We start from the raw sequence: 72,089 nt of genomic DNA, 5'->3' as shown, positions 1-72,089 counted from the left end.
CTGCATCATACTTCTTAATGTCCTTCTGCTCCCTGTGAACCTGCCAATCTAGGATAGAGCCTCCTCACATCCTCTGCCTTACAGCCTCTACTCAGGAATGCCTTCAGCACCAACCAAATTCAACAGTGGGGTTGCACCACTGCTTATCCTGTAGGGAGCCCTGGGGCCACAGCCCGGGAGGGTGGCAGGAGGCTGTGCCTGGCCCGCTAATGCCCCTGGCTCCACACGCAGCCTGACTCCCTCATTGAGACACATTCAGGAGTTCACCCTATAAAAACTTTTTCTCGAGAACCCACTTTCACAGCTCAGTTCCAACTTGAATGTATTCTCCCTAAAGCATCACTAACACTAGCACCAAAATTTTCTCTACCAACCATATTTTGCCAAGATGATCCTTGGCAATCTTTTATTATTTGCTTTACTTTGGGAAACAAAATTCCTTAAGTAGTTGTTTCCCCTCTTTACCTCTCTTTTTGCCTCCCTATGGTCAATGAGAATCCCCTTTTCCACTTTCAGGAAGCACCTACAGACACCTTATAGTAAATCATGCTGTTGTCTCCTTTCTAATCCTATGGAGCTTGGCAAGAGAACAATATCTGGTGAAATGTTTGAATGAATGAGGATGCCCTCAAGTGAGCCACCTGGCCCCTCTCTAAGGTAAGCAAGCACAACTGGTCAAATAACTAGGAACAGTGAGCTAACTTTGAGCACCTATTCTATTCTAGGAACTGGGTGCGACTTCTCTCACATTGTTTTACAATTTCCCACAACGACCTAGTAAGGGGGCTTTCAAAATGTATCAAGACCCCTCCCACTTCCCACCACCTCCTTCTCTCCTTTGTGGTCCAAAGCATCATCCTCACTTCCCTGAAGCATGGCAATAGCTTCCAAAGTGTCTCCCTACCTTCACCTTTTCCTCCTACACCCTCCTTTTCTCAACACAAAGGTCAAATATTCCTGTTAAAATGCAAATGAGATCATGTCACTCTTTAGTGTAATAAGCTCCCATAACCCCCTAACTCTCTCAGAGAAAAAGCCGAAGTCCTAACAAAACCCTGTCTGACCTGTCTCCCCTGCCCTGACTCCCCCCATGCACCTCACTCCAGTCTGTTCTCATCTACTGCTCGTCTCTGCCTCACTTACTCCATCCCAGACACATGGGCTTTCTTGCTGTTCCCAAACTTGGCATATTTCTGCCTGAGGACTTTGTCATTGCTATTCCTTCTGCCAGTAGCCCTAACCCTCCAGGTACACACATGGTGCACAACCTCATCAACTCCTGGTCTTAATGGCTCCTTGTCTAGACATTTTACCTGAAGTGGCACCCCAACCCTGGCATTTCATATTCCCCTACCCAGATTTCATTTCCTTCTGGTCTTTAGCACCATCTGATGCTAGAGTGTGTATTAACCAGTTCATTGTCCATCTTTTCTACCATCCCCTCCCATCTGGCCCCTTCCTTCTAAAATATCACCCCCCAAGGGCAGGGACTTTTGCCAGTTTCATTCTCTGGGGTATCCTCACACATAGTGACCAACTGGGACTATGGTACCATTTTTTTTAGCAGTCTAAGGTTCAGAGGAGTTAAAAATTCTGCCCAAAATCACACAGCTAGTAAGTGATGGGGCTGTTACAAACTCTCTGGTCTATCTGTCCTCCATACCACTCTCCCTCTAATACCCATGACAATGGTTCTGCCAACCATGGTTTTGCATGCTTCAGCCTCTATGCAAAGCAGGAGACGAAGTTGCAACCAGATTCCCCCAGGACTTGTTCTCCCAGCATCACAGGTTTCCAGGATGAGAGGCTCCTTAGTGGCAGCAACTGACAGGGGCCAATAATTCAGTGCCAGTTACTGGGAAAGTAAGACTTTTTTTTCTTGCTCGTTCTGCAAGAAAGAAAAAATGCCATTTGGCCTTGGAAAGATGTTCTTGCTGCCAAACACATGATTTTTGCACATGGTGAGGATGTGTGATTTTTACATATGTATTTTTTTTCCTTTTTTCTCTTTTAGTAAAAACAGATTCATCTTGGGCAAGAGGGTGAAAGGAAGGGAGTTTAAGAAGATTGCCATAGAAAACCACTACTTTGCTATTACAGAGACCATGAGCCAAAAGTTTGCAAGCTCCATGGATGAAAGGGAATAAAAAAAATAGTAAATGAGGCAAAAGATCACCAGTTTATGAAACAAGAGCTAGATCTGGTATTTGGGAGCTGGCTCCTATATGGTTTTTCTAAAGTATCCCAGGTCTTCAAGAGTACTTAGATAATCATAAACTTGTAGATTGCAAAGGGCAGGAGTAATGCTATTCTCCATCTGTGCCCAGGGCAGACATTAATAATCAATCCCAGTATTCTTTATCACTAAGCAGGGAGGCTGACTCGAGAAGCCTCCAACAATTAATTGAGTTGGAGTTGGCAAGTAAGATGAAACAAGTTTGCTCTTCTGCCCTAATCAACCATTTTGTTGTACAAAAGAAGTGATTGAGACACAGAGAGAAGAAGCAACCTGACAGAGGTAGCACTGAATGTTCACATTGATAAGCCCTTTTCCAGCTTTGCCGCTACCCAGACTACCGTCCATTTTGCTAAGCCCCTCTGTCTTGGGTGTCCCTGTGAGAAGTTCTGAGGTGCCTGATTACCTGAAAGAGGGTTCAGAGAATTATATCTGGGAGCTTTGATTTCCTGCCACTGCAGACTTTCCATCAGTATTTATGTAACGGGCCATCATTCTCTATGGAATCACAATAGGACAAATGACCGCCTTAACAGAACAAACTTCACCATTCTGGCAACATGGCCTTTCACATGTTATGAAGATCACTCTTAAAGAGAAAAGCTAATAACTGGAAAGAGTTGGCATTCCCACAGGAAACTAACTGTTACTACTGTAGAGATAGTTCTTATATATTTTTCCTCAGTTGAAGGATGAAGTTTTCCATTAGATTAGTATTTCCAAAATACTTTATGAGAAGCACATTCTCAAAATGGTCTAGAAGGTTTTCTGCACATTAACATAAACTGAAATACAAACAAAATTAAATAGAAAAGATCTATGGCCAAATGGACGAACTCAGCATAATACACCTCTTTTTTGGAAGCACATATTGCATCTTAGAATATACAGGTCCTGAGAAGTCCTACAGTAAACTCCTGTATATTGATTGCATTTCTCAATATGCAGTGGGCCACAGAATCTGTTTATTCATATCATTCATTAAAATTCTGCTGGACTTTCTTTCAAAAACACCAGTTTAGTTGCAGCACATTAAAGGGGAAGGAATGTATGAGTCAGATTTAGAAAAACTCAGTTTGAATCCTGGCTATGTATCTTGGACATTTTATTCAGTTTCTAGGTAATGGGAAGTCATCTAGATTTAGTTTAGGCCTTTCAATTTATTTTCAATTTATTCATTTTATTTTTACTTATTTATTTCAATTTATTTTCAATTTATTTATTTTATTTATTAGGTTTTTCAATACACTTATTGGTTAGAGATCATATAAATTCATTACAGAGAATTTGGATAATATGAAAATGTATAGAAAAAAGATTAAAATTGCTCACAACTTCACCATCTAGAGATAATCACTGTTAAGATTTTGATATACAGGGTGGGCAAAAGTAGGTTTACAGTTGTGAACAAGAAAATCACAGTTTATTCTTTTTAAAGATATTATTTATTTAAAAAGATATTATTTATTTATTTTTTAGAGAGAGGAAGGGAGAGAGAAGAGATGGAGAGAAACATCAATGTGTAATAAGAGGCACATTGCCTCTTGTGCCCCCTACTGGAGATGTGGCCTGCAACCCAGGCATGTGCCTTAAGCTGGGAATCGAACCTACAACCCTTTGATTGGGCTGGCATCCAACCCACTGAGCCACACCAGCCAGGGCCACAGTTTATTCCTATATTGTTATTTATTGTACTATTTTCCATATGATCAACTGTAAACCTACTTTTGCCTCACCCTGTATGCATAGTTTTATGTTCTACTATTTTTTAATAATAAGGAAAAATGTGATAACCAAAATATTCAACAATGCTCCCTTAAAACATGAATTTAAATGATGTTATAGGTTTATATCATCTGCTCCCAAAAACGTTTGGGGCCACATGTTTCAAAAATCACAATTATTTGGATTTGAGAGAAGATAAGACTGGGCAAAAATTGTATATTATTAGGCTCCTGCAATAGGATCTTCACAGCAGCCTAAAACCAAATATAATATTGTACTTAGGCAAGAAAACATTTGAATAATCACACTAAATGAAATAAATAATGGCTATTAAGTAGCTTCCTTCCAGTTCAAATTAGCTTTCTGCCACCATTGAACTTGCAAAAAAATCTGTCAGCTCTAAGGGTTTTGTGGATTATAGAATCATACACATAGGATTGGAGGCCTGTCTATGATTGGCAACCAAGCCAACCCTTTATTGTTAACTGTTTTGGTCATTTTCTAATTTAAATTATTGTAAGTAATGCTACAAAAAGCATTCTTGCCCATAAATTTTTGTACAACCATGGTTCCTTCCTAGGGATTATTCCTAAAAATTGACCTCCTGGGTGACAAAGAATTAACATTCCTAAAGTTCTGGATATATCCACTAAACTGCACTCCAGAAAGCTGACAACTTATGCTGCCTGCATCACTGTGTGAGAGGGGCTACTCCCCCACCAGAAGCAATAATATTATGAGTGTTTCAGGAATGGATTCCAATTTGAAGAACAAAAACTTCCATCTCTCTTTGAGTTACATTCCCTTTTTATTAGTGATATTCAACCTTTTTTCAGATGCAAATTAAATGATTATATTTCTTTTTTAATTGTCTTTATATTTCCCATGCAAATCTTTTCATTGAGGTATTCATTTTTTTCTCTTGACCTGTAAGAGCTCTTTATAGATTAAATATATTAATACATTTTGAAAATTCTATGTTGTCATTTGACTTTTAATGTTATTTATGTTTTAATAGTTCCCCCAAACTTAAAAGGTTAAATATGTAATACATGTAGAATAGAAAACACTTTAGAAACATATAAGAAATCAGACTAAAGAGCTTACCTGCAATTCAGCAAACCAGAAATAACTACATTAATATTTTAGTGTAAACTTTCTTAATACTTCCTGCTTCTTGAAAACAAGGGTATGCCCATTTGTATGTGGTTTCACAGCCAGCTTTGCTTTCACTTATTCTCATGAATGTTTTTCCCATTTTAACAAATATTCTTCTATAACTAGATTTTTATGATCACATAGTGCCCCACTGTATCCAACCACCATTTATTTAAATATTCCCTAGTGTCGGATACCCAGACTGTTTTCAGTCTTCATCTTTACTTGTAATGCTGTGTTGAATAGCCTTGTACCATCTATTCTGACATCTCTAGTCATTTCTTTATTTTAAAAAATTCTAAAATTTCTGGGACAAAGGGCAGGTGCATATTTAATTTTTCATTGTATAGTGGTTGATATTTGTTAAGCAAACTTTAGAAATATTGAGTGGTTTTAAGAAAATAAGAATCATCTATAATTTTTCCACCCCAAAAAAGCTGCTATCGAAAACATTGGACTTTCATCTTACCCTTTCATCTGTACATGATGTTTGTACAAACATAATATAGATTACATTGTATATGCCATCTTCTAAATACAATTGCTTAACTTTGCTATATTATGACCACCTTTTTGAGTACATATGTAGTTTTAAACTAAGATATTTTTATTGATCACATAATATTCTGTTGTTTGGCTGTACCATAATTTACTTAACATGTCTTTAAGAATTTTGAGGTTAAGGGAATTTTGGGGTTTTGTTATTTACAACACTGTGGCAAACATCATTGTCATATCCTTAATTTGTTCCTCAGGATACATGAATATGTATGTTTACTTCCAGTGAAATCAGCAAGTCAATGACATACACACTTTTGAGGATTTTGATGCACACTGGTAAATTACATCATGGAGTTTGCTTTGATTTACACTCTTTCCTGCAGTGTGTAAGACTTTCCTAGCATGCTGACTAGTACAGGGGAATACCCTTTTAACTAAAAATATTTGGTTAAATGTGGTGTTTCATTGTTATTTAATATGCTTTTAAAAACCCAGCAACATCGAACATTCTTTTATATGTTTACTGGCCAGCTGTTTTTCTCTTCTGTTAATTACTTATTTCTATTTTCTTATTTTAGTGTTTGTGTTTCTTCCATTGTTTTGTAAGCTTTCTTTATAAGTTAAGCTTATTAACACTCTAACATGCCATAGTTTTGGAAGTATTTTTTCCAGTTTTGCACTTGCTTCAGATTTTTAAAATATGTCTTCAGCCTATGATAGAAATAATTTTATATAGCCTGATCTATCAGACTTGTCTCTCTAATATCTTTTTTAACATTTTCCTTAGAAAGACCCTGTTCTGCCTCATGTGTTGTAAAGACTGACCTACATTTTCTTCTAGTGGCTTTGTGACTTTATTTTTATATACATGTCTTTAACTCACTAGGAATTTACTTGAATTTATTTCAGTTTATGACTAAACTAAGGATTGGAGTTAATTTTTTCCAACGTCACTTATTGAATAATCCATCTTTTCCACGAGGATTTGAAATGTCACCATTATTACATACTAAATATTTATACATACTCCAGCCTCTCTCTCAGCTTTCCACTGTGTCTCATCGATCTCTCTGTCTTCTCAGGGGCTGAAGGGAGAGAGATTTCTGGCTAGAACAGGCAGGACTTGATAACTGATTAGATGTAGGGTGAGTTGAAGATGACTTCAAGGTTTGAGACTGAATAACTGGATGGATGGTGTTGCCATTAATCAAGAAAATGGAGGTTGGGGAGGGATCTCTCTAGCTCAAGTCTCTCCTTTCTTCAATCCATCACTCACATTTCAGGCAGAATAAAATTTTTAATACATATTTATTTAATATATTAAAAATAGTGCATGCACATGATAAACAATATTCAACCAGTCCAAAAGGTTTACAATGAAAAGTAACTTTCTCTACAACTTCTATTCCAAATTCTCCTAGAAGCAACACTTAATAATTTTTGTGTATCTTTATAGAAATTATTTTAGGTATATAAAATCATAGATGGATGGCTGCCTTCATGCATACACATTCACACACATCATTCAAACAAATGGAACCAATACTACAAACACCATACAGCTCCCTGATTATTTTAACCTCAAGATTTATCTTTAAAATGGTTCTATGTGAGCACATATAGATCCACCTCATTGTTTTAATGGCTATTTGAAGTTCCACTGAATGACATGCCATCATTTTTTTACCTAACCTCCACAGAGGGACACCTTGGGAATTTGTTCCAATTAAGTTTTCTTTTAAAGCATAGAGTTGACTATGTTTCTCTTCTAGTTAAAATTCTCTATGGCTTCTCTCTACCAACAAAACAGAAATAAAAACCCTGTCTGCCTACTGGTGTCCTCACAAAGTGGCCCCCTTCTCTCTGAACCTCATTCTCACTTTGGCCCTCTGACTCATCACCTCAAATTTCTTGGGAGTCTCTCCATACCCCTATGGTTTCTCATGCCCTTCAGCCTTTTAGATATGATCCTTACTGCCTCAAAACTCTTCTTCACCTTGTCCAAATGAAGAACTCTTATTTTTCCTTTAAATCTCTTCCCAGTAGACACCTCCTCTGTGAAGCCTTTTGCCTTTCCCTAATACCCCCTCACCTCCTTAAATATATACACTTCACATGCACATATACAAAGATAAAGAGAGAATCTTAAAAGTACCAAGAGGAAAGGAGAGAGCTACCTACAAAGGAGTTCCCATAAGACTATCAGCTGATTTCTCAAAAGAAACCTTATGGGCAAGAAGAGGCTGGGAAGAAGTATTCAAAGTCATGAAAGGCAAGGACCTACATCCAAGATTACTCTATCCAGCAAAGCTATCATTTAGAATGGAAGGGCAGATAAAGTGCTTCCCAGATAAGGTTAAGTTAAAGGAGTTCATAATCACCAAGTCCTTATTATACCTAAAAAACAAAAACAAACTAAGCAAACAACTAGAACAGGAACAGAATCACAGAAATGGAGATCACATGGAGGGTTATCAGTGGGGAGAGATGGGGAGAATGGGGGAAAGGTACAGGGAATAAGAAGCATAACTGGTAGGCATAAAATAGACAGGGGGAGGTTAAAAATAGTATAGGAAACAGAAAAGCCAAAGAATTTATATGTACAACCCATGGACATGAACTAAGAGTAGGGAATGCTGGAGAGTAGAGGGGTACAGGGCAAAGGGAGAATAAAGAGGAGAAAAAAATTGGGACAACTGTAATAGCATAATCAATAAAACATACTTTAAAAAAAGAAATTGAATACCAATTAACATTATTAGGTTTATAACTAAAATAACAAGCATTATAAGATAAACTTTAAAACCTAAGAAAAATGTTTTAATATACAATTGTAATAAATTGAATATTAATTTAAAGCCCCCCAAAAAGGACATTTCCCAAAAGGTGCACATAGCACATTCCATTGGCCAGAACTTACTCACACATCCAAGCCTACTGCAAATGAGGCGGAAAATGTAGTCTTTATTTGAGACTGCCTTAGTCCAAGTTAAAATAAGAGGCTTTTGACCTGGCCAGGTAGCTTAGTTTGTTAGACCATTGTCTGATATGCCAAGGTTTTGAAGTTCAATCCCCAGTCAGGGAACATACACAAATCAGCCAATGAATACATAAATAATGGAACAACAAATCAATGTTTCTCTCTCTCTCTTAAAAATCAATAAATAAAAATGTAAACAAACAAATAAATAAATATGGGGGGAGGTGGTATAAGAACTAAATGGTAATGGGAAAATATAATAAAGACTAAATTCAAAAAAACAAAAACAAAAAATATAAATTAATTAATTAATTTTAGAGAGGCTCTCTAACAAGAAATGAAAGGAAGACTAGATCTTGGGAGAAAAAGAGCACTGGCTTCCACACTTCCTCTCCATCATGATCATGACAACCATGCTCCCATCCACTTCTCCTCTGGTTACCACCTGATTCATGCCATGTTCCCTGGTTACATGAGATGCTTTCCCCATTGCTACCTTTCTTCTCTCCCATTTCACCTAATTCACTTCTAATTGTCCATCAGAACTCAGCTGAAACTTTTCTTCCATAAGAACCACCCTAGCTAAGTGAAAAAATCAATTAGTGGATTTCAAAGACTCACCTCTCTCTCCTTTAAAAATAGTTGTCAAAATTCTAAGTGTAAGCTTATTTGCAAGATTATTAATGTCTGTCTTCACTAGACAGTAAGCCCCACCAGACAGATAGCATGTCTGCATTTTTTCACAATTCTGTCTCCAGCACTAAGTACAGGTTTTTTTCCACAGTAGGGTTTCAATAAACTAGTATAGAGTAGATTAATTAATTGTATTGTACTGGAAAGTATGAGGTAAAGCTCAGGGGCTAGGAAAAAATATTTGGCTGAAGGTCTCAATTTAGTAGATGTTTGCATGAAAATGAATAAAATAATATCTCCATTTGACAGATATTTGCACAGAAGTAAATAAAACCACGGGAGTAGTTCAGATTTCTCAGAGAAAACAAGAACAAGCACGGTTTATATTTGTTGGATAGGCATATAAGGCAGATGAATAATACAGAAAATGAATATAAAACAAAGAGAAAGAGGAGAGAGCACACATTTGTCAAGCCCTGAGCTGGCCTTGCTATTTGAATTAGTGACATCATTCCTCCTCTAAATAGGCCTGAGACTCAGCTCTTGGTGCCCCAGTGAAGAGGGACAGACAGGAGCTTAGTTAAGAGATAGTGTGACCCAGGCAGGATACAGATCAGGGCTGTCTGATTCTAAGTCCATGCCTCTTGATGGAGATATTCCACTGAGGATGTGCTGGTGAGGAGGGAAAAAAGGATGAGAAGGCAGTACCCCAAAAACTAAGGATACAGGGTCTGAAAGGTCAAGAAAAATCAGAGGGGCCTGCAACAGAGAAGCAACAATTGGCTTTGCCCATTGGTCACTGTGGGTGGAGGCTCAGGAGAGCTATGGCAATCCCCAGGACAATGAGAGATGGGTGGTGCTCAAGTCTACATTTCTGGGGTCTGGGTCTCCTTAAGAATTTAGCAGTAAAAAAGAGCAGACAAAGATGAGGCCTTGGCTCCAATGAGCAGGTAAGCAATGCTAGCTAATGCACCTGTAGAACACCCAAATCTTAACAACTTAGCCCAACAGAATTGAACCTCGCCCCCTCCGTAGTCTGACAACAGCCTTGGCAACATAGTCCTTCTGCAAGTGGTAACTCAAGGACCCAAGCTGCTTCCACTTTGCACTCCATCTCAGAGATACTAGATTCCAGTTGCATAAACAGGAGAAAGTAGGTGGAGAAGGTTCACTTGCTCTTAACTGCTTCTAACCAGAGGTGGCATCTCACTTCTGTTCACTTTTCATTGGTAAGAATCAGGCTTATGACTGCTCCTAGGTGCATGAGATCTGGGAATATGCTTTAGTTGGGTGCCAGGGAAACAGAAATGGCTCCATAAACACACAGCATTTATCTGCCACATGAAGGCTTTCTAGACTGTAGGAGAATTTGGCTCATTTATAAGCAGAAGTAAATGAACCAGCAGAGAGGGAGATATGAAGGCAGAAGAGAGTGGGTGACACATGATGAAGGGGCACTCACCTGAGGAGAGGAAGTTTCCCTCTGAGATCAGAAAATGGGAGAATGGCCAGGCCCATCTCAGAAGCATATTTTCATGGAGGTTAGGTGCTCAGGGTCTAGAGCCAGACTTTTCAGAAGAAAATGCCCCCTTCCCCATTAACCATCTAAGTGATTTTGCAAAAGTTATTTAACTTTTCTGTACTTCAGTTTTATCTTCTATAAAAAGGGAATGACATTGCAACCTGTGCCACAGTTGATTAAATCAGTTAATTTATAGAATATTAGATAGAGTACCCAGCATATGATAATAGCTTAATAAATATTATGGATCTATGCTATCATTTATTTATTTTACACACACACACACACACACACACACACCCCTTTATGTAAATGGGTTCACAGCCCACAGAATGCTCTGGAACTACTGTTTCCACTTAGAGGCCATGCACAGTTGCCCATTTGATTGCTTGTGTAGCATTCTGTTGCCCACACACACCACCATTTATTTAAACAGTCCCCTGCTATTGAGCATGATACTTTCCAGCCATCCAATGGTATTAATAATATAAATGTTCTAGTGAACATTCCAACACTGATGTGTTTGAGCCCATGTAAAGTCCATCTGTTCCACAGGTAAAATCAGTAAGTTCAAAAGAACATGTGCCTTAGTTTAGAGGCCAATTCTCCTAAGCTCTCTTCCATGAGATGGTACCTTCCAACCCCTTCCAAGAGCCTTGAATGAGGGTGCCAGCTTCTCATGTGATAGATGCCTGTTTAAGAAGTAAGTAGAGATGTTTTATACATTTGGTACCATAAAGCCTAGGAAAGTCTTAAAAGATGTAGAAACACACACACACTTTAAATTAAAGAAAGAATACTGCAAACTCAAGAAAAATAAAATTTTAATTCAATTTCGCCCAAACCAGGAAGTGGTTCTATAAGGAGACAAAAAGTGGAGTCTGTGACAAGCGTGGGCTGCCTTTGACCTCTGTGCTCTGGCACTCATGACCTGAGCAAGCCATTTGGATTGCATGAGCCCAAATTGCTTCCTCTGCAAAATGGAAATGTGGACAAGTCCCATAGCATAGGCTTCTGGTGAGGTTAAGGTATAACACACATACATGTAAAACACCTAGGACCATGCCTGACAGATAGGAGGTCCCAGTAATGTCACTTCTAATGTCCAAGGTCAAGAAAGCACCAGCAAGTCAAGTCTTATGTGGTTAATTAAAATTTACATATATTGTAGAATGCAGATGCAACTCAATATCCTGATATACGAGGGGCAGTTCCACCAGCACAAAGACATTTCTGACCGCTGACATATCCATATGAAAGAGTTAAGGAAAAAACAGGCAATAAAAGACAGAGAAAAGGAGATGATAGGGGAGTGAGAGAACTCTGGTCCTGTAGTTCCTGCTGACTATAGAGAACCAAGCCCTGTTCTCATTTAAAATATGGGTACATGACTGGTGAATTAAATAAGGGTAGTTATGGACTAAATTGTGTCCTCCAAATTCATCTATTGAAGCACTAACCTCCAATGTGTGTAGGAGACAGGGCCTTTGGGGAGGTAATTAGGTCACAAGTTTGAGGACATAATCCAATAGGACTGGTATCCTCATAAGAAAAGGAAAAGAAGAACACACTAGAAGGAATAAAAGGTAGGCTAGATGAAGCAGCGGATTGAATCAGAAAGCTGGAAAACAAGGTAGAAAATACCCAATCAGAACAATGAAATGAAAAAAAAGACTAAAAAAAATGAGGATCATGAAATGTAACAATATTTGCATCATAGGAATATCAGAAGGAGAGGAAAAGAAGCAAGGAATAGAAAACCTGTTTGAAAAAAAATAATGTCAGGAAACTCCCTTAACTTGGTAAGGGGAAAAGTCACACAAGTTCAGGAAGCACAGATGGTCCCAATGAAAATGAACCCAAAGAGACCCACTCCAAGACACATCACAATTAAAATTGAAAAATTTAAAGACAAAGAGAGAACTTTAAAGGCAGCAAGGGAGAAATAGTTAATAACATACAAGAAAGCTCTGATAAAGCTATCAGCTGATTTCTCAACAGAAACACTACAGGCCAGAAGGGATTGGCAAAATAATCCAAGTAATGAGAAGCAATGACCTACAACCAAGACTACTCTATGAAGCAAGGCTCTCATGTAAAATGGAAGGTAAAATAAAGAGCTTCCAAGACAAAAGAATGCTAAAAGAGTACATATCCACCAAACCAGCATTATAACAGATGCCAAAGGAACTGCTGTAAGAAGGAGAAGAGAGAGAGAGAAAGGAACACAGGTATGGAATAAGTGGCAATTAATAAGTACCTATCAATAACAATATTAAACATAAATGAATTAAATGTTTCAATCAAAAGACATAGGGTAGCTGAATGGATAAGAAAACATGACCCACATATATGCTGTCTACAAGAGACTCACCTCAGAACAAAAGATCTATACAGGCTGAAAGTGAAGGGCTGGGAAAAAAATTTCAAACAAATGGACATGAAAAAAAAACAGGAGTAGCAATACTTATATCAGACAAAATGGACTTCAAAACAAAGGCCATAAAAAGACAAAGAAGGTCACTACATAATGTTTCAGGGAGTAGGAGAATATAACCATTAAGAGATATAACAGTTGTGAATATATATGCACCCAACATAGGAACACCTAGATATATAAGGAAAATCTTAGAGGATTTCAGAAAAGATATCAACAGCAACACAGTCATCATAAATTTTAACACCTCACTTACAACAATGGGTAGATCTTCCAAAGTGTCAACAAGAATATTGTGGCATTGAACAAACCCTATATCAAATGGATTTAATTGATATATACAGAACTTTTCACCCCAAAGAGACAAATATACATTCTTTTCAAATGCTCATGGTACATTTTCAAAGATAGACCACAAGGGAGGACACAAAACAAGCCTCAACAAATTCAGGAAAATTGAAATCATATCAAGCATGTTTGGATCACAATGGCTTGAAACTAGAAATCAACCTCAAGGAAAAAAATCAAAAACATTCAAATATATGGAGATTGAAAAACATGTTATTAAATAATGAATGGGTTAACAATGAGTTCGAGGAAGAAATCAAAATGTGCCTGGAAACAAATAAAAATGAACACACAACAACACAAAACCTATGGGACAGAGAAGGGAGTCCTGAGAGGGAAGTTCATAGCAATACAGGCCTACCTAAAGAAGATAGAAAAATCTCAAACAAACAACCTAACCCTGCACCTACAAGAACTAGAGGAACAATAACAAACAAAGCCCAGAACGAGTAGAATGAAGGAAATAATCAAGATCAGAGCAGAATTAAATGACCTAGAGACTAAAAACATAATTCAAAGGATCAATAAATTCAGAGGCTGGTCCTTTGAAAAGATAAACAAAATTGACATGCCTTTCACCAGATTCATCAAGAAAAAAGAGGGAGGGCCTGAATAAATAAAATGAAAGAGGAGAAGTTACAACCGATACCACAGAAATACAAAAGCATTGTAAGAAATTACTATGAACAAATATATGCCAAGAAATTGGACACAATGGGTGAAATGGACAAATTTTTAGAAACATACAATCTGCCAAAACTGAATCAAGAAGAAGCAGAAAGCCTACATAGACTGATAACAACTAGTGAAATTGAAGTGGTAATCAAAAAATTCCTGGCACACAAAAGCCTTGGACTGGATGGCCTCACAGATGAGTTTCACCAAACATTTAAAGAAAAATGAGCTCCTGTCATTTCCAAAATATTCCAAAAAAAATCAAGAAGTGGGAAGACTCTCAAACTTTTACAAGGCCAGTATCATCCTAGTCCAAAACCAGGTAAAGGCACAACAAAGAAAGAAAACTACAGACCAATATCTCTGATGAACATAGACGCTAAAATCCTCAACAAAATATTGGTAATCCAGATCCAGTAATACATTAGAAAGATCATACACCATGATGTAGTGGGATTCATACCAGGAATGCAGGTATGGTATAATATTTGCAAATCAATAAATGTAATACACCACATAAAAAATGAAGGACAAAAATCACAAGATCATACCAATAGATGCTGAAAAAGTATTTGATAAAATCCAGCACCCTTTTATGATAAAAACACTCAGCAAAGTGGGAGTAGAGGGAACATACCTCAACATAATAAAGGCCATATATGAGAGACCTAAGGCCAACATTATACTCAAGGGGCATAAACTAAAAGCTTTCCCCTTACAATCAGGAACAAGACAAGTGTGTCTGCTTTCACCACTCTTATTCAACATAGTATTGGAATTTCTAGCCACAGTGATCAGACAAGGAAAAGAAATAAAAGGCATCCAAACTGGAAAAGAAGAAGTAAAACTATCATTATTCCCAGACAACACGATAGTGTACATAGAAAACCTTATAGTCTCCACCAAAAAACTACTCAAACCTAATAAGAGAATTTGGCAAAATAGTGGGATACAAAGTCAATATTCAGAAACCAAAGGCATATTTGTACACCAAAAATGAAATATCAGAAAGAGAAACTAGGGAAAAAAATCTCATTTACTATAACAACAAGAAAAATAAAGTACCTAGGAATAAATTTAATCAGGGAGGAAAAAGACTTGTACTTGGAAAGCTATGGAACACTGAAGATAGAAACTAAGGAAGATACAAATAAATGGAAGTATATACTGTGTTCATGAATTCAGAGAATTAACATCATTAAAATGTCCATACTACCCAAAGCAATCTATAGATGCAATGTAATTCCTATTAAAATACTAATGACATATTGCACAGATGTAAAACAAATACTTCAAAATTTTACATGGAACAAAATAGACCCTGAATAGCCTCAGCAATCTTGAGAAAGAATAAAGTAGGAGGGATCACAATACTTACTATACTACAAGGCCACTGTAATCAAAACAGTCTGGTACTAGCATAAGAACAGACACATAGATCAATGGAACAGAATAGAGAGCTCAGAAATAAATCCATGTCTTTACAATTAATTAATATTTAACAAAGGGCACATAAGCATACAATGGAGTAAAAATAGTTTCTTTGATAAATGGTGTTGGGAGAAATGGACTAGTACATGTAAGAAAATGAAACTGGCCAACCAACTTATACCTACACCAGAATAAATTCAAAATGGATAAGAGACTTAAATATAAGTCATGACACCACAAAAGTCTTAGAGGAAAACATAGGCAGCAAAATTTCAGATATCTCATGTAACAATACTTTTGCCAATATATCTCCTAGGGCAAGAGAAATCATGGAAAAAATTAACAAATGGGACTACATCAAATTAAAAGGTTTCTGCACAGCTAAAGACAACATCAGCAAAATGAAAAGGGAACTTATTTGCCAGTGATACACTGAGCAAGGGTTTGATCTCCAAAATATATAAAGAACTCAACACCAGGAAGGCTATAGTTTCCTTAGTTGGAACTCAACAATCCAACTAAGAAAATGGGCAAAGGGCCTGAATAGACACTTCTATACGGAGGACAAAAAGATGGCCCACAGGCAGATGAAAAGATGCTCAGCATCACTAGCCATCAGAGAGATGCAAATTAAAACCACAATGAGATATCACCTCACTCCTGTCAGAATGGTTATCATTAATAAATCAACAAACAAGTGCTGGTGAGGATGTGGACAAAAGGGAACCGTAGTGCTCTATTGGTGGGAATACAGACTGGTGAAGCCACTGTGGAAAACAATATGAAATTTCCTCAAAAAACTAAAAATAGAACTGCCATTTGACACTGTGATTCCATTGCTGGAAATATACCCTAAGAATCCCAAATCACCAATTCAAAATTACTTATGCACCCCTATGTTCATAGCAGCATTATTCACAATAGCCAAGTGCTGGAAACAGCTAAGTGCCCATCAGTAGATGAGTGGGTCAAAAAACTGTGGTACATTTACACAATGGAATACTACCCAGCAGAAAGAAAGGACTCCTAATTTTTTGTGACAGCATGGATGGAACTGGAGAATATTATGCTAAGTGAAATAAGCCAGTTGGTAAAAGACAAATACCATATGATCTTCCTATAAGAAGAAATTAATGAACAAAATAAATTATTGAACAAAATAGAACCATAGGCATGGAAACATGGAACAGACTGACAGTGACCAGAGGAGAGGAGTGAAGGGGATAATGGTGGAAATGAATGGAAAGGGACTAAAGAGGACGTATGAAGGACCCATGGGCATGGACAACAATGTGGGAATCAACTGTGGGAGTGGGATAGGATGGACAGAGGAGGGCAAAGGGGAAAGAACTTGGGCATCTGTAATAGAATAACAATTAAAAATCTTTTAAAAAATTTTAAAAATAAAATCAAGGTAGCTATATGGTTAAAGGTTAAATTTATCTGAAAAATAGGATTCAAAGGCATATATGTACATGGGGTTATTTCTATTTTATAAACTGTACATAGTATAAAAGACTATTAAAATACTCTAAAATATTTTTAAAAGAAGAGGAAGAGACACTAGAATATATGTGATCTCTCTCCTCCCCACCCCCAGGCCTCCTGACACACACAGAAGAAAAGCCATGTTAGGACAAAGTGAAAAAGCTGATGTCTGTGAGCCAGGAAGAGTCCACACCCAGAAACCATCTCTGCTAGGACCTTGATCTCAGATTCCACACTCCAGGACTGTGAGAAAGACATGTCTGTTAAGTCCCTCCTCACAAAATAATGAAAGAAAGCAAGAGCATAGACTAAAGCAACAAGGGTATCAGAGAGGCTCCCTTGTTGAAGATGTGCATGTGTGGAGCTCAAGGGTGCGATTAGCGTTTCCAGTAACAGCAAATCACATGTGGAGAGAGTTACTGTGTTTTCAGTTCTCTATCAATTCTTCTATAACTATGTGTTATCTGTATGTAACTAACTTATGTTTGCTCTCTACTGCTCAATGTCTTCCCCCTCTAACACAATCCTTGAGGGCCTGGATTTTTGTCTGTTTTATTCACACAGGGCATGTCCTGTGTGCTTAGGAATGCCTGGCACTTAGAGGGATCTCAATAAACATTTGTTAAATGCAATGGAATAAAACAGAAAGTTTCATCTGGGAGCTAATATGTCTTTAACACACTTCTAAAGTCTGCTAATTTCCCTTTCAAATGAAGAAAAAAAAGAGGTATTCTCAGGTTCAGAATTTCCCACAGCAAGAACTGACTTCCCTTGCTTGGGTTTTGCTATATCTATTGTGGTCACAGGGCCATTCCTAAACATTCCAGTACTCCTCTCCTTCCAGGCTGGTGGTATGATTGCACCCTAGCCCTCTTTGAACATAGGCAGGCCGGCCGACTTGCTGTAGCCAATGAGATATGACCAGAGGTGACAGGTGTCACTCCCAGACAAGTCTGTAAGAGTCAGTGTGTAGTTTAAGAATCACCTTCCTTGCTTCAAGGATGGTGGGAATAGGTGCCAGCCTGTGGCCCAGAGTGACTGTGAGAAGCAGAGTCCCCTTGCCGACTGCCTTTGTATGAGTATCATGTGAGGGAAACCCAATTAGCTTGTTGTCACAATGCAACCTCGCCTGCTCTGTCTGACACCAATTCAGTAAAGAATGGGAAATGACAGTGGAAAAGCAGATGGATTATGGGGCAGGTGGAGGACACCATGACTCAGAAACAGGAATCCTGGGCTCCAGCTTCTACCATGGACATGACACATAGACCTGTCCTGTGTCTTCAGATGCCCCAGGAGGGCTCTAGCCAACACAGAAACTCAGAGAAGAGAAAAGGTGAAATCCAGGGTGCCTCCCATCAGAGGACAGAGCTGAGGATGGAAGGATGGATAGGATTTCTAAGGGCAGGGATCCTGCACAGCCATTTAACCCTTCTGAGTGTCTAAAACAGATCCGTACCCATAATAGATGCCTAGTAAAGTTTGGTGTATAAATAACATGATTTTCAGCAAGAAACCTAATCATAAGCATTTTGGATTGTGAAAAAACCTGGGCTCAAAACCAGCTACACAATGAACTACATGAGTGACCTTGAACAAGTCCCTCAAGCAATCTAAGATTCACCTTCCTCATCTCAAAAATGCAGATGAGACTAACAGCTAATCATAATATTGGCGAGAGTTAAATGAAGTAACGCATGCAAAGTGCTTCACTAATGCCAGCACATAGCAAACACCAGATAAGGGTGAGCAAGGCGGGCTCTGGAGCCAGGTGTGAGTCTCAGTCCCAATCTGGTAGGTACCGACAACATGACACACGCCAGTTATTTCTTCTTTAAAGTCCCTCAGTGCCTAAATGGAAACAATGCCCTCTAATTTGCAGTCTGGCTGTGGGCATTTAAAGCACCTAACACAGTGCCAGGACCCTCCTTCCTTCACACATTCCAGGGGAATTCCAGGGGAGTTCAGGTTCAGAAACAGAATCCCGCAACACATGCCAGGGTTCTTTTTCTAGTTCCCACTTCTCCAAAGTAGTCATGCACGGATTCTAAGGGGGGATATTGGGTTAATGTGTTACCTCTCCTGGGGTCGGATTCAGGGTAGAACGCCATGACCCTTGAGCAGATCTCTAATGGCTTTTCTGGGGCTCTATCAGGAGGCCAGCATGACAGGGTGGACTACTTAATGGTGATCCATGTCTCAGGGCTATCAAAATGAGACCAACCATGACCCTTACTTCTTTGTGCTGACCTTCAGTGCAGCCGTCCTAGATATGCTGGCGCTCTCACCCAGACAGGGACCTCAGGGCTAGAGAATGCAGAATGGGCGTGGGAGACTCTCAGGACTTAAGAACTTACTCTTTGCTTTTCTCTTGCCAAGAGATCATTCACAAGCTGATAGCAGTTTGATGTTCAGATGTTCTGGAAGGTGCTCTATTTTCTATTAGCGATAATTGAGCACCTACTGTATAGCTAAGCTTGGCACTTCCCCAAAATGCCATTTTATTCAGCCCTTCCAGAGACCCTATGAGTTATACATCATTAACTTCATTTTCCAAACAAAACATTGAGTTTTGTAACTAATAGTTAAGTTGCCTACCAACTATGGGGAAGATGATGTATATTCTCATCCACACTCAAAATCCAGTTTCCCTTCTGTCTTGCTACTTTGCCTTTCTTGATGGTGCAGAAAGTAAACAAAACCTGCAAGGATAATAAACTCAATGTCTGACAAAAGCATGGTGGAGGTGGGGTGAGCCACTGTCTGTGCTCAGTGAGGGGAGGCATCATGAGCAGAACCCTTCCGTGATGCTGCCCAGACTCACTATTGAAGGGATTCGAAACCTGCTCAGCAAGACTGAACCATCTCAACATAAGAGCTCCTCTCCAAGAAAGAAAATTTCTGTTGCACCTTAGAAAATTATTATCGAGCCCTAAAGCCCAACCCTACAATTTCAAGGGAAATCAGCAGTTTCCCTGTGGCACTGGGTGGGCCACTAAATAAGGCCTTGGCCCAGGCCTGGGTCACAACAAATCCTGTGGAGGTTGAGTGGGGTAGCCCTTCTCTGTCACTCTGCCCTCCCTCTGAGCAGCTCGAAGGAGGGGGGTCCCTAAACACCCAAATAGTTGGGATACAGTCACTGTTCAGTCTTAGTCTGGTAGTGCTGGTCCCCCCTCTTCAGCCCAGTACTGTCCCTGGTTCTGGCCCCTGGAAGCTCTCCTGGAAGGTTGCAACTGCCTCCCTTGCTCCCCTCCCAGCCTCCTCTTCTCCCACTCTCCCTTGAAAAATTACAGGGGAAGAGCCAAACAATGTGAGGAATGTTTGAAGAATGAACCTGGCGCCTTTGGAACTGTGAAAGAAAAGATTTAGGGGCATAATGCCATTCTCAACTTAACTCTGACAGAGGGACAGGCCAACTCTGGGGACCTGGGAGGCAGTGCCAGCACTCATGGCCAAGCTTCAGGGACATGATGGAGTACATGTTCCATCACACTTGACTTTTCTTCCAGCTGTGAAGATCCCCTGTGCAGGAACAGCAGGGGTTTCATACTAAATGCAGCAGCTTGGAGGGAGGTGATAGTGAGGACTGATTGAAGCCACATCAGGATATGGAGCAAAGGAGCACCATGACCCATTCAAAAGGGGTCAGGGGAAGGTGAGGGGACCTGTGCCATGAACTTGTTATTTCTGGCCCGGGATTACTCTTTGCACTGAAGAGGTCTCAGAAATGGTGTGTGAAGGGGAATAGAATTGTCTTGTGCTGAGCTGCATGTACCCCATTGTGCCAGGGGTACAATGCAAACTGCTGAGCCTCTGAGACACCCCTGTTGCAGGTGTGTTCCAGGAACAAACCAGGAGCCTGCAGGGCATCAAGTTACACATTCCAAGTGTGTGCACAATTGTGTTGTCATCCATGTAGAGAGAACCATTCACATGTTGCCTGATAGAATCTGAATGCAATATATTAATGGCTGTTGATTTCAGGTATGCAGAGTACAGAGCGCCTTTAGACAAAGCCAGTACAATAGAAGATGGAAACCAGAACTGGGACTTGAGCATCTGACTGACCTATTTTTGAGTCCCAGCTTTGCCATTTCCTCTGAGGTGTTCCCTCTGTCACCCTCAAGAGTCTCATCTATAAATAGGGCCCAGTGAGAAAACATACCTTACAGGCTGATGTGGGGATTGAAGGGGGTAACACAGGTAGATTGCTTTTCCCAGATCCTGCCTGATGTGTTTAGCAAATTGCCGCTATTCTAATTAATAAAGTTTTAATAAAATGCAGCACCCTGGGAGCCAGGGTGAATGAAAGGGTGGTAAGAATTTGTGATCAACCTGTTGTAGTGTCTATGGAACTGACTCCTTTCTAAAGAGCTTAAAATCACCTGTTGTATGAAGCCATTGAAACATCTTCCTACAGATGTGCTTGCACTGTTTTGCTGAACCACACCTATCTTCAGAGGGGAAGGCAGCACAGCCATCTTCTGAGTACCTGCAATGGATCAGGCATGCTCACTCTCAGCCTCTCAGTAATCCTCTCTTGGGGCTTAGCTGAAATGGATGTGCTATCATCTCCTTTTCACTGGCAAGGCACAGCAGTTTCCCTGAGGTTCCAGAGCTGGAAAGTGGCACGCCAGGGATTTGAACCTAACTCACTTTCTTCATCTAAATCACTTTCCATTTCCCACAGCTGCCTCTAGAGAGAGGCAGGGTACCCCTCAGTCCAGGCTGTGCCCCAGAACCACTCAGCATCCTAATCCAGGACTCAATTCTCCGAGGTTTTCCCTTGGTTTCCCCGCTAGTCTAAGTCCCAAAGAAGACGGTGGACAGAAGAGAGTATCCCCTTCTTCCACTTGGCAGGTTTGCTGGCTGAATAACAGAGCTGCTGGGAGTGGATGAGTGGGGAAGGCACCTTTGAAGTCTTCATGCTGAGCTGCAGAAAGTGCTTGTTGTCTTATGCAGAGAGCAATTGAAGATATCAAAGGGAAGATGGGATGTTAAATTTTGAGTGATCAATGTTTAATAGTCGGGAGTTGTAAGCTGTCAAGAGTGATGCTCTGGGAAGAATTCTGCAGGAATTGCAGGGTTTTTGATGCAATGGCTGGGAGGACCAGCCCTCAAGTCACTGTGCGTGAGTGGGAAAAGTACATGGAACTCTGGTCTGGGACCCAAACCCCACCAAGCAGCGAGAGACCTGCTTTGGGGGCTTAACCAGAGCAGGGGCATGGTTAGGAAAGAAAGAGTGAGAATATGGCCTCCATCTGCCCTGGAAGCAATCCTTCATGCACTGGTTCATTTATTCAGCAGGTGCTTTACATATAAAGAAGTATAAGTGGAGGGTAGGGTCCACGTTGCTAAAGGAACCTAAGGATCTAGCACTTGCTAGGAAACACCTATTTAATTTTTCACCAAAACTTCTTTGGAAAAAGTCAGCCTTGCCAGGTGGAACCAAGGGAAGAGGTAGATGGCTCCTCTGTGTTAAGCCCAGAGGCAATATAGCTTCAAGGGAGATGGTGATACTGGTGTGAAGGTGGACCCTCTTGCTGCAGGTAAGGACTAGAGCTATAGAGCTAGTTTCCCTCTCCCTCCTGGATATATTTTAACATCCAGTGGTCTCTGACATTTACTCAAATCACTGAGAAAAGAGGAGAGAGGCCAAATCTCCTTGTCTTGTGATCACCAGCCCCAGTAGATAAAGAATAAGTCTTCCCAGGACCATGAGAACTACACTGTACCTACCCTTGTTGGCTGTGACCACAGCAAACAACACAGGGACTCTGGTTCTGCTTCTCCTGGAGCTCACATGTTCTCAGGGAGGTCCAGAGCCTGTGCATGGGAGGAGCACTCCCTAAAAGCTTTTTTGGCTGCAGAGTAAGAGACAAGCTGGGGTATCCCCGCCAGCAGACTTTTTCTGTTCCCAAATTTCTGTTCCCAAAATTAGGTCCCATGAGAGGATCAGGAGAGGCTTATCATGGGTTCTAGGAGGTCCAGCTGAGCTCAGGGACAGTGGGGGATCACCAAACACGAGGGCAAACCTGGAGCACCAGCCACCTGCCTCTAGGAGTGGTTGCTGGACCATCCATGGGTGCCTGCCATCTCCTCAGCAAAACAAAATTTCATGACTTTTGGGGGACAAAAGATTTTATTTACTTCTTTTCAAGAGCTTTGAAATTCTTCCTGGATATCAAGTAACTGCTGCAAAAACATTCTGATGAGTAACATGGAGTGAAATAGAACTAAGTGGGTCTGCTCACCCTGGGCTATGCACTGGAGAAGGAAGGGCAAATCACATCTGCAGGGAGGTGGGGCTCCAGGCCACAGGAGGCCCCTCCAGAGGTGGACACAGCTTTCCAGGAGGAGGATCAGGGTCTTCTGGACTTTGCCAGGAGATGGGTACATGCTGCCTGCATTCCGGCCTTATCCAGAGGAGAAATAAAGAGGGGTCCCAGTAGATGCACCTGACAAGCAATGATGGCTATGAGGGGCCCTGGGGCAGGGACAGGGGTTATGTGATGGGCAGTTAGGATGCCTCAGTGTAATGTAGAATCCTGTAAGAACTTGTGAGGGAGACTCCGCTAGCTGCCTGAATGGCATCTAATCCACCTTTCTTTCTTGCAAATAGAGCCCCTGAATTTATTCAAATCAGCTAAAATCCCACATTTTTCAGGCTTCCTTTCAACCAGGGGAGACCTTATGACAGACCTCTCTGAGAGCAGCAGACATCTGAAAGGATGTTTGGAAAGCTTTCCTCTTCTCCTACACCCCTTGTCACTTCCTTGACCTCCAGCCACATAGATGTAACCCCACACAGCAAAGATCATGGACAGAAGGAAGAAGCCAAGACCTGGATGGCTTAATGCAAACATCACACCATTGTTGTCCTGTCTCTCTCTAGACAAATCATTTATTGAAAAAAAATAAATCACTAGCACTGACCATTGTGGCTCAGTTGGTTGGAGCATCATTCCACAAAGCAGAAGTTTGCCAGTTTGATTCCCTGTCAGGGCTCATGCCTGGGTTGCAGGTTAGTCCCTGGTCAGGGAACATATAAGAGGTAATGGATAAATGTTTGTCACATCGGTTTCTCTCCTCCCTTTCTATCTCTCTTCCCTTTTCTCTGTAAATAAATAAATAAATACAATCTTTTAAAAAATAAAAAATTTCAAAAAATATATCACTATACAGTTAAACAGGTGTTTTTGGATTCTGTATGACAGACAGTCCAAAGGCAAACCTTATACCAAGATTGGCAGTTGCAGCAATATATAGACATTGTTAGTCTCCTCTCCCCGCTTGAAGTTCAACTTTCTCTCCTTATCCCCTCTTCAGCAGCCATGGACCACCTCCAGTCCCAGCTCCCATAGGCAGTAGCATCTCTGCTAGCTTAGGGTCATCAGGCTACCCCATTCCTATCCCATCTGAGACCTTTGGCCACAATACTCTGCCCCACACACTACACATTTTCCCTGCTGAGGTCCTGTCTCTTTAGGCTGAACCAGGGTCTTAGATTCATGAATTCCCTAATATAAGGTAACAGCCACCCACTTTGTCTCAAACTGAGGAATTTCAACATGGGACTTTCCAATTTATAACATTCAGGGCAAACCAGGATGACTTGGTCACCAAGATGTCAGAGCTACACAGGAACTTGGGGAGCTGGTCCACTGGTTTTACATGTGGACTTTTCATAGCAGAACTATTTAGAAGGCAAAATCTTAGGTGCAACCCCAATGTGTAAAACTTTCCCCAGTGATACTGCTCTGGGAAAGCCCTGGGGATTCCACTGAGCATTGTTGGAAATCACTATGGCCTGGAGGGGAAGTGACTTGTCCAGTCACCCAGCAAGCTGAGGGCAGAGGAAGGAGTGGCAGCTGGGGTGACTAATACTTTAGGTTCTCATCTCTCGAAAACCAAAACTCAGAGACTGAACTGTCCCTGTCCCTCTCGCTTCTTGCACTGTCCCCTCTTCTCCTGTCCCCCACAAATTCCTTTTCATTCACCCACCCAAATCATCTCTTCAAAGATGGCTCTAATAATGTGTCTCTCCCATTTAAAGCACTTTTGCTGTCCTGGTGGGTAGCTCAGTTGGTTAGAGCATAGGTCCTACAGACCAAGTTTGCAGGTTTGATCCCCAGTCAGGGCACATACATCAATCAACCAATGAATGCATAAATAAGTGGAAAAAGAAATTTCTCTCCCTCTCTCAAATAAATAAACAAATAGATAGATAGATAGATAGATAGATAGATAGATAGATAGATAAAATGTAAACACTTTTCCTGACCCACCTTCAGTTGACACTCAAGGCCCTTGCCTTCTGCCTCCCACCTCATCATCAGGTTCATCTTCTACCATTTCTACCCTCTGGACACTTTGCTTTCCCTTGTTTCACCCTGAAGCTTTCCTCTTCCCAGCCTACAGGGTGTATGCTCCTTCATGATCCTGAGCCTATGCACAGACTATTTCTCTGGCCCTCTCTTGTGCACCCTTGACCTAGTCAGTCTGAAAATCCCTGCCCCTCCTGGCCTCTTATTAATGGCCTGGCTCATATGCCACCTCATCTATTGAGACTTCCCTGACTGCCTCCTTTTTAGTCCACAGTGCTTGGAGGTCACATTTGGTATTGTGGCACTGAGCCCACTGCCTGTCCCTGTATGTTTACTTACCTGGTATGAGCACCAGACTCCAGTTCTTGAGGGGCTGTCATCATTATGTCCCCAGTCCCTGACTATGTCTGCACATAGTTGGCTCACAGTCAGTTTGTTGAATGAATGAATGGATGATTGAATGAACAAATGACTAAGTTTCATCCAAGCAAAGCATGCATTATTTTGATTAAACAATAGTGGTGCACACTTACCCTGTTTTCCCCTCACTAACTGCAGCCTGATTTCCTTCTGGAATTTGCCTCTTCCCTATTGTGTGAGGTCTTGGTAGAGGGAAATTCTAGGCTTCTGCTTCCCATTATAAAAGCCAGCTCCATCTGTCTCCTGGTCTACCCCAGGGAGCAAGCACATGTCCTGACCTCTCTTCTGGGGCTTTGCGTCTGGAGTGAGGGACATAGGGTGTTAGGCAGGCTTATTGGTTGCTGGCAACAGAACCCAACTCAGTCAGATTGAAGCAAGGAGGGGCGGGTATTCAAAAGGAAATAAGATAGCCACAGGCTCACTAGGAAGCAGACACAGAAATAGGTAGGGTTCAGGACACAGCTGACCACAGCCAGACTGACTTCATGAAGCCAGCCCAGTGAAGACACCACTGCAACACCAAGCACAGGGTGCCATAGCTCGCCCCAGGCACTGAGCACAGACACTGCCTTTCCAAGCAGCTGTGCCTCTAGAAGTGGAATTTGTTGCTGCAATTATTACACCAATCTCCTGCACAGATGTACCCTTCCTGTTTCATGGCCTTGCTATGGACTTGCTTGTTCCTGGCTCACTGTATGAAAGAGGGGCTTTGGCAGTTGATGAACCTAGGTGTGTGCCTGTCCCCTAGCTGTAAGGAATGCTGGGTCTGCTCAGATCCACAGCTCTTGTTCCACTGTGGGAGACTAATTCTGCAGGGTCCCCCTAAGACATTTAATATACAAACTATCACAATCCTAGGAAGGTGGGAGTCATCAGATGATGGACAAATGAAAAGAATGGCAAAAGCCACTGGACCCGGAGACAGAAGAGAGGTTAGAGATCCAGTCTCAGTCATAGTGGCATGCGGACCAGATGTTTCCCAATACCAGATGGTGACTGTGGTTCAAAATTCTCTCCCTTGGGAGAGGCCTGAGCCCCCACCCCTCCCTGAGTCTGCTTCTCTGGGCTCCTGTCACTTCTGTGAGCTCCCGACATCCTGCCAATAAATTCCTTTTTGCTTAAGTTAACCAGTGTTAGTGTCTGCCGGCTGCAGCCAAGCAACGCTAAGTGAAACCACATGTAAACACAACTCTACGCTGCTTGTAAAACACCAAGGCAGTCTTGATAAGGCCCCAGGCCTCCAACCCCCCTCTCCAACATTCTTCCTGGAGGGAAGCACTGTATGAGCTGGACGTGTGTATCCCAGAGCTTACTGGTCATGCTTCCATACATAGGTCACCCTAGCAAATATTCCCTGGAAATAATATTGCATTTCATTGTGCTTAACATGTCTCTAATTGTAAGATATGCCATTTTTATGTGCTACTAAGAAGGAAGAAAAGTTGCAAATGAAACCATGACCCAATGTTAAGATCTATTAATTGTATAGTATATCTCTATTCCAGGTTTAAGATGTGAACAGAAGGGGTTTTAGAACAGATGAAATATGGTCATAGCAACAACTAGTTTTATTTAGCTCTTGCCATGGGCCAGGCACTCTCACAAGTACCTTGTTCATTTTAACTCAGTTAATCACTTACTCCACTCAACAATTTCTTGAGGTTGAAATATAATTACCCATATTTTACAGATGAGCAAACTGAGGTACAGGAAAGTTAGTTATTTACCCAATGTTACACACCTACTAAGTGGCAGAACTAGGACTCAGGGAAATTCCAGATTTAGAGGGTCCTCTCTTGGCCACCAATACTATTAGTGTTCTGTGTGAGTGCACATGTATGTGCATGTGTATACATGTGTGTACCTGCATGTGTGTGCACATGTGCATTAGGTGTCTATGTGGACATATTTCCATGTGTCTGCCTATGAGTATGAGTGCATGTGAAAAGTCATGTGTATTTTTTCCTGAAGAAGTATCATACTGTGTATACATCCTGCACCTTGTGTTTTTTCAATCCAGTACTCTCTTGGTGACTTTTCTGTGTCTGTACATAAGTATCTTCCTCATTCTTACTAACTACTGCAGCAGACATGCCATAAGGATGTTAGCCCTTCTCCTACTGATGGTCATTAAGGTTGTTTCCACTTCTGATTCTGCAATAAATGTCCTTCAACAGGCCTCCATGAATCCAGGATGAGTGTTCCTCTTGGGCAGAGAGAGAGAAGTGAAATTACTGCATCATAAGGTATGTGCATTCTGAACTTTAAGAGATAAACCACCCCCCCACCCCACCAACCACCCCCACTCATTTGCAATCCAGACAGCAATTGCCATGGATGCCTGCAGATTTATATCCCAGACTCCTGCTGACCAAATCTACAGGTTGTCTCAGACCTCACCCTCCTCAGCATTGAGGCATTTACACTGCTGACCTCCTCCTCACCCTGGAAATTCTCTCCCTCCCTTGGCATCCAGGAAAATTCACATCCTTGATTTTGCCTCTACACTTTAAGTCTTGGTCACTGACTCCTCACTTTGTCCAATGGTCCTAGCCTCACAGCCATGTTGTCTACAGGTAAACTTCCCAAGAGGCAGAGCACAGGAACTACAAAGCATTCTGAGGAGACAAGAAAGGGCATCCGTTGTTATGTTAGTCTGGTAGACACTGGGAAAAGTAAAGTCACTGCAGGACTTCCCAGGGCTTTAATTGAGTGAGCCAACATGTGATCACCATCTCCTCTGAGATGTGCACAGAGGAACAGCCCCAACTGGTTCCATGTACCAGACATTAGGTATGCACCCTGAGCCAGCTGGGAGTACCCACAAATCAGAGCCTCCTCTCCTTCCAGCTCCTCACTTCAGCCAGCCTCCACAGGGTCCTGTCTCCTGCCAGGTCTGTCTGCACCAGTTTCCACCCTCAAAAACCTGCCTTGGGTAATACAAAGGTGAGAGAGTTGGCTGGTCACAGAAGACCTCACCACCTGAACCTCAAGGCCTTAGATCAGTTACTTAGCTTCACTATGCCTCAGTTTCCTCACCTATAAAATGGGAAGAATAGGTAGAAAAGTGCTTTGCAAGGAGCCAGAGCTCAGTGCACCTTTACTGGCAAGAAGGCTGTAGAACTGGGTTCTGGTTCTCTCCATTGCCCATTGTGACCACACCACCATTTTCCTCAGTATCTCTATGTCCCCATTCATTAATAAATACAACTGGACCACATCAGAAGGTTAGGTGATTCCCTGCCTTCAATGGATCCAAACCTGTGTCTTGGTCAACTTTATGTCTCCCAGAGCCCAGCATAGACACCACAATGGAGCACTGCTCAGTGAGTGTGGGGTAAGCTGTACTGAATACAGGGTCCCTAGACAGAAGAGGAAGCATTGACCTTATTATAGTCAATAGGACACTGTGTTACAGGCTCCAAGTGAGGTAGGGGGCATGGGGAAAGGTGTGCCAGGCAAGGAGCCTACCTGGCATGCATGAGAGATGCAAGGGTGTTACTAGGATCACTAGGAATCTAGACAAGGAAGGACGAATTCAGGAAAGGTTGCATGAACAGGAGGGACTGGAATGATGGGTGAGATTTTTCAGGACTCCAAGTGTGATATTCACAGAACAGTCACAAGTGGAAAGAGCAGAGGAGGGGATAAAACCTGAATGGTGACAATTCAGACATCTGTGCAGATGTCTGAGGATCCTCACTCTGCCAGCTCTGCTGGTGCAGAAATAAGATCTAGCCCCTAGTGAACAAAGCCAGATCCCTTACCCCCTCCCCAAGTTTGCCACAGCCTTTAGTGGGCTGCATGCAGCAATGCGGACATAACCATCCCCCAGAGAAAGAGGGAGCCTCGACAGAGACAAATGAGACATGACATCCTCCTCGCTCAGCTGCCTGGGAAACCCAGACACCTCTCACGCCCATTAGGAGCTGCACTCCTCTGCTCCCTCATTATCTCTGCTGGGGTGTCCTCAGGCCAAAATAACGCACCCAGCCCCTGCCTCTACCTGCGTATCATTATGACGACTCCCACTTGAAATTATTTGTTTTTCTCTATTGATTTGGGTTCGACACTGGGAAAATGTATTCTTTGTAAGGCATTCCCAGGGGCTTAATTTGTCCATGTTGGAAGCCTTTTTTAATAGGATTCTGCCCCATTGTTTATTCTGAACATCGAGTTCCGAGAGCCAGGATTCAGCTCTTTTAATAGAAACTCATTACCGGGGTCCCTCTGCATCAGAAAGCTGATACTGGCACTGTGAGGAGGAGACAAATTAGAAGGCTGCCAAGAGCCCATTTGATCAGAAGTCCCCTTGGGAGACAGAGTCACCATCCAAAGCCCTCCACCCTCCTCCTGTTCAGGAGACCTGGGGTTGACAGCCATTAAGCTGGGCAGAGAGCCCACAGGCCTGTGAACCTGCACCATAGCTCACTGGTGACTCAGGCAGCCCCTCCATCCTTGACTAGCTTCTCTTCTCAGAAGCTCTTCTGACCTTGAGTGAACCCTAGTCTCCTACAGCACCATTTCTCAAAGTGTGACCCATAGTAACCCTGCATTAGAATCCCCTAGGGTGCAGGTATAAATTCAGGTTCCCAGGTCTCTTCTTGACAATACTCCCTACCATAGGGCCGACACCTCAAGGGTTCCCTGTTTTGAAGAGCCTTCTTTGTGTCCATGCCTGGAGCTGGTCCTGTGTGGACCCCCATTCCCATTTGTTTCTCTTCCTCAGAGAGTGTACACCCCCTCTACCTCTACCCCAGTGACTCTGAGGGTTGACCAGATGCCCCAGTGGGATCCAAGGACTCATATATATGAGGTCATCCCAGGGCTTCAATGGTTGAACCCCTGTGCCAGGCAGACAGCCTAGCTAGTGAATTGCTTCCACTAGCCAGCCAAGTATTTCTTCCACAGGATAACATGAAATTGGGCCAACAGAATGGTGCTCACATGATTTTGAGTTATTCATGTGTTTTGCCTAGCCTGAAAAAAATATACTAGCCTAGGGCCCTGTACACCCTAAGGGCTTCCCTGACTCAAGACTAATAAAATAGAAGCATGAAGGATAAAGCCTAGGAATCTGTATTTTACAAACACCCCACAGACTTCTGTTCCTTACTGAAGTTTGGAATCTATTGGAAGTGTGTTGAGGGAAGAGAGTGGTTTTTAGATTTACTCAGAACTGGGCTCAAGCTGTGATTTGCAGCTAGCCAGGTGGTGACTGAGAGCAAGATATTAATCCTCTCTGAGTCTCACCTTGTGCTCAAAAACATTCCATTCTAGGATAACTTAAACGGCCTTTAAACAGCAAGGCAGCCTGCAAAACATGCATGTATAAGGCTAGGACCATGCCTCTGACTCCCCAGTTCTAAACTAGGCATATGGCAGGAATCTGAGCACTGATGCCTGGAATCACTCAGTCAGTCAGTTAACAAATATTTATTGAAACCCTACATGTGCTAGGCACTGTGCTCTGCAGGGGTGAGACAAAACAGACTCAGTCTTTGGCCCTCATAGGGAAGACAGATATTGAACACACCATGAATTCACAATCATTTACTTAGTTGCAGTGGTGGCTGACACAGCAGTATGGCATGGAGAGCCAGAAACATGCTCATGTAACTGTCCAAGGAAGTGAGGGTGGGCTTCTCTGAGGAGGCAATTATTCTACCAGTACCTTGCAGTGGAGCAGGACTTCCCAAGTGAAAAGAAGACAAGTACTTCCTGATCTAGTCTCTGCATTTCAGAGACCCTTTCCTTCCCCTGTGACAGCTTTTTCTGGAAATAAATAAAGATTATTGATTTGACAGCTGTTCTGCACAGAATCCATATAAGCTCAGTGGGTTTGCAGAGGGCACTCAGGCAGATGGGTGGCATCACTGAGACCTGACTGTGTGCCAGCACTGCACTAAGAGTGTCCCATGTGCCATATCATCAGATATTCACAGTAGGTCTGTGTGTGGGTTTTATCACTAACCTCACTTAACAGATGAGGAAACTGAAGCTCAAAGAGAATAAATTACTTGTCACTGAAGTAGAGTCACCGAACTTATAAATGGTAGAGCCAGGATCCAAGCTTGGGCAATGTGACCTCTCATGCCCGTAGGCTAAGGTCTCAACTCCCCACCTGTGACACTGTCTTCAGAGGGTCACCTTTTCTGTGTAAAGAGAAGTCAAACACACTGGAAAGTTATCTAAGAAAGAGCTGACTTGAGCGATATAAAAAATGTACAAAAAGGTTGCAACCATTGAGAAGACAACCCTGGTAGCATGTCTTGACAAATCCCAGGATGACTTCAGGCTTCAGTAACCCCATTTGCAAGATGAAGAGCTTAGATCAGGTCAGGGGTTTTCCAGATGTGCTTCTCAAAGCTATGGGTTTCCACATGGGTGTCTTGGAGCTTCCCTGGGTGGGTACTGGGCCATGCATTCACCAGTGGCCCCCAGATAAACACTGGGTTCCCCAGCCATGGTCTGTTGGCAGGCAGTCTCTGTGAATGGGACAGCCATAGCACAGACGGCCATGATGAGCTTGTATTCCTAAGTTAGTCTACATTAATGGAGCATACATTGTGCTGTGATCTAGGTGTGGAGGATCCTAACAAGTCACTGCTCTTGAGGAGCACCTAAGCCAAAGAAGAAGATGCCAGGGTAACAAGGTGTCATGGACCACCAGGAGGGTCTTTCCCAACTTGGGTGGGAGCTCAGGGAAAGATACAGGCCAAGCTGGCATTTGAACTTGGCACCCAAAGCCATGTTTTCTTCCCACCCTACCTGCATCAGGAAAATTGATTTGGAATCAAGAAAATGGTCACTTAATTGAGTAAAAACATATAAGTAGAGACTCAGGGCACAAGTGAGCTACAGGAACAGAGGCAAAGGGGGAAGGCAGGCACCGAATCATCAGACTGAAGCAGAGGATCAGGGCAGAATCCAAAGCCAAGCTGGGTTTGAACCAGAACTCTTGATGGTCATGGCCACATGACTGCTATGAGGGGAGGCAGGATTGCCAGGGAATTCTACTAATATGTGATAGTAACAGTCTTACCAATAACATTCACTAATATTTATTAAATACCATATTAGTCAGGAGAGTCTGAACTCTGATGAAGCAATAAGCAGCTCTAAAGTCTTAACATAACAGAGATTTGTTTCTGCTCACACAATATTCATTGCAGATCCTGGCAACTCTCCCAGGTTAATGATCTCCATGCAGTGACTCAGTCACACAGCCAACATGTCCCCCAGCATCCAAACTATCCCCATCTGCAATCTGTGGCCTTCTTGGTTGCTGCCACAGGAAAGGACTAGAGAATTTTGCACTGGATTTTCACAACCCCAATACATAAGTGACACCTGTCACTTCTGCTCAAATGTCATTGGTCTGAACTGGTACTTGGTCAACTGAGCTTCAAGGGTAATTGAAGTGGGAAGTGCTATCTTCCATTTATCTAGAAGGGGGAGAAGCAGAGTTGGCTGAGCAATGCTGATGTCTACCCCAAGCACTGACTCTGCCAAGCATTCCGTAAGTACCTTGCATAGACTATGTCACTGGCTTTTTACAACATCCCTGGTACCTATAAGGAAACTGAGGCATAAAGAAAATGAACAGAAAGAACCTATCCAAAGCCACATGGCTAGTAATGCAAGACTAATAGTTGAAACCCAGAAGTTCTGGGGGCTTAACTTTCACTCTACCTCCTCCCAAACTCTCAGGAGTCATTGGTGCAACAGTGCTTCAGACATGGGCAATTCATTGTCAGAGTATAATCCTTCCACTAGTTCAGTAAAGCCATCCACATCCTCTTGACATGAGATAGATGGGGAGAGGAACACCATGCTTCCCAGTGACCTGGGAGACTGGCCCAAGCCCCTTGGGATGAGAAGCCAACAGACTAAGATGTTTCTAGATGAGGAAGGGAGGTTAGTGACACAGAATTGTGAATCTGCTGTGAGTGACTTCTGGTGTGTGTGTGTGTGTGTGTGTGTGTGTGTGTGTGTGTGTGTGTGGAGAGAGAGAGAGAGAAAGAGACAGCGCGCACACCCAAGCAAGAGTGGGAGAGAGAGCTAGCTTCCTGAAAACTGTGTGGCTTGTCCACCAACTCCTCAATCAGAAATGCCAAATGCAGGGGTTATAAACAGATCATCGCTGTGGTCCAATCCATGCATTGGGGTCTAAAATTTCCATTTCAGGGCAGAGGAAATAATAAGTAACCATTGACTAGCATTTCCAGGTTCATTGACTTGCAAGGTCATATATTGATGGACAAAAAGCCAAGGTCAATATTTGATTTTGAGGAACAATAAATCTTGATATCCATGGAAAGAAGCCATCAATGCAGGTGTTGTTGGGCAGGGACAGAGACGCGTTCTTGCATGAAATATTGGGAGGGAGGCCCGCTTGTGTTTAGCAGTTCCTAGGTAGCTCTGGGTAAGTGTATGTTTTGAAGAAAGTCTACAAAAAAGGGAAATCTGTACTGTTTTCATAGGAGTGGTAGTATGGTGCCATCTCTGCCTCGTCCACACAGACAGAAGGAAAACAGCTGCCCTGCACCTCTACCTGCCACCTGCCCCCAGTGTTTGAGATTTACCTCGGCTCTTGCTCAATTGGGATGTGGATAGAATTTCCCCTTATCTGCTTTCCAGCTCTCTACTCACCAGTCTTTGTGTCCTGTTCCTCACCTCTCCATGCCAATGTGGGAAAATTCCCGAAAAAGGCATACACTGAAACCAGAACTGATGCAGACCCGGCAAATTCTGCCTTATCCTGGGGCCTTGCTCCATTCTTCTCCATTCCAGTCTCTGCTCTAGGACCTGCCCCACCTCACACACTGCTTGACAATAGGGCCACCTGGACCACTGGCCATCCCCACACAGTCAGCTGTCTCAGGCCCTTATCAGTTTGCTTGGCTGTGTTGCCAAAAATCTTTTCTCCTTTCCTCCCTCTCCCTGTACTCCTCCACCTGGGGAAGTGTCACTGATCCTAAAACCCCTGTTTGACATTGTCTCATTTATGAAGCCCTCTCTACTCTCCTATTTCTATCTACCTCCATTGATGCTGTAGTATCTGCTACATCCTTTGAACCATTTTTGCTTGCATGTCCATTGGTCTTCATTTTCCTGTGACTGAACTCCTGAAGGACACAGCTGGTCCTCACTTAACTCTAAATCCCCATTGCCTGTCCATGGTAAATACTCAGTATGTTTGCAGAACAGATGGCTGAGTTGCAGGAAGAACTAATACAACAGGTAAGGGACTCCGTGCAGAGCCTGGGCAGGTGGAAGGAGGGGTGACTGGGGCCTGCAGAAGCCCCCAAGCAGGGGACAGGCTGGGCTGCTGCAGAGCACCATCCTCTCTGCCTCCTCATCCTCACCAGCAGCTGCCCTGACAGTATTAATCAAGATCCAAGTATGTGGAAATATCAGTCCACTGTGTTCTATTCAAGTTCCCTGGAACTAAATTATGTTGTCAGGACTGGACAGAGTAGGAATGGAAAAGACCAGGCTGGATGACATGGGGCTGTTAAAAGGAGATGAATGAGCCCAGTGGTTTCCATTCAATTTTTCAAGGTTTCCCAAGGCAAGTCTGACAAATACCACCTTATCATTCCTAGGCACCCTGCACAGTCCCCTCTATGGTCTCATTTTTTTATTTCTGCCGATCAGTTTAGAAGGACAAGAGATTCTTCTTTATGTCTCATAAATGAAGAAGTAGAAGAACTGGAGTGAGGGGAACACTTTGACCAGGGTCAAGGTCAGGCCAAGGTCAAGGCGTAAATCAGTGACACAGTCAGCAGGAGGATGCAGAACACTAAGTTCAAAAGGCAATGCCCTCTCCATTACCCCAGCTTCTCAGCTTCCTCTGCAAAATGAAGGTGACCAGACCCATCTCTCAGGGCTACTGCAAGGCCTCAGGGAGAAAATGCACATGAAAACACTTTTAACTGAAACATTCATTCATTCAAGCAGCATTTATTGAGTGCATACCATGTATCAAGCCATGTTAACTCTTTTTACTTAAGAACTGCCAAAGGGGCTGAGAACTAGAAGTGGATATACCTTGGTTTAATATCTGCCTTGTCATTTAGTAGCTGTGTGACATTGGGTAGGACATAAAGCCTCTCTGATTCTCTTCACGAGGTGGTTGTTGAGTCTAAACTAATTAAGACATGTCAACACTCAGCACAGTCCCTTACAGGGAATACGTTGTAAAAAAAAAAAAAAAGAGCTTTTTGAACCTAAATGTGTCCATGCACAAAAAAGCAGGTGCCTCTTCCCTGCCTATAGAAGGTGTGTCCCTGCAGAATGGGTGCATGGACCTGGCTTTGGCTCTGCAGTGCACTGCAGTTGAGCACATATCACAGCCCAGTGGTAAGTGAGCCTCAGTTGTAAACAAAGGACTAATTAAATTAGCATAAATGATTTTATGTAAATTAAAGAACCACATTGTGGCTATTTATTGGTAGTAGCATCAACTCTTGCCACTGCACATGCTTGTTTAAAATTAATGTGCATTAATTCTCCAAATATCATATTATTAATATTGATAATAATGCTGATGAGGATGATAATAATAAACAAATTCTCATAACAATGCCTCCCAGCTGACTCTAAATTCGCAGCAGGGAGCATGCTGAGTATCACAGCTCCTCCTCAGGGAAACAGCCAGATTACACAGCTTCTTCCCAGCCTCCCTGCCCTCACTCATGGGGCCATTTGGCATCTTCCATTGGGTTCAGTTCACTTCTGTCCTCTTCAAATCCTGCCCATCCTTCAAGGACTTACTCAAGGTCATTTCTATGAATCAGCCCAATCAACCTGAACTACAGAGACCTTGCCTTCCTTTCAATTACTAAAACAACTTTTCTCCATCATTCTTTCCATCTACTTTCTCCTTGGACTCACCTCATATCTGTGAGGTAGTGATATTTATGATTCCCATTTCATAGATAGGTTAATAGATATCAGAGAGTAGAAGTTACTCAAAGTAACATAGCTAGGAAACACAGAGGCAGGACTATCACAGAAGTGCCTAAGAGTCTGGCGTATAGTAGATAATTAATGTTAGAAAGGAGGGAGGGAGGGAGGATGATGTGAATGAAGGGATGGGTGAATGGAAACATTGCAGAGTGAGGTCTTTAAAAGTTTTCAATATAAAAATGACCTTTCCTCTTTATGACTATGTATCCAAGAGTCACCCCATTAATGAAAATGTTTGTTACTGAAGAAAGTGACTGCACATTGATAAGCACCCACAGCATCTAAGCCCAAACACAGGCCCATCTTCTTTACTCAGGGAAGACATGCCCAAGCTGTTCTTAACCCACAGAGTACATTTGCAAGAACTTTAAAAATACATTGACCCCCCCAACATAACCAAGCTTGGTAACTGAGGTAGAGTTCACCTGATCCTCTCAACCAGCTGCCAACCCACACAACTCTATGTGGTGGCCCTGGTTTTAACAAGGGCTTTAGAAGGTTAACTGAGTGAGCATCACTGCCTCCCTCAGGGGTCCCTGTTACTCTTTTTTCTCATGATAACACTGGGCATGGATTGCTTTTCTAGAGGGGTGAGGGAGGGAGTCTGTGTGTCTGCATTCCACTAGACTGAAATTCTAAAATACCAGCTACCAAGGGGTTGTAGTACAAATGCTGATTTTTGAACCAGACCAGCGTGGGTTTGAATTCCATCTCCACAGCCTCAGACATAGAGTTCCTGACACAACTCAAGTTCATGACAAAACTTGATGGGGACTCAACATAATTCAATTAGAAAGTGGAGGCAATAAACCACAGTAGTATTGGTAATATCTGTGGTTTTTGTCACCAGTAGAAATTACAGGTATCTTCCAATTCCATTAAAGTTGTTGCAGATATTTCAAAATATTAAATACAACAGGGATCAGCAAAACTTTTCCTGTAAAGGTCCAGATAATAAATATTTTAGGCCTTATGGGCTAAGCATTCTCTGATGCTACTACTCAACTCTCCTGTTATAGCTCTAAAGCAGCCATAGACAATAAGAAAATGAGGGTGTGGCTGTGTTCCAATAAAACTTTATTTACAAAAACAAGTGGTAATTTACATTACAGTTTGTTGATGCCTGATATATACAAAGTTATTACTTTAAAATTATAAGTTACCACAATCTTGTTATTTAATGCCTTTATTAAAAAGCACATAAATTACTATGTGAGACTTTTTTAGTATTTTAAAACCTGTATTTCAATATTATTGATTGTCCTTATGAGCCTATGTATTTTATTTATTCATTAAAAAAATTATTTTGAGAGAGTTCCAGCCAAGATGGAGGTGTAGGTAAACACACTTCACTTCCTCACACAACCAAAGAAGGATAACAACCAATTTAAAAACAATAAACAACCAGAAATGGCAGAAAATCAAACTGCATGGAACTCCAACAACCAAGGAGTTAAAGAAACATTCACTGAGACTGGTAGGAGGGGTGGAGATGGGAAATGGGCAGTCCAGAGGAGAGGAAGTGCAGCAGGGTGGTAGACCATGCAGGCAAGGCAGGGTTGGCTGCACGGGAAACTACAGACTCAAAATCTCTAGCTGTAAAATAGTGTGGGGGTTGCAACAGTGGGAGAAAACCTGCTGCCAACAGTCTCACAGCAACAGTCTCACAGGAGAGTTCATTGGAAGGTGGGGCTAGAGCTGAGCAAGCGAGCAGCATTGTTCTCTCTTTGACCCCTCCCCAACAGACATCACCATGACACAGCCAAAAGGGTTGTCTCATCCTAGTCAATACCTTAGGCTCTACCCTCTTACAACATAACATGTATACTGAGACAAAGAAATATGGCCCAAATGAAAGAACAGATCAAAACTCCAGAAAAAGAGCTAAGTGATGAGGAGATAGACAGCCTATCTGACGAAGAGTTCAACACACTGGCAATCAGGGTGCTCAAAGAACTGACTGAGCTTAGTCACAAAATGAAGGAAGAAATGAAGGCTACCCAAAGTGAAATAAAGCAAAATATACAGGAAACCATCAGTGAAATGAAGGAAATCAGGACTCAAATAAACAATTTGGAACAAAAAGGAAAAATAAATAATCCAACTAGAGCAGAATGAAGACACAATTCAAAAAAAAAATGATGAGAGGCTTAGGAACCTCCAAGACAACTTTAAGTGCTCTAACATCCTAGTCATAGGGGTGCCAGAAGGAGAAAAACAAGAGCAAGAAATTAAAAACTTATTTGAACAAATAATGAAGGAAAACTTCCCCAATCTGGCAAAGGAAATAGACTTCCAAGATGTCCAGGAAGCTCAGAGAGTCCCAAAGAAAGTGGACCTTAGGAAGAACACACCAAGGCACATCATCATTAAGTTACCCAAGATTAAAGATAAAGAGAGAATCTTAAAAGCAGCAAGAGAAAAGGACACAGTTACCTACAAAGGAGTTCCCATAAGTCTATCAAAAAGGCTGGAAAGAAGTATTCAAAGTCATGAAAGGCAAGGATCTACATCCAAGATGACTCTATCCAGCAAAGCTATCATTTAGAGTGGAAGGGCAGATAAAATATTTCCCAAATAAGATCAAGTTAAAGGAGTCCATCAACACCAACCCCTCATTATATGAAATGTTTAAGGGACTTATCTAAGAAATAGAAGATCAAAACTATAAACAGTAAAATGACAACAAACTCATAACTATCAACAACTGAATTTAAAAAACAAAAACTAAGCAAACAACCAGAACAGGAACAGAACCAGAAAAATGGAGATCACATGGAGAGTTATCAGTGGGGGGGGGGGGGGGGGAATGGGGGGGAAAATACACGGAATAAGAAGCATAAATGGTAGGTACAAAATAGACAGGGAGAGGTTAAAAATAGTATTGGAAACAGAGAAGCCAAAGAACTTATATGTACAACCCATAGACATGAACTAAGGGGAGGGGGAATTCTGGAGGGTGGGTCAGTGCAGGACAGAGGGGGGATAAAAAGGAGAAAAAAATTGGGACAACTGTAATAGCATAATCAATAAAATATACTTAAAAATTATTTTTGAGATAAGGTCCATAGACTACAAATCACCAGTCTGCCAAGGGGTCTTTGGTCCACTGACAGTGAAGGACCCTTGTTACTGAAGCTCTCTTGGCTTAAGTTTCCTCACTGCAGAGTGGCAAAGTTAATATAATAATATCCATGTCAGAAGGTTTTTGCAAGAATTCAAAACTATGGATGAAGATGTGCTTTGTTAACTAGAAAGAACTATAGAAATATAAGATATGAATATTTTCATTTCTTCAGTGATGCCAACTACAATCCTCTGTACACAGTGAGTAAATGTTTGTAGCAGTCAAGTTAGTTGAGCCAAGCCTGGCGTCCCATCCACCAGAAAACTCGAGGCTATGTGACAGAGAGAAAGAGGCAGAGATTCTGGAAAATGTTGGTGGCCTTGAATGTTATTTCACAATTGTCTATGCAGAATTCCCAACCATCACATCTATTTAGAAACTGCACTAGGGAATGAAAGAGAGAGGGGGAGAGATGGCTATGCTCTGAGCGGAGACTTCCTGCTGATGCAGCAGGTTTTAAGAGCACAACTTGCATAGTTTGTGAAAGCACATGAACCTTGAAATAGAAATATGGACCTCTTAATTCATCTCTCCATTATTTGATAAAGTATAAAATAAATGAATGCAGAACATTTTCCTTTAATTACACCAGGAGAAATGGGAGAATGAGAAGTCGGGGGAGCAGAGGATTGAGAGTGAGAGCCGGGATGAAGCATTGTGCTTCCAAAGCAATTATATAGAACAGAGACTGCCTTAGGGCTTCTCTGAGATTTCAGTTGTAGAGAAAGAGGCTGAAGCTATGGGTTATGATGAGACCTACCCCAGTACCCAAAGCCTTCCAACTGGAAGGCATTCTGAGATGGGCAGTGGGGGAGAGGGTCTCTGCCCTCAGAGGAGCAGAGACCCTCTGCTTACAGTTCTGTTGAGTAAATAAGCCTGAAATGCATAAAGCAGACATTGAATTATTTTTGCCTCATGGTTAAGACTATGTGTTCCAGTCCCATCTCTACCACTAGTCATTACTGATGGGCACCAAATATTTCCAGTTCTGCTCTCATGGAGTTGACACCTAGCATGGAGATAGACTATGCAAATGAACCCTCCAAATAACTAATATGTCAGACTTGGAGCCTAGGGTCTAAACCCTTCCGTTCATCTCTCTTCAAATTCTTCTGCTATTCATCCCCTTCAAACTATTGCATGCAGTTGGTTGCTCTAGTGAAAGTGGACCCAAGACACAATCAATTTATGTGGAGATAGTTCAGAGTCGTGGTGTCACATTATTATTTAAAGCTACAATAGTTCCTTTCAGACAGCTAAGAAAACATATTTTATTACATTTATGATAATGTGTTAAGTCCAGGATTGTTCTGGACAACAAGAGGATAATCCAAGTCTTAGAAGATCAGGGTTTGTGGTGGGCTGAATTATGTCCCCCCAGATTTATATGTGGACGTCCTAACTTCTAGTACCTGAGAATGTGACATTAGTCAGAAACAAGGTCACTGCATATGTAATGACTTAAGATGGGGTTACATTGGAGTAGAGTGGGTCCCTAATCCAAAATGACTGGTGTCCTTTTTAAAGGGGAAACTTTGATGTAGAGAAGGGCACATGGAAACCTCCATGGGAAGATAAAGGCAGAGATTGGGGTGATGTCTACAAGCCAATGAAGGCCAGAATTGCCACCAAACCACCAGAAGGTAGCAGAGAGCCATGAAACAGAGTCTCCCTCATGGTCCCCAGAAGGAACCAACCCTGTCCACACTTTGATTTTGGACTTCTAGCCTTCAGAACTATGGGAACACATTTCTGTTGTTTAAACCTCCCTGTTGTGGTATTTTGTTATGGCAGCTCTAAAAAACTAATACAAGGTTCTACTTTGGCTTCCCACATGCCGAATGACTGAAGCAATGTACTCCTCTGGGCCTGATGGGAGAGAGAGCACGAGGCAATGTTTGAGGTAGGAGCTTGGAATCCATCCGCCTGACCCTGGCTCCCAATTCTGCCGCTTACTTGTTGTATAATCTTAGACAAGGCCCTCAACCTCTCTGTACCTGTTTCCTCTAGAAACTAGAAGACTAGATGCTCTCTAGGTGGCCTCCCAACTCCAATACTCCATAAGTCAAACACATGTACCTTTAAAAAAATGATTAAGAGTTAGCAAGAAAGGCCATTCCTAAGATACGAGGGCTATCCTAACAGAACCCTGAGAAGAAATGGCTTTGTGCAGAGGATTCAAACTGACAGGATATGCCAGGCGGAGACAGAAGATATTTTGCTGATACGGCTGATTTCAATCATACCAAGAATGTTTGAGACCCAGTTCAGTTGCTACTGGGCCTGTAAATGAGTAGAGAGCTGAGGGCTGATGAGCACAGCTCCCAGTGTGGGGCTCTCAGGACACTGTGGGAGTGAGCCTGGCTGACACTCCGTCATGAAGCCAAGGACTGATGGTCTCTCAACTGACCATATGGTAATGAGTGTGACCTATCCTTCTGCACCCAGAGGCAGAGGACAGGAAACTGCAGTTTGATTATTCAAAATGGCTCTTGCCCAAAGAGTTTTTGTTATTGAGTAGTAATTCCAAATAAATATTTTGTTATTCTAAATACTCATTCTGTCCTGAAATTTAGAAGTGGCTCAGATCCCAGGCCTTTCAAGGGCCCAGGGTGTGTCCCTCTCTGTACTGCTCTCCAGGAAGTTCTCCAAAGCAGCCAGCTTCTTCCTGTCACTTGCAGCTGGCTGGACAGCCATGCATAATTAAAATCTTGGTGGGTTTCTTGCAGTATTTACTGCTAACTCACAGAGGAGCTTGTTGAGACAAATTCTTAGTGTTGTGTTAGAGAAGTCATATGTTTCTATTTCTCCTTGGGTGCAGGGAGGGGGGCGGGGAAGAGGAGGAAAAAAAGAGCAAAGAAAGAAATTCTAGCAACAGCACAAACTACCCAGCAAAAATGCCAGCTGTTCTTGGCATAAAGCTGCCTGATGCCTTAGAGTCAGCTGTCTGGTGCCCAGCCCTGGACCAGGTGCCATATGGGTGACAGAAAAGATAGGGCAGCCATCAAGACCTGTTTAGGGAACCCTAAAGTTTTCCCCTGTACATTCCTACCTAAGCTATGCTCAAGCTGCAATTTCAGCAAAGAATAACTGAAAGCTGGTGATATCAGGGAGGATAAACATCCTGTAAAGGACCAGCCAGTTCATAGGTAGCAAGGCCTTGAGCAAAGGATTTGATATCCCTGAACTTCTCTCTGCACATGGACACAAGTTACACATTGTCTTCCATCTCCTAAGTACTTGACCTACACCATAGATATCATAAACCCATTTCTTGTGACTAAAAAACATTGAATACCCATTCTGTTCTGGGCACTGTTATTGGCGTGGGGACAAAATAGTAAATCAGTAAATAAAACAGTAATTCCTGCCCTCATGGAGCTTATATTCTAACAGTAAGGGTGGAAGGTGACAAAGCCATCTGCAGAATTTATACTATTGCTGTGAGGACTCTAACACCAGCTTACAATGTGACTTGTTATGTCTTTGTCCCTCTTCTGGACTTCAGTTGGCTTGTCTGTAAACTGAGACAAGGAGGCTAGCATACTCTTGAGAAGACCCTGGTGATTTCCCATCTAGGTTTCATTCTTTAGCTTGTGGCTTAGGGCAACTCACTTGACCCCTCAATGCCACAGATACTTCTTAGGAATGTTGGGGAAACAAATGAATTAGTACAGGTAGATGGCTTTGCACAGTGCCTGACACATGGTGATACTCAGCAAGTGTTATTATCATTGAAAACAGAGAATTCAACCAAGTGAGCATCACTCCTTTCTTCGTAGTCTCATCCACAAGAGGCCTCTTCTCCCTAGAGAAAAGGGCTGCTACAGGTACCTCTCCAGGGCTCAGGATCTCTCTCCTTTTCCCTGAACTGACCCCAGTGACCTGTTCCTCCACACTTGATACTACCAGCAGCAGGAAGCAGCCAGCCTTGGGAATTGCTTCCTGGAGGAGGCACCCTGACCCAGTGGGAAACAGCTTGCTCAGAGACAACCTACCTAGGTATGAATCCAAGCTGTGTCACCTCATTGCCCATGACCGTGGGCTGGCTACTTAGCCACTGTGCAGTACTGCTGTGAGGATTAAGTGAAAAAATGAGTTAGAGTATGTAGGAGGGTGGCACAGGGAAAAGGTCCAGTCAGTGTTGGCAATGGTAATAATATGCGCCTTAAAAGACCTTCAGTAGAGAAGGGATAGAAGTGTTGTTTCCTAATAGGACTGAGCTCTCTGCCACTCCAGGGAGGAGACAGTCAACCCCCAGGAAGGCTGGAAGAAGCTTGATGAACATTTTCATTAACGGCCTAAATAAGGACATGAGAAGCCAGCTTATCAAATTTGAGTCTGACATGAATTTGAAAGAAAAGATAAATGAATCCAATGAAAGTCTGATGCGAAAATCTTTCAACAGGTAGGAATGACAAGTGATTCCCCCAAAAGCTGACTATACATGCTTGATAAAGGATACAAGATTTAACAGCAGCAAGGCTTTGAAAAGATGTGGAGTTTTAACCAAGGGTGAGTTTTTTAAAAAATCCACAGTGTGGCATGGCTGCAAAAGATTTGTTGCTAACTTAGGTCACATTACTAAATGTATAGTGTCTACAGTAGGTATGGTGAGAGTCTGCTATTCTACCCTGAACAATAAGAGCTCTATTTCTATTTTAGAAAGCATTTGTCAAGAGAGACACTGATATCCTAGAACATAACCAGAAAACAGACAGCAAAGATCTCAGAAGTCTGCAGTTGTAGGATAGGCTCTTCAGGACAAAGATAGAGATTTCTGTGCAGGAGGGTTATTGGGCAGTGCACTCAGCACTGAAACCTGAGAGTTGTGAAAGAATCAAATTTGGGAAAAGGGAGTAGAACTGTCTTGCAGTTGCAATGAAGGCCTCAACAAACATGCAGGGAGTTCTGGTGCTGGCTTGTCCATTCAGAGTTGTTCTGGATTGAAGATGGTCCTTAGTACCCTATGTCAATGAACTGTTGGATGTGGATTGCTCCCAGAGAGGAAGCATGACCTCACACAATAGCTCCTTTTGGCCAAGGGCAGCTCCCAGGAAGGGACCTGTCTGGAAGCCATCAGTAAACAACACTCCTGGCAGCTGTGGGAATGAGCTCAGCCCTGGAGGAAGCTCTGAGCAGTGCATCACAGTGTCCACTACAGTATACCTCATACAATGCACAGATCCACTTGTTTTATAGAATAAGTTCTTGGGGCAATTCGTTCTGTCTCCAGGATTCTGGTTCTCTTCTCCTGGGGAAACTTACAAGAGGAAGGTTAGTGGGACAAACTGCAGATATCACTGCGGCAGCTGATGCTCATAATCTCCTCCTCTACTTCCTATTCTGGAGTCCCTTCACTAGCACCTAGCACCTGTGCTGGTTCCTGGGGTTCATCTGGTGTCATGAGCCTGACCCTCATCCCTGAAGGGTCTGGATTCCTGGTTGCCATTCTCTCTCAAACCTCTCTGTGCCACAGGTACTCACTTCACAAGTTACTGTACTTCTCAATTTATCATTGAGATTGGGCAGAAAAGAACAAGAGATACCCCAGGGTTTCACTTTAGTGCCAAACATATTCTTCCCAGCTCTTTTTGGTTTAGCAGTATCTTACTTGTTTTCAACAATTAAGATCCCTTAACTTTACCACGGTAGTGAATTTTCCCCTTGTTTTCCAGCCTCTCAATCTAAATAAGTAGCCCAGAGAGACTGGGTGACACCATAGCCTAAAGTTTAATGTGATTCTTCCTGTGTCCCTTGTGGAAACATGTTCCCACTGGGAACCATGATTTCTAGACCCACAAAGTTTAGTATTGTGGAGACAGGAAACACAGATTCCTCAAGTCAGTCCCTGGGAATGACAATAACAGAGACAGTCCCACTTCTACCTCTATCCCACACTCACATTCATTCTACCCACTGGGACAAAGCACCATAAACTGGTCATTGATTTAGGATACATACTGCATCCTGGAGGATGCTGTCCCATGCTCACAGGCATCATCTCCAAACTAGTGCCCCAGCTGCACTTTCAAAGACTATTCCATCACTCTATCAGGTGGCAGTGTGTGAAGGGCAATATGTCACAGACTCAAAGTGTTCTATGGTTGTAAGTCCACTGCCACAGCTCCTTTATTATAAAGTGACCCTCTCAAATCATGTGATTCAGTGTTATATGGGATCCTGTGTTGGTGGGTCATTGACTTCGTAAGCCATCAGACATGGTGCAGGCTGAGGCCCTGTAGGCAAGAAAGATAAACCTATACCTAGAATTTATGTCAATTCCAATCAAGAGGGATCAATTCCCCCTTCCAGAGTGAAAGGGGCTCAATGTAATCAACTCACCATCAAATGGTGAGTTGATCTCCTTGAAGAATGGTGCCAGATTGATGTACCAGCATTACTCTGTTACTATCAGGGTAGACATTAGACAATGGCAGTACCTAGGTTGGTTTTGATGAGTAGGGACCCATGCTGTGGGGAAAATGTGTAGCCTCTTTCCTTGCCCTGCGATTCCCCTGTTTATAAATTCATAAATATGGCTAATGACAAAGGCTGGTTAACATAACAACATCAGCTAACTGAGTCGTTCTTTCTCCTTGGTGCCTCTTACATGGTGGGTGTTTTCTAAAGGGTGTTGACATGTAGTAACATGAGGTAACAAAGATCTTCATGACCCTTTCCATAGTTTTATTGAGATGATTCTTCCCTGGACATTTTTATCACTTCCCATCTTCCTCTTTCCAAGACAATGAACAAATGCTCAGTTTTTCTTTGCTTCTCATGAGTCCAGATACATTCTACCTCAGGATATTCCTCTGTCTATACAAAATTGATGACCAGGTACACTGTGGCAAGGTCTCTGCCCACTGACAAGATTCTTCTTCTCTGCTTATTTTTAGGGACACTCTTGATTGGGGCTGAAGTGTAGCAGCAGCGCATTTCCATCCAGTGCCCATATACAGGTCAACATGTCCATGAACAGGGCTTGCTTTTTTTCTACTCCATCAGCTAGTCTTAAGGAACCCCACCTATGAAGGCCCAGATGGGAGCTGAGCCAGAGTAGTGAAAGACACAGGGTTTGGGTCTCCTTAATGGGCAGCTTACAAGTGTCATCTGGCTCCATTATGCTTGATACCAGATGCACCACTTCTAAGTTACATCAACTGTATGACTTGGTGGCTCTGTATGAACCCAGCTCATGTTCAACAGTTTTGGCTTCATAGTCACTTGATGTCTCATGGTCAGGGGCTCCATCTGTACTAGTGCCTGGTAGCATACTAAGAACTATTTTTTGAATAGTGTATAATTCTGCACTGCAGATGGCATGGCCTTGTTCCAGAACCCCAGAGGTCTATGCAGTAATTTTCCTTTTGTAGCTAACCATGAACTCCACATAACTTCTTTTTCCATCACAGATACCTATATCACTAGTCATGTGGCTTACATTGCAGGGCTGCTTGCACAGCAACCTGAATCTGCTGCCAGGCTCTTTCCTACAAAGTTAGGGGTCTTCCATGTCTCTCAATAAATGGGTTGGAGCAGTTTTTCTAAGCCTAACACACTGACTCCAGAAACTGAAGAGACACACTAGGTATTGTGCTTCCTTCTAAGTGGTGGGAGGTTTGAGATGCAGTAAGTTCCTTTACTTTGGAAGGGATGTCTTGGAATGCCCCAGGACACCCAACCCCTAAACACTTCACTGATGATGTGGCTCTTTAATCTTTGGTTCATCTCCCACTGCCTGGAGTACATGTCTTATCAAGGCCTCTGATGCCACTTCTTACTCACCCAATTTTATTGGCAGAATTTCATCAATTCCACAGACCAATGCAAGATCCTACAAATTGTCTAGACAGTTCTAGACCTTGACATAATGATAGAAGACAGGAGCATTAACTAACTCTGATGAAAGACCTTCAATTTGTGTGATTTTCCAACCCCACGATAATGTGAACTTTTTGGCCCTCCTTCTCAATAGAGATCAGTGAACATGCACCTTGTACTCAGAGCTGTCTTTATCTGCTCTAGCAGAATCCCAACAGCTGCAACAGGAGCTACTACCTGGTTACATTATAGTAGTCTCCTCTCATCTTCCAAGATCCATCTCATTTTTACATCTTCCAGATGGTGAATTAAATGATAAAAGTGTGGGGACCACCACTCCAGCAGTCTTAAGGATTTTAAATGTGGCACTAATCTCTGCAATATTGTATTTTTAATTTTCCATCTTACATGGGGGTGGAGATGGAATAGTTTCAGAAACTTCACTTGGCCTTTCCCACTAGGATACCTTGAACTCCATAGTCCAAGGAACCAACATAGGCAGTTTGCCAACCATTAGCCATGTCCATTACAACTGGACATTCAGGGACTGGAGAAATACTCCCAGGGTGACTGTGTGGATGCTGTAGACTCATGTGAGTCATATATGTGCCAGGAGTGTATTTATAACCTAACCCCTTATGCACCCTCTCTGACAAGGGCCATGATGACTTCAAGTCCCTGTTCGTTAATGTCAACTCTGGGTATTTGCCATTCCTCATTATATAAGCTCCAAAAGACCTGGGGTAGTCATCACTGAACCCAGTCACCATGGTGATGCAAGGTCCTTCCTCATGGAGACTGAGTTGCTCCATTAGTCACTGGGTTCTGAGCCTGAAAATTGTCTCAGGTCCAGACACTAGACAAGGAATCGTGGTTTTTTGTGTTTTTGTTTTTAGGGGCTTTCTGGGGGGTGCCTTTGATTAAAGTGAAACAGATGGGACAGATGCTTTTAGCATCTTGATCATCTATCTTTGATTTCCTTTGATATTTTTTAGATTGAGCAATGCACTTGTTAGCTGTCTGTAGGGTAATGCGATGAATACATCCTGGTTTGAGGAAGACTTTCTTGATTCTAGAGCCAAAAGGCTCCTGTTCCAACAATCCCCTCAGTATCAAATAAACGGCATAGTTATTCACCCCATCCTGAGGACATTGTGTTCTCCAGTCTTACCCATAAACTTGCAAGTTAGGCCTGGCTTCCACTATGACCTTATTACTGCTCATTGCAATCATTGTGCCCACCTTGCTGCTGACAGATAGCCACCTGGCCTCTGTTCTTTCCTAGGATCCCAGTAGCTAGCAGGGATATCAGGTCTGTAAGAACATCTCCTATGGGCATGCCTGGTCTGCAAACAACAGCCCCAGTGAGCTCCCTGAATCTTGTACCTCCTCACCAACACATTTCCCATTGCTTTGCTAAATGCCATGTTGCCTGAGCTCTTCTGTTGGACAGTCAGTTGGTACATTTTCTGGCCTTACACAGAATATTCTCTCTAGCATGCTCACTCTTATGAGTGTTTTGATTCCTTCTCCTGCTATCTGCCATGATTACTCTGGCATTTCTACTTCACATAGTATGGGCCATACCTCCTTCTAAGTTTCCAGGAGCTAACCAAAAAGCCCACTAGCATGATCTCTCTGGGTCTTCATCAGGAAATCCCATATAAAGGGAGAGGCTCCCCAGATGATAAATCACTCATCCAACTTCATATTCCATCCCCTGATTCAGCACCCTCAGATTGCCTTGCATACATCCCTGGACCCTGCCAGTATGGACGATGGGTCCTACACCTCGTCCAGCAGACATTTCCTTTCTGCCACTAGAAAGCTCCTCACTTCTCCACCTGGTTTTTGTAGTGACTTGGTCCCAGTTATTGGACCAGTATTGTGGGGGTGGGAGTAGCTCCTGAGTAGAAAAGATGTTGCTTAATGAAATGGATGCCTCTGTGTCATTCAAGCAAGGAGAGGACACTGGGTTTTAATGGCAGTGAATGCTGAGGGCTCATCAGGCCTGGGGTTTCAAATTCTCAAGTTCCTTGACCCAGATATCATTGTCCCAAGTCTCACTGTCTCACTCCTTTCCAACCAGGGCTGTGACCTGGGCATAGCTGACTTACCCAGGGTGAGAATTCAGGATGCAGTCTTCTATGAGTTCCACCCTTATAATTCACTGTGTTCTATATCTCAGCTTTCTTTTCTCTCCAGCTTCTGGAGAAGGGAATCTCTCTATATGTAGCCAAGGAAGCCCACTGACTTTCACATGTTGCTTTAAATTGATAATTAATCACCTACAGCCTTTCATTGTTTTTTTCCAACCCATCGATTGCAGTCAGTAAGAGCTATCCAATTCCATTGTCCTTATAATTGCTAATTTCCCCAGTCCTCTCAGCTTTATGAAATATGCAATCTGCCCTGCATCCCCTTCCAAAAGGATCCCATTTCAGTTTCTCCAGGAGAAAAAAAGTCCTAACATTTGCACCAACCTATCCTCACCACAAGATTGACAAATGCAGGAGTTCTCAGTCCCAAATACACCACCCATGATGGATCTTCATTGCCCACTGACCAGCAGAGAGCCAGTTCAACAGTCCCACTTGGATTTCACCCCTGCAGCCCTCTCCTAGTTCTGATTGTCTGGTCTGGTTCCCTGAAACCCTGACATGAAGACTTGCATGCAAGAAGTTTTTTGGGGTGTATCCCTGAATCAACTCCTATGGGGACTGATAAATGCAGGGTTGGGCAGAGGAAAAGGTTGAACTGCCATGTAGTTGCAACAGAGCCTCAACCCACCCTGTGGAATGGCATTTGAGAGGTGCATCTCCCAATCATTTTGTGTGGCTGCTCTCCAGGGAGGGCACAATGTTGGGTGAGCCAATCCCTTGGCCCAGGGCAATTCCTGAGTGGGGGGCTCAGTCTTGACCCATTGGCAGCAAAATTCCTGGCAGTAGTAGAACAAGGTCCTTGGTCCTGGGAAAGTTTGGGCAGTGTACCCCTGCATCCACCACACAGGCCAGGGGACAAAACTAAAGGAACCAATGCCTGGAAAAAGAATGTTCCAAGAATGTCACTCTGTGCTCAGAGTTCTGATGGACTCTCCTGTGCTCCAAATCAGACTTTTTCTGTGGGACCTCAGGGGCCTGTCCAGCAACAGTGGGTGACAATTATAAGAAGGCAAATTTCACCCCAATCAATGGAAGACTTCTGAGCAGCTTGACTCTTTGGAGATAGATTGAGGCAAACTCTGGAGGTACTGGGCTCCCCATCTCTAAGGTACACAATCAGACTATTCCACCAACTGTTAAAGCTGCAGTTAAAGAAATTTAAGTTTTGGAGTGGGACAAAATTCAACAATGTTTATGAACACATCATTTCAGTCATGACCTCTGGAGACTCAGGGACAATTCCTGTCTTAACATACACCTCTGCTCTTAAGTATCTGTGGCAATGTCCCTACTCTGGGACCTATTTTATTTTAGGGTTCCAGGTGAGATGCTAGATGGGTCTAGAGAGGGAGAGGACAGGATGGGTGGATTTAATGCCTGTGCAGTGAGCTGTGGAGTCCAGGGTGACATGGCTGTCCTCCAGAAGGATCCCTGTGCAGTCTCCGTGCCAAGCCTCCCTGCTGTCACCGTGTGCCCCCCCAGCTGGAACATGCATCCACCAACGCTGTGCCCAAATGGGTGTGTGTCCCTCTGTGTGTACACAGACACGCACATGAGCTCTTCCCAACACAAATATATATTTAAGATTTACTGTTCTGGAAAACCTAGTGAATAATGTAAATGATGAAAGCCCACGTCTGGCAGAAAATATTGTTCGGGCTGCCTCATTGAAATTCAGCCTCTCATGCACACTTGGTAATACACACGCTGTATGAATTATGGATTCTGGGCTTTATCTCTCACACGACACATGAATGTTTGATAAAGATTGTTTCCAATATTATATTTTGTCAAAATGCTCATCTAAAATTCAGCCAAAAATGCTTTCCGGTAATTATGCACTGACTTCACAGGGAGCAGAGAAGGGGAGGTGGAAATTGCCCCTTGGTGGGGTCATTGCTATGAGTGTGTGCATGTGTGCATGTGTACATCTTCTCTGCACCCCCCACCAGTGTTTTTGCTAAAGGGAAGAGTGAGGCTGACAGTGTTTGCACTGAAATTCTTTATTCCTCCTGCACACCCTCATTACAGAAGCAGCTACAATAAGATCTATCCTTCGCCTTGCAGACACTTGGTAGTTCATTTGTTCCTTCGATATTTTTAAACTCACTGCTGTCTCATTGGTAATGTGGCCTTAAACTGGCCTCCCAGCAATTCGAGCTCCCAGAGCTACCAGCTGAGCTGCTCCACACTCTCTCTGAGCCCCACTGTCAGCCCCCCGCTTCCTTTAGTGAGTCTGCATCTCTCACTGCCGAGATGGCACATCCTTAGTCTGCCAGCTCTCCTCCTACAGCCACAGCAGGTATCACTAGTGATCCTGTCACTCTTTCCCCAACTCTACTCCAGAATCCTTCTTAACACATGCTCCAGGCATCCACTATCAACCAGATGACAATGACATACGAAAGGAAGCTCATTTATACTATAAGGTCAAGTGCAACTTCTGGATTATGACACTCTAGGTCCTGTGTGAAGTTACCACAGCCTCTCTTCCAGTCTCATTTGAGGTCATTCCCTTTCCACCCTCTCCAGCTTATCTAGCCCCCACCCCATGCCTTGTTCTTGCTTTTCCATCTGCCTGGAGTGCTCTTTATCCCACCCCTCCCTACTTCTATGTCATGACCTCTGTAATTCTCCCTTCCTCCCTCACCAGGATACTCTGTGTTCTGTGATTTCAGAGCTCTCCTTCTGTAGAACTCTTTCCACATATTACAGGGTGTGACACCCCTAGGGAAATTTACTAATGAGGCAAGAGTAATGATGTGCTTAACTCAGTCACCAGCACTGACTCGGAAGGTGCATGGTGAGTCATAGTGCAAAGGACATTTAGGTTCTGTTCTCACAACTAGCCTTGGCCTTCGTGGAGCTATAGCATAGAAGAGGAGATATTTATAACATGAGTATGGAAAATGTTTCACCTTTACATCCCCCAATATGAAGAAAAATTATTATGTTTTTGGTAGTTATGGCTTTAAGAAAAGCAAGGCAGGCAAGCACTGTGGAGATGGCCAGAGCGCTGTCATCATCTTCACCAAAGTGCCCCTTTCCTTCATGGGGCAGACACCCCCACACCCCTGCCACTGTAAGTCCTGATACCCCTCCCCCTCTGCACTCACTACTCACCAGGACACCCTTTGAATCCATCCACCTCCCCGCATCCTGCAGTCCCACCATGCTGCAGGCCACCAGCATCTGTCCTCAGGAAGACTGGAGCAGCTTCCCTGCCTCCATCATGACTCCTCCAACCCATTCTCTGTCTTCAGCCAGTGTGAGCTTTCTAAACCCAAATCTGATCATCTCGCTCCCTGCAAAGGACCCTTTGATGTTTCTCCATTTTTCTTAAACTTCCTTCTGTGGCTTAAAGCAGTGTTTATAGTAGTGAGTACTCAGGAAGGCCTGGGCATCTGCCCATCAGAAGAGATGCAGGGCAACCACAGAGGCCAAACACTGAGGATTAGGTCAGCAGAAGTCGGCACCCTGGGGCCAGGTCCTGTCTAGACCACTTTCTGCAGCCACATCTCCCTCACTCCATTCCCCCACTCTGTCCTCCAACCCGCTCACTCTCTCACCTCAATGCACTTGCTTTGCTATCTAGTTTTCTGCTGTCCCTTCACCAGAGAAGACACTATGTAACAGCAGAGAGATGGGGGGAAATAGATGTTTTAATAATTAGTATTGGATTTAATGGGAGGCCAGAGGTGCAGCAGCCCCAGGAGCCCATCGGGAAAGTCTGCCACAGCAGCAAGCCAGGCACCCGCATATCAGCCTGTCATGAGAGCTGGCTCTGACAGATACATCATCGGAAATATGGTGGCATGTGAGGAGGAGTGCTGACAGCTCCTAAACCAAGTCCTGAACAAACATTGTTCTATAGCCACTGAATGTTTCAATACAACTCTTGTGTAAGAATTACAGCCCCAGATTTCAGCTGTTCCCAGGAGGGCTGAGAACAGTGTACCAACAGGAAAAATCCCTGTGAGAATTCCTGGAAGTTTGCTGTGTAGTTTGTCTGTATCTACAGCCTTCCTGTCTTTCCTCTACAAACACTGCCTGCCTGCCAGCTCTGTACCGGACACCACGCTAAGGACTTGGAGTACAAGATGAAGACAACAGCCTCAGCTTCCACAGCTCTCCCATGCCAGTGGGTAAGTCGGCTTGGCCAGCAGACAGGCACTGAGGGGTCAAGAGAGGTTAGCCAGGCTTGGACAAGAACCCATAAGTAGAGGATTCGAGCCTGTATTTCTGTGGGAACATCAGAAATTCAAGTTTCCAGGAGAAGGGGCATTGAGGGTAAGGCCTTAAGGATGAGTAAAAGTTTGCTAAGTGGGTTTGGAAGGAAAGGACTGAGAGGCATTTTAGGCATCAGAAGCAACATGTCCAAATATCTAGACATTGGAGTCAGCACTGTGGTGTTGATAAATCTTCAGGGAGTTCAACAAGGCCAAAGCCAAGGGCCACATGAAAGGTCCTATGTGTTCACATTAGGAATCTGGACATTTTCCTGAGGTTTCAAGAGGGCAGTGTGCATATAGGTCAGAGAAGTAGTCAAAGCCAGAACTGGACCTTGGGCCTATGTGTCAGTTTTGCAGTTATTTCTTGTCTTGTCTTCAGAAAGGCAACTCAACTCCTTCCTTCCCTGCATGTGCATGTCATTCTCCTAAAGAGAGGTAGAAGTCCTCTACCCATTGAATCTAGGGGACCAGGGGATTCTCTAACAAATGAGTGGAAGTAAAGCTATGCCAGAAAATTTCCACTTCCCTTTTGGTACACTTGCTCAGAGGGAAGTTGACCACCATGTAAGGAGTCCAACTACCCCAAGACTGCTATACTTTGAAAAAGCCCAAGCTAGCCACACAAGGAAGCCTCATGGAGAGAGAATAATGCCAGACAGAGCCACAGTTATCCCAACCCAAGCACCAAACCTGTAAGTGAAAGAACCATCTTGGACATTCTAACCCCGGAAATCTAACAGAGGCTCTAGTAAACTGGCTCTAGTAAACTTGCCATAACCATCTCCAGCTGATTCGCCAGACATGGAAAAGAGGAAAGGCATTCTTGCTGTGCCCTGGCAGAATTTATGACCCAAGAGATCCTGAGAATAATAAAATGGATGTGGAGGTTTTATGCATCACGTTTCAAAGTGGTTTGTCATCTGTAGCAGATAACTGAATTAATGATGAGGTTATAACAATAGAAATGTGTTGGGCTGCATGTAACAGAAAACCCATTTGCAGTGTTTTAATGGGTATTTTCTTTCATGCATGCACATACACAAAACAAAAACAGAGGAAGGTGGCTACTCAAAGGCTTTATGAAGTTAAAGTCAGCATCTTTAAAATTCTCTTGGACTTTCCCTCAAGGTGACAAGATAGCTCCTGCAGCCCCAGGTATCATGTTCTAATTCCAAGAAAGAAGAAGGCAGAAGGTAAGGGCTATACCAGCCATATTAATCCCTTTGTATTAAGAGAGCCAAAGCAGTCCCAGAACCATCACCAGCAGACTTTGCCGTAGGTCTCTTTGTTCTTACTTAGGTCATACGACCTCTCACAGCTGCAAATGAGGCAGGAAGGGTGGCTTGAAATTATTAAGAGTGGCTTCGACCATGATCCCTTTCCAATGCAACCCCAAACAAAATCGGGGTTTCATTAAGCTAAAGAAAGGGAGAACAAATATTGGACAAGGAGGCAGCCGAATTTTTCTTTTTAGTCAAGTCTTCTTTTTCAACTGCTTTATTGAGGTTTAATTGACATACAATAAACTATATGTCATATTTAAAATATATGATTTGATAATTTTGGACATATGTTTAACCCATGAGACCATCACCATAATTAAGATAGCAAATGTATCCATCAACCCAAAGGTTTCTTGTGCCCCTTTTAATTCCTTCCTCCTGCTCTTCGACACTGTCCCCAGGAAACAAATGATGTGCTTTCTATTACTGGAAATCAGCTAATATTTTCTACAGTTTACATAAATGAGTAACACAGCATGTACCTTTTTGTCTGACTTATTTCACTTAGCATAATTATTTAAAGATTCAGCCATGTTTTTGTGTGACTCACTCATTCCTTTTTATTGATGAGTAGTATTTCATTGTATAAATATGTCACAATTTGTTTTTCCATTCACCAATTGATGGGCATTTGCATTTCAGACTATTTCAAATAAAGCAGCTATGAACATTTGTGTACAAGTCTTTGTGTGAACATACACTTGCTGTTGGGAACCGCCCTGACTGGTGTCAGAAGCTGAAACCCCTGCCTAGGCTAAGGCTAAGGGAACACCCTTGAAACCGTAAGCCAGCAAGGAGACAAAAGCTTATCTCCCTGGCAGGAATGCTGCTTCTGCTGCTTTATTCATAACTGAACCCCAAAAAGCTTGGTCAGTTAGCCAAAGACGGGTAAGATTCCCCAAGGGGGGAACGACCTAAGCCAGGCACGATCACTTTGGGAGGCCCCCCAAAAGAAGGACTTGGGGGGCTGCAGCAAAAGGGGGTGATGGACCCTCACTCCTCGGCTTTGACATAGCCTGAGTTTTCATCGTCTGGGAGAAAATCTCCTAATCTCTTGGTTGCCTTAGTTCCCTTGCTCCACCTAAGCCTGAAACAATGACAGGGTGGTGTAGCTCTGTGCTGAAAAGGGCGGATTCCCTGGGTGATCAGGCCTAAGAAAGAATATGTAAATTACTGTGAAACCTTCTTTGTTTAGAATGCTCTCAGTTGAATGAGAGGGGTCCAAGGAGGAAGTTAGTTTGTTCCTCAAAGTCTTACAGCTCTTTGACCCCGACTCAATAGACCAGCAGAGTTCCTTGTTTTCTATAGTTCCTTACTTCCCCCTGATAAGTACTGTACTTTACCTGAATTATTATGCAAAATGAGCCCAATAAAAGCATGTATGGACGGTAAATCAGCGTGCTCCCCACTAGGGGGGGTGGCCATTTCGTCCCTACTTCCCCACAGAAACTAGTTTGTCTCTGTGCATGTTTGTTTCTCGCGTGTTTTTGGAGAGCCATCCGCAGCGTTCCGTGGTCACTGCTGGCCGGTGACCCACACACAACAACTTGCTATTTTTGCTATTTTCTTGGGTAAATATCTAGAAGTAGACTGGCTGGTCCACATGATACATAGTATGTGTGTATGTCTAAATATTTTTATTTAAAATGTTTATAACAGTTGATATACAATATAATATTAGTTTCAGATGTACAACATAGTGTTTAGATATTTATGTAACTTGTGAAATTATCACCCTGATAAGTCTAATACCATCTGACATCATACATAGTTATTACAATATAATTGACTATCTTCTTTATGCTGTACTTTACATCTCCATGACTGTTTTTATAACTAGAAATTTGTACTTCTTAATCCCTTCACCTTTCACCCATTCCCACAACCAACTCCCCTCTCATCCGACAACCATCAGTTTGTTCTCTGTATCTATGAGTTCCTTTCTGTTTTGTTTATTCATTTATTTTGTTTTTTAGATTCTACATTTAAATAAAGTCATATGGTATTTGTCTTTGTCTGATTTATTTCGTTTAGCATAATAGTTGTTTAAATATTTTTAAAACTGCCAAGCTGGTTTCCAAAGTGGTTGTACCATTTTACATCCTCACAGTGTACCCCCACAGTGTATAGGAGTTTAGTTTTTCCATGTCTTTGTCAACACTTGATGTGGTTGTTACTACTCAGTTTCTTAATTCCAATTAGTACTTTGGTCCAGGCCACCTTTGGAGAGATCCTCTACTGCCCCAGTTGAGTAAAATCACTGAGAAAAGGAAAAGGAAAAGGAAATGAATGTATTTTTCATAAAAATTAACTTTCATGTGCAAGGCACTTTCACATACATTATCTTATTTAATACTGACAACAACCTGTGGTGGTTATTTCTTTTCCCCCTGCCTTACAAATGAGGAATAGGCCCTGAGAGAGCTGGTGTCATGCTTCTAGGTCTGCACAACCCCAAAGCCCTTGTGTTTTCTCCTTTTCTTTCTGTGGCTCAGACCCACTCTATCTCCAGAGAAGACTTCTTTCTGGAAGGCAAAAGAGGGGTGGGCTTCAGAAAACAGCAAGAGAAGTAGAGCTGGGTATGGGATAAGAGGCTCCCCCCAAACAGGCATCAAAATCAGACAGGGGGCAGGCCAGAAATAACTTCCTGAAGGGGGTAAATCTTAAGCCAGTTTTCCATGCAACAGGGAGGAAAGGTGAGAAACGAATTCCAAGATGAAACAACACAGCAGATCCTGAGAGATACAGATTGTGTTCAAGGTAATTCAGGTCATTTGGTGACTAGGGCAAAGGTGCAGATAGGCAAGCCAAGAGGTGGCGCTTGAAAAGCCTGGCAAGATCCAGGGCATGAGGGTTCTGGGGAAAAGCCAGGATGGTTAACTTTGATCCAAAAAGCCACAGGAAGCCATTGAAGATGTTAAGCAGAGAAATGAAATGGTAGACCTGTGATTTAGAACATTCCCAGGGGAAGATATATAGGAAGGGGCTCTCAGAGCAGAGGGGCCATGGAGGGGGTTATTTCAAATTCCAGGGGATGAACAGAGAATGATAATGTGCAGAGCCAAGGTGCCTGTGGAACACCCAAGAGAACAAATTGAGAAAACAAGAATGGATTTTTGACCGGGGCTGCAGAAAGAGCATGGGGAGTCAGCAGGTAGGTGGTCATTTAAGCCACATGTGTGGATATGGTCACCAAGAACCTTGTATAGATTGACATGTATTGAGTAAGCAGAAGAAGAGATGTCAGCAAAGGACACTGGGAATAAACAGAGAAACAAGAGCCAAGATAGAGATAGGAGGTCTCAGGGAAACAGGGTGCACAGTGAGTTTCAGGAAGGAAACAATGGTCAACATTGGCCAAGGTCACAGGGAGTCATGAAAGGTAAATACAGGCCAGTGCACATTGCCTTGGTTCTAAGGCAGGTCATTGATGGTCTTAACAACAGCAGTTTAAGCAGGGTCATGAAGATGAAAGTCGGGTGTGGTCGCTGAGGAGTAATTCTGTGGCATGAACACAGGGAGTGCACTCCCAGGAAGCCTTAGAAAATAAAGATAGCAGTCAGCTGCTAGAGGGGGATCTTGGGTAAGGAAACTTCAAGATGAAGAAACTGGAGAATGTTTTCAAGCTGTTAGGGAAGACACAAATGAGAGAAAGGGGTTGAAAAATCAGGACACTGAGGGAATGCAGCATGGAAGGAGGGAGGTGGCCAAGACCCAAAGCAGAGGTGGTGGATCAGCCTTTACAAGGGAAAAGAGACAAATGGAAGGGGAAAAGCAGAGAGTGAGTTTTGATGGAAATATATTTGTATGGAGTGGGGAAAAATTTTAAGAAATAAAATAAACAACTAGTTTGAAGTAATCAATAAAAAAGCATAAATACACATGATTAGAAATGAGAATAAGGAAATAACCACATAAAGAGGAAATTAAAACAATTATAATAGATTACTCAGTTCAATGCTTTGAAAATAAATTTAAATACATGGATAAATGGGTGCTTTTCTAGGAAACATAAATGATGGAAAACTAACCTCATAAAAGATAGGAAATCAAAACAGTCCAATTACCAGAGAAGAAATCAAGGATGTTGTCAAGGAGCCACTATCCATTAAAGTACTAGCCTGAGACAACTTCACAGGTAAAATCTATCACAATTTCAATAAGCACATAACTGCAATGCTGTTTAAACCATTCCTACATGTTATAGAGAGGGGAGGAAGACTTTGAAATGAATCTAAGAATCCAGTGTAATAATGAAAACAAAATCCATAAAAAGACAAAATATATTATAGTCCTATGCTTAAGACAATATAAATGCAAGCAAATAGCATACATACATAGTTTAAAAGGATAGTACACCATCACCACAAGGAGATTATTCAAGTAATTCAAGGATGGTCCTCCATGAGGGAATCAATGAATATAATACATAATATCAAAATATCAATAAGAAAACTATATAATTCTCCATGTATACTAAGGAGTTAGATGATAAAAATTCCACTTTCATTGTGGTAAGCCAGAAAGTGAAAGACAAATACCGTATGATCTCACCTATAAGTGAAACCTAATTAACTGAACAAACAAGCAAGCAAAATATAACTGGAAACATTGAAATTAAGGACAAACTGACAGTACCAGAGAGGAGGGGGGAGGGAAATAATGGGGGAAAGAAGGGGAAGGGCCATCAAGGAACATGTATAAAGGACTTAAGGACAAAGACAAAGGAGGGTAGGATTGAGGGTGGGTGGTGGGGGTTGGTGGGAGGGGGGAAAGTGGTGGTGGGAAAATGGAGAAAACTGTATGTGAACATTAATAAATAAATAAATAAATAGTTCAATTTTGATTCTTGATTAAAAACTATTCCTAAAATAAGACAATATGGACCTTCCTTAATATAAATTGGAATATATGTCTCATGATTCAAACCAAAAGTCAGATTTATTTCTCATGGCAAACCACTAGAATCCCTTTCCATTAGAGTCAGGAAGAAGCAAAGAATGCCACTGTTGTAATTTGCATCACTGCAAGTCTTTACCCCTCTTTGTATCGACATCATTCATCATGTGATTTTGCAGTTTATCCTCCTAAGGACAGGAGATATATCCCACACTACTGATGATGAATTTGGACACATGACTAGTTTTGGCTGGTGGAAAGCAGGCAGGCAGACAGAGTGCCAGTTTTGAGCACTGATTTAAGAAGCTTCAGGTGTTTCTGCTCACCACTCTTGCTTTTCCATCATCACCATAGAAGAGGAGGCCATAGTTTGCTACCTGGTCAAGGAGAGTGAGAACACATGAAGCCAACCTAGACCAAACCTGCAGCCTGGAGCCAAGCTCAGTCAAGCCTGGCCTTGACCAGCCCACCCTCAATACACCTGCAGACACATGAACAAGAATAAATGCTTGTTTTTAACCACTAAGTTTTGAGTGGTCATGGCAATACATCCACTGTCTGATACACTCACTGTCACAACTATTATGAAACATTGTTTTTTACCTGCTAGCCAATGAAACTAAGAGAAAGAATCAGGAGGCATAGCACTGAAAGGAGGATGCTAACTTATTATATTTATTGATCATCTGATTATACACTTTTAAAACACAGGCAAAAAACAGTTTTTAATAAGCTATTTAAAATACTAAAAGGCTTTACTAATAATTAACATTTATAAAAATCAATAGCTTTCCTATATAAAATAACCAATTAGAAAATAAGATGGAGAAAAGACCCTATTTAGAGTAATAAAAAAAGAAAAAATACCTAGAAATATACTAAACACAAAATGTGCCTAATATGTAGGAATAAAATTTAAACTCTAGCAAAGGACATAACATAAGATTTCAATAAATGCAAATACTGCCCTTGGTTTGGAAGAGTTATGTTGGTTGTAAAGATTCCAATTCTCTCTAAATTAATCAATATCATTGTAATCCAAAAATACCAATAGCTAACCACAGTCATGTGACTGAGGATCTGTCAGCCAGATGCCCCACATGAGACCTGGACTGGGGAGAATAACAGGTGATCTGAATTTAATGAGTGAGGCGGCAGAGACACCACTTCCCAGGGCCATCAAAGAGAGCTTCAAATCTGCACCCACTATGGGGAAGCAGCAGCTACGGTCTCTTCCCAGAACAGCCCCCCAGGGCAATGAGCACAGGTTTCCATGTCTGTTTCTCCAGCCTTCCTGGAGACACTGTGAGTTGCCCAACAGTCTTTAATAATTCCTTTTCTGCTCCACTTGGCAGAGAAACTTTCCTTGTTTGCAACTTTGAATCCTGATGGATACACAGACTAACTGAATAAATATAAGGTCCAGAAAAAGATCAAACACATCTAGAGTAAATATCAATGATCATTCACATTTATTGAGCATCTACTCTGTGCCAGGCAATGTTCTATATGTTTGTAATTATCTCATTAGCTCTATGGCAATACTGTTTGGAACAGAAAAAGCAGTAAAACAATCTAAGTGATCATCAGTAGGGAACTTGGTCAGACAACAAATAAAACGAAGTCATGAGAAGGAGTGAGGTAGAGGCATTGTCTTTAAGATAAATAGTTATTAAAATATCAAGGTGCACAGCCCTGTATCAACTAGATGCTGTTCAGTAGAACTTGCTGTGCTGATGGACATGTTCTAGAGCTATGTTCTGCAGTATGGTAGCCACTGGCTACATGCAGATAGCTATGTTTGACATGTGGCCTACACTACTGAGGCACTGAATTTCTAATGTTAATATCACTCTAAATTTAAATATTCACATGTGGCTATGGCATTGGATATTGTAGGCTAAAAATATTGAAACCAATAATAGCCACTGCCCCTCCAAGGAAAACTGGGGTGTCAGGTGTCTGGGGAGAAAATTCTTTGTGTCCATCATATTTTAATATTGAATTGTTGACAATGAGTGTAATGACATAGTCAGTATTAAGTTAATTAATGGAAGTTCAAACAGGGAAGTCGAGGAAGTTCTTGAGTGAGTCTTGGGTTATTTCCATGAAACAGAAGTCCAGGGTGCCTGTGAGAGTACAAGGAGTGTTCATGGGCCTGGGGCTCCTAGAAGTTTCAGTTGTTTGGGTCAGAGGTTGAAGGGAAGGGTGGAGGAGGGGCTGACTGACTACAAATGAAGGAGTCCTAAGATATGGGCAGCATCTTGCTGCAGGCCCATAGTCCTGAGGGATGAAAGCCCACGATTGAATGATTTTTGCCAGCAAAGAGTAGAAATGAAGTCAAAGAGTTGGATTATTTCCAAGAGATATGTAAACAAAAGACTTGAAGAGGAAGGGACGATTGGATTTGGAGAGAAAAGATGCAGAATGTATAGAACCTGATGACCAATTTGATATGGGACTGAGTGACCACAGACCAGCTTAAGATGGTTCTCATCTCTTGGCTTATATCACTCAACTGATATTGGAAAAACAGGTTTATAAAAGGATCAGGTTTGGGAGGAGAAGATCATAAATTCAGTACTGGCATGTTGATTCAGGTGGAAATTTCTAGAAGCCTCCAGATATTTTGGTCTGAAGCTCAGCAGGGAGGCTAAGGTAGAGAGAACACATCCATTTAGGAGAGAGCAGAGACAGGTGATCTCCAAAGCAATGAGAATTGTCAGACTCACCCAGAGAAGAGGTGTGGCTAAAGCCAAAGCCCCTGAGAGCACCAGTGCTCAAGTGAAGGGCTGGAGAGGAGGAGCCAGGAAAGGACACTGAGCATGGAGGGAGGAGGGAGAGTTGGGGAAAGGGCCAGGGAGGAGGACTCTGCGAGAAATAGGAAAATGGTCTACAAGGTGAGATGCCACCAAGAGGTCAGGTAAGAGGGTGCACTGAAAAGCCCACTGCCCTTGGTAATTAGGAGGTCATTTGGTGACCTTAGTGAGAGCAAACTCAGGGAAAGGCTGAGAGGGAACCCAGATTTCAGCAGATCGAAGGGTTCTTGGGAGGTGAGAGAGTGGAGATCACAAAGGGAGGCTCTCGTTATGCTTGGGCACTGGGCTGTGAAAGGAAGAGACAAAAGGAGAAGGATGTAGAGGGTGGGCTGAGTGGAGGGCTGTTGTTTGTTATGCTTGTTTTGTTACTTTAAGATGAGAAAGACAGGGCAGGATTATACAATGGCAAAGGGTCTGTAAAGAATCAAGAGGTGATGAAGGAAACAAGGTTTATAAGGCATCAGGAAAGGTAGGCACAGGAAGTTAAGACCTGATCAGAAGACTTCCTCTGCAAAGGAGAGGAAAGAGGGTCTGACTCAACAATGAAAGTGAAGGGTTGGAGGCTAAAGTCCTGATGGTCTGAATTTTCTGTTACATCAGAGGTGTGATCACAGATGGAGCTAGGGGAGAGCAAAGGATGGTCTTAAATAGAGCTGGGTTGGATTGCAACTTCACTAAGGGTTCTGTTGAGACTGAGGCCATGAGCATGCAGGGGTCACGAGACGTCTGGCCTCTCCTGTGGCTCACAGCAGCATAAGGAGCACTGTTGACACTGAATCTCACCTGGCAGGAGGAGCCCACCCACAGGGGAGGGAACAGGGGAGAGTGGCTAATGGTGTGGGCTTGGAGTCACAGACATATTGAGTCCACTCACTACTGCACAACTTTGAACAAATACCTCTACCTCTCCAAGCTTCATCAACAAAATGGGATTGATGTTTTTCACTTCACATGTAAAGGTCTTAGTATAGAGCTTGATGCCCAGAATATTCTCAGAAAAGTTAATTTATATCACAATTAATAAGTAGTATGTGCGTAAAGATGCTAAGCATCCTGGAAAGAAGGGTGAAAGTAAAATTCCATGGAGTCTAGATGAGATAGCACCGTGAAGGCAGGAGACAGTGATGAATGAATTAGAAAACTAGGGCTTATGGCCAAATTCAGCCCCCAATTTGCTATTGTAAATAAAGTTTTATTAGACCCAAGCATGCCATTTTTTATGCATTATCTCTGGCTCCTTCTGTGTTACAAGAGCAGGGTTGAGTAGTTTCAACATAGACTGTTTAGTCCACAAACCTAATATCTTTACCATCTGTTCCTTTAAGAAAAAGTCTGCAACCTGGACTAGAGAATAGGAGGGCTAGATAGATGAAAAAAAAAACAGATAAAAACCAAAAACAGGAGTAGATGGTGAAAAGATCTGGAAAGATGCAAGGTTGAAACCAGAGAGAATAAGATTAGAAATGAGGATGTTCAAGGTGGAACCATGTCAGGTGACGGGCAAGTGGAGGGTACCTATAGCAAGGGCTTAATGAGGGATGTTGGAACTCAGGGGACTGGCCCAGGAGTTTGTAGGCACTCAAATAAATTAATGAATCAATGGGTTTGTGGACTAATAGATAGAATTACCCATGAGGATATGGGTAAGATCAAGAATAGAGAGACTTTCAGTAACATAACATGGCCCACAAAGTCACCAAAAACACCTCCCCAAAGCCATTCTTTCCTGCTTTACTATCAAAATTTTGATTTTGGCCCTGGCCAGTGTGGCTTAGTTGGTTGGGAGTTAATCCGCAAAGCAAAAGGTTGCCAGTTCAATTCCCAGGCAGGGCATGTGCCTGGGTTGTGGGCCAGTCCCTTAACAGCGTACATGCAAAATGTTTCTCTACCTTTCTCCCATCCTTCCACTCTCTCTAAAAATAAATAAATATTTTTTAAAAAACTTTTTATTTTGTTCAGAATGACATTGTACCCTATTCTTAGAGATGAATTGTAATTTGTCTAGGCCAGTTGAGTAATCATGTTCCCTTGAGCTGAAGTTTACTTTCCCAGCCTGCTTGCAGCTAGTAGCAGCCACATTATGAGTTCTGGCCAATGAGACATCTTAGAAAGTCAGCTGAGGGCTTCTAGGAAAGCTTTCACTTTTCCAATGAGAAAGAAGATTTGCTGTTGCTTCCCTCCTCCTTTTCTTGCCTTGCACATAGAGCTGATACCTGGGGCCATGGCAGCCATTTCATGACCGTGAAATGACCAGTATGAGGGCATACATGCAGGGCAGCTGTCTGAGGATGTTGATGCAGAAAGAAAGAGCCTGGGCCTTGACACCATCATTGAACACCTACCTTCCTTCAGACTTCTTAAGTGAGATAATAAAATGACTTTATTGCTGAAAACAAATTTTTCTTTTATTCAGAAATACTTTTAGTTGAAAGAGGGAAGAGACAGAATCCAGAGGTAGTGATTGGGAGCTGGGAGAATGTATGCCACAATGGTGTGGGGGGTGAAGAGGAAGCAGATGGGGGGCTGCTATGAACTGAGGGATATGGGGGTACAGACAGGAATGGGAAATGGGTGGTTAAGAACACACATGAGGAGGCTTTGGATTCTGGGGTGAGGAGTTAGGGATTCTTCTACAGGTGATGGGAGATGTCACTTGCTCTCCTCGAGGCTCTCTTGTTAGAACAGCAAAACCATGCAGATTTGAAGTTAAAATCCAAATCTCCTCAGAGCTCAGGACCCCCAAAACCTTGGGAATCAGGTAGGAACTAGCATTTTGGGACCTCCATCTTCATGAAATGTCAGTAACAACAAACATGTGAATACTTCACAGTTTACAAAGACTTCTTATCACCATGTAGTACTTAATTCTTGTGACAATGCTGGAAAGTGAGTCTGGCCATAGTCTCCACTTTATAGCCAAGGAAACGGAGATCTCTGGGAGACAAGAATCAATGTGTCCCCAGCACAACCCTAAGTCAGGTCATGTGTCATCTCATGGACCTTTTACAGACAACACTCTTCCTTCCCAGGCCTTCTCATAGCCCAGACACTCCTCAGCCTCAAGCAAGAGGATGGTAAAACACAAGTCATTGTTCTAAACCAGCAGAGCTTGTTCTGCTCACCCTTCCTAAATGCTGGGAGTCCTGGGACAGCTCCCTAAACACAGAGATCAAGTCTCATATGCATTTGTGTCTCCCAGAACATACATCATAGGGCCGAGCTTGCTAATTAACATAAAGAGAAAGGATGGGATAAGGGAAAGAAAGAAAAGGCCTTTCACTCAACATTGGCTGACTCAGACCAGCCACCCCAAGCTGGTATATACACTGATGGAATTTTTACTTATAATTATAATGCCACTAAGTAGCTGTGTGACCTTCTACAGGTTTATGGCCCTCTCTGGGACCCACAATCTCCAAGCATAGAGGAAAGTAGTGAAATGGGACCTCAGGTGGAAACTATACAGCATGTGCTTCCACCTTCCCATACAAGTTTGCAGATATCATGAATCAATCAACCCCAGTAATTTCCCCCATGTGAATATTGGGGAAAGTGGGATGTGTTCTCAGAATCTGACTTAGACAAATGTGGTTTTTTTTGTTCTCAGCATCAAACACACTTTCTATTTGCCAGAATTCCAAAGTATGTGGAGTGCAGGGTTTTAAATCCCTCATACTGTCCAGAAGGTGGAATTTTTCCCCCCAGCTTCTGGAATAGAAAGATGGTATTTAAAATTGGCCAACAGGATGTTCCCACTCAGAGTATGAGTATAAAGCAAGTGACACAGAGACCCAGGCATAGTTGGAGGTTTCTCAAGGTGGCTGTAGGAGAGCTGCCCAATACCCAGAGACAGTGTAGTGACAAGTGTCCAGTAGTGTTCAGGCCAGTGGCAGCCTTTCAAACATACTTCCTGCAGTGTGAAACTGTGTCTCAGGCTGCCAGCCTGGTTCCTGTCCATTTTGTAACAACCAAAGGGAGGCAGTATAGCCTGATAGTTAAAGCAATAGCTTTAAAGTCAGATGAACATAGGTTTGAATTCTGTTTGTGATCCTTAAAATCAATGTGACTATCTGTAGGTAAGTTACATGTCCTCATGGAATACTACCCTCTCCTTCATAAAGCAGATACAATAGTGAGTATTTCATACAAATTGTTGCAGGGCTCAAATAAGACAATGTGAGTGGAGTTCCTAGCCCAGCACCTAGAAGCTCAGTGAATGGAGGCTACATTAATGATGAAGGAAGAAAAAATTATTAGGAGAGGAGCTTCCATAATGGGTGGCTGAACCCAGGGCAGATGCAGCCAGCTGTAAAAAGCCAGCATAGCTTTCCTAATGCACAGCAGCTGGGGAGGGCTTACCATGATGGGTGCTCCATGCAGGGAACCAACCTTCTCTGTGAGAGCTGAACTTTCTCTCAGTGGTACTACTTAAGCATGAATCATCAAGTGTTTGCCCTTGTGGGAAGCTCAGAGATACAATGGGCTGATGTCTGCATGACAGCAGTGGCCCAGAGAGGATTCAGGGGCACTCAGTGAGTTAGAAGACCAGCCTTAGCTGACACTTTCCCCAGATAGAGCACAGGGCCAGCTTCCAGTCCCAGAGTGTGCCAAGCAGGATGAGCAGTGTGCCAATAGCCTGCTCCTCTGAGGTGTGTACCAGCACCAAGGGCCAGGTGCTCCCTCCCAGACCTTCCATCAGCAATGGCATCTGCTATTCTCCTAGACTGGTCCAGCTGCAACCCAGGCAAGAGGCTCTTTCCCAACTCAGACCCTTCTTTCCGCTGTCACCTCACCCCAAGCATTTCCTTGGCCTTCACCTGCAGTGTCCACCTTCTGGCTGCCTCTGATTCTGACTGTGATTTAATTGGGAGCTTGAAAAACCCTGATTGTTTGATAATTATAAGGCAGAAAAATTACCGGGGCATCAAAGGTTACTCCCAATTGCTATATTAATTGTACTTCGTTATCTCTACATATAAAAGACCGCTCGATAGAGACAAAAGCATGCCAGCTTTTATTCCACAGCTACCTGACAAGAGGATGAGGGGCTATTGTTGGCTCCCATTCATTTCCTCCCAAACACAAACCTTAGCCATCCCCTGACTGGCCTGTCCACTGCAGGCCATACACAAATCCAAGACTGAGAGCGAGGCCCAGCACCATCCAGGCACAACCACTCAGACCCTGGTGGTCTTCTGACTCAGCAGTTCACAGACAGAAAACTCAAGTTCTTAGCTGCATATTTAGATATGCTTTTCCTTGAGTGCTCGTTTGTGAGTGCATGTGGGGACACTGTGTGATATACCACCAGCATTTATTGAGGACTTCCATATGCCAGGTTTCACGTTGAGACTTTACCTGCTTCTTCTCATCACAAGAATAGTTATGCATGGTATTTTCTATCCATTTTTCACATGGGGCTCAAAGGGATAAGTAACTTGCCCAAGGTCACACAGCAGTGATGGAGTAGGACCAGGACCAGCCTGGGCACTGATTGGAGGTTACTCATCATGCAGTGCTGCTCTCTGACTACATACATGTGTAGGTGTGGGTGGAGCTGTGAGTGTGTGCATGAGTGTCTATGAGTGTGTTGGGAGGTACAAGTAAAGACAGCAGATCCTAAGAGCAGTGGGTCCAGTAGAAAAGAGGCCTAAGCCAAAGGCATGAAGGAGGTGATTGTCAAAGTGCATCTGTACATTTGTTTTATTTATTTTTATTGAAGTAGGTGACATACAATATCATATTACTTTCAAATGTACAGCACAGTGATTTGACATTTATGTACCTTACGATGTGATCACAACAATGTCTAGTGACCATCTGTCACCATGCAAAGTTAACATGATTTTATTGATTATATTCCCTGTGCTATACATTACCTCCCCATGACTTAGTTATTTTATAACTGGAAGTTTGTACTTCTTTGGCCCTCCCCTTCACCTTTAAAGGACCCAGCCATGCCTTGATTAAAACCACTGGGGTCTAGCAATTAACAAACTCATGTTTGAATGTTCAGCTTGAGCACCTTCTTGTGCACGGCCCTGTGCCTGCTGTGAGTGGCCTGGGAAGGCAGGAACTTCAGTGTCTGCTCCATAAGCTGTCTGCCTAGTTCTCAGCCACAGATACAAGGAAGGACTGGAATTATCTCTCCACCCCCATAACCTTTCTGCATTTGAAGCCTCTGCTCTGCTGGGAGGACCTGGTAAGGCTTTCTGGAGCTGCCTTAAAGCCATTAATTTTTGAAAGCCATTAGCCAGTGTGCCCAAATATCACCCACCTGGCCAAGATCTAGACTTAATCAACAATGGATTATCATTAGAGCCAACAGGGCTATATATCACTAATTCACAATTTGGCTCTTGTCCTGCAGCTGTGGGTATATATTCATTAATAAAAAGAACCATGTGCAGGGCCCTTTTATGGTCAGACCTGATGGAGCATTATCTTGGATTTCACAACAGTCCTCCAGAAAGAGATCCTGATCTCATGCTGCAGATGAGGAAACTGTGGCCCAAGAGGTCAACATGATTTGCCCCAGGTCACACAGCTCATAAAGGGCAAACCATGGCAGGAGTCAGGCTACAGCCCTATAGCAACTCTGTAACATCATCTGATCTTCCATCTTTACTAATAACTCACATGGGATTATTTACAAGTTGTAAGTTTCAAATGAGAAAAGATTCAGTCCAGCCACTCTGGATTCTCACCAGGCCATCTTGACCTGACCAGTGTATGAGCCATGGGAGATAAAGCTGAGGATGGCAGCTCACCAGTGGGTTTTTCAAATCTGTAGATAAAACTGCAGCCTACAGCCTAGCCAGGACTAACTGATTTTGCTCAAGCCTGAGTCCTATCTCCATCTGCTCAGGTCTGTTCTAAACCAGCCAGTGGCCAAGAACAATCAGGATGTCTCAGAGGCATCAGAATGACGTAGAAAACAGGGGAGAGGACATCCAACCCTTACGTGGTAAATGCCTTTCTAAGTTTAGAGGTAGGAAAATGGCCTTTCTTGTTGAACTGAGTGATCCCTACTAAGTAGACAACCAGTTATGTTTTTACCCTCATTTCCTGGAAACTAAAAAGGAGCCACCTTCAGTTGTTACAATTTATCTCAACACATATGTCATTTGCCACAAAATTTTCTACTTCTCACTCCTTATCCAGCCTGTGAAACAGACATTATGGCCTCTAATTCACAGATAAGAAAACTGAGGTTTAGAGAAGTGAGATGACTTGTCCTGATTGTATCCAACCACAGTCTCTCCAGTCTTTAAGAGTCAAATCTGAACCTCTCAGGCACATCTTCTTGGTCTGCTCTGCCCACTTCTCCCTGTCATCTCCCACCTTGCTTATTCCCTCTCACTCACAGGCCCTGGCCATGCAGACCCTCATTCTGATTCTTTGAATCTACCATTCTTATCCTAGGCTCTGTATTGCTTCTTCCTCCTCTGGGAATGCTCTCCCTCTGGAACTTTGAATGGCTGTCTCTTCCTCATCTAAGCTCAGCTTAAATGTCACTTACTGAAAGAAGTTCTTGATGACTCTACCTATACTGACCTCTGATACCTCCCTGTCATGTTTTCATCCTGGTTTTGCTCTCTCCTGTTCAGAAATAAACAATGTTCATTTATTTATGTAAAGTGGAATACCCTCCACTAGGGTATAAGCTCCATGACAGCAGACAGGGTGAGGCTTGTTCATCACTGTATACCCATCACCTAATGGGAGCCCAACAAATTTGTGGTGTGTGAATGAATCAATGAATGAATAACTCACTGGGACCCATATAACCCTGCTATGGAACTCTTCACTCCTCAACCAACAGGACTTGAGGCAGGGGATATACTCCTTCTAATTTAACAAGGAATATATGCAAGGTCTGCATCTCAGGGTCAGTAGCTGAGGCCAAAACACTCAGCTGTGAGCCAACAGCAGGCACCAGTAATGAGATCACTGGGATAGATATAGCATCAAGCTTAGGTGTGCCCAGCTCTGAGGAAGTAGTGCTCTGCAATCAGAATTGGTCCAGCCTGGTACAGAGGACTCTAATGTTGCCAGAGGTCCCCAACATCAACCTGGCTAGGAGCCCTCATAAGAAACTACGATGGCTACATCAAAAAAAATGCATGAATGAACCACATCCTTAGAAATTCCCAGAACACCAATGAAGGCTCTGAAATTCCCACAGCAGCAGATGGACTCAGAGCAGACAAGACACAGATGCTTATGCTAGGGTGAGAACCTGTACTTGAGCCCCAGGCCACTCAGGGGCAGGACTTGGGGGAATGCTCCCTTGAATACATATGGATGGGGTTACCAGGAGCTGTTAGGGCTCAGACAGGAATTCTGAAGCCCAAAGGAAGCCAAGCCAGGGTACACAAAGCACCAGAACCTGAGAGGGGAACCCAGGCCAGGCCAGAGCCCATGCTGCCAGGCCCAAGTCAGAGGACACAGGAAATCAGGTGATAGCCAGCTCAGGAGTCAGGGTCATGGGCAAGACCAAAAGCATCAGGGAAGGAGGTTAAGAGCCAAAGGGCAGGCTGAGGCTGCTGGGCAGTTTGAGCTGTTACCTGATGGAGATGGTCAGAGGTTCCTCTGAAGGCTCAGGCTTCCAGGGGGCTGTGGCCTCTACCAGGCCTCCATGGCAGACATCTGACAGGCAAACTGGGACAGCAGGCATGGGCGGAAACCCGTTTGAACTCCCTCAGCCCTGTATCTGAGAAGGGAATTAAACCGTTCTGTTCTACTAGGACGTTTCATTGACTTCTGGCAAAACACGATGTCCTGCTTCAAAGGAAAGGAAACATACAGGCTTAGGAGGCTGGTTGGACATCAAAGGGCTATTAGAGAACAGCATCCTGATGAGCTAATTGCAAATGCAG

This window comes from Phyllostomus discolor, chromosome 5 (genome assembly GCF_004126475.2).
Source record: "Phyllostomus discolor isolate MPI-MPIP mPhyDis1 chromosome 5, mPhyDis1.pri.v3, whole genome shotgun sequence".
NCBI lineage: Eukaryota > Metazoa > Chordata > Mammalia > Chiroptera > Phyllostomidae > Phyllostomus > Phyllostomus discolor.
This window is presented reverse-complemented; position numbering follows the sequence as displayed.